At 38.5% G+C, this 55448-nt stretch overlaps 3 protein-coding genes across 3 annotated transcripts; all 3 read left to right on the top strand.

Annotated features, from left to right (window-relative positions):
• Positions 1-19376: 19376 nt before the first annotated feature.
• znf770 (zinc finger protein 770) lies at positions 19377-22713 on the top strand (the record flags this gene model as incomplete). The annotated part of the gene is given in 12 exon segments (XM_081378972.1): positions 19377-19774; positions 19776-19873; positions 19876-20003; positions 20007-20321; positions 20353-20543; positions 21067-21158; positions 21161-21214; positions 21217-21256; positions 21435-21519; positions 21932-22026; positions 22028-22391; positions 22394-22713. Coding segments are annotated over 12 exon segments (2061 nt in total). The 3' UTR covers positions 22595-22713.
• A 13193-nt stretch (positions 22714-35906) lies between these two features.
• Positions 35907-39258, top strand: actc2 (actin, alpha, cardiac muscle 2). The gene is made up of 8 exons (XM_081377917.1): positions 35907-35991; positions 36602-36746; positions 36867-37106; positions 37237-37321; positions 37410-37571; positions 37846-38037; positions 38618-38799; positions 38886-39258. Exons 2-8 carry the CDS (start codon positions 36618-36620, stop codon positions 39027-39029), a joined length of 1134 nt encoding a protein of 377 aa, XP_081234043.1. The 5' UTR covers positions 35907-35991; positions 36602-36617; the 3' UTR covers positions 39030-39258.
• Positions 39259-41887: 2629 nt separating this feature from the next.
• Positions 41888-43751, top strand: gjd2b (gap junction protein delta 2b; the record flags this gene model as incomplete). Its single annotated transcript, XM_081377902.1, has 2 exons — positions 41888-41958; positions 42908-43751. The coding sequence occupies 2 exons, from the start codon at positions 41888-41890 to the stop codon at positions 43749-43751; spliced, it is 915 nt and encodes a 304-aa protein (XP_081234028.1).
• Between the last annotated feature and the right edge of the window lie 11697 nt (positions 43752-55448).

The raw sequence follows: 55448 nt of genomic DNA, 5'->3' as shown, positions 1-55448 counted from the left end.
AGGTCAGGGGTCAAAGTTGAGAACGGGGCCAGCGGGAGAGCTATCTTGCTTCTAACACTGATTGTTCCACATGCCTGGAGTTCTGTGCATTCTCTCTCTTTCAAGTCCTGGGAAGCTGATCGACGTTGAACCGCTCCCTATATGATGAGCAAAACCAGGTCTTCTTACGTTCAAGAAGAAAAACAGACTAAGCTTTTTGCGGACTGAAGGATGTGAGCTGGCGACAAATGGCTAAATAACACCATAGCGTCATTAAAATTATGTCATTTATGATGTGTGCTGATCAGAAACCCCATTAAATTCATTGCACCAGGGCGAACAAGCCATAAAGTGAAGTGTCCCCCAGAAAAAAAAAAAAAAAAAAAAAAAAAGTCAGATTGTGGATCGTACGCTACAGAGGGTCCCCAGCTGTGGAGAGCTGAAGGATTTTCACTTTTATTAAGATCAGAAGGAACTCAATTTGGACAGTCATGCTGGACAGTGGACCTCAACCATCGGCCAGATGCGGGGGAATTAAAGTGACACATGTCGGTCCAGGTTTTTTTCACCTGACAACTTTATCTCCACTTTTCCTTCTTGGATCTGACAGCCTCGCACACTGCAGCTAATGTCTGTTGTGATTTTATTTCAGCCATTTTGATGTTTATTTTGAACTTTATTTTGTTGTAGTGTAGATGATTTCGTTCAAAAACACACTATTCAGAAATGTGGGGCCAGTTATGTACAGTATTTATATATTGATGTGACAGTAAAGACATAGATCATTTTGCAAAACATTTCTATTTCAAATAAATGTTGTTTTATTCATCAAATAATCCTGAAAAACACAGATATATTAAGCAACACAACATCATCATTTTAGAATGATTTCTGAAGGATCGTGTGACACTGAAGACTGGAGTCATAATGCTGAAAATTCAGCTTTGATCACAGGAATAACATTTTAAAATATTTTAAATTGTAAGTATCTTTCACAATATCACTTTTTTTCTGTATTTGTTTTTAGAAATCTTTCACACAAAAAAAAAAAAAAAAAAAAACATTTATATGTAGTGAAGAAAAATCACACATAAAACAAAGAGGTTATCCTTGTTCATAAAACATTCACTACTCGTCTTAAGAGATTTAACCAGTTTAGATGGAAAGGATCTCAAGCTGACTAGCTGAAGACGTTACTGTAGCTTTACCCATTAATAGACACAAACCTTTTCAACACAGCGCTACAACAACCATAATGAAATGACCCTTCACAATAGATAATACTTTACAATGAACTCTGTTAGAGAGCTATATGGCAGTTTATCTGTTCAATAAAATACCTTACTCATCTGTTGAGTAGCTTAATAAAAACGCAATATCTCTGTTGCTTTTACAACATTTCAAATCCCTCAGTTCTCTCTATCTCCGAAAGCCAAGCCAATGTTGATTCTTGTTTTATTACGAGCTCTGTCGCGTTCTGGTTTGCCAGCACACTCTCTTCTGTTCGTGTTTTTTTTAAACGGGTGATTCCCCAGAGTTTGGAGATTTAGAGGCTCCATATCAACCTTTCTCACACCAATGCCACTCTCGCACCATACACACGTCAAAGTATCCGGAGCAACTTTTCTCTATTTACGGATTTTCCCACAAAAACCATCCGGTCATGTCTAAAACATAAACACTTATAATAGGCTGCTTACCATAGTGAATCAAGATAAAACAAAAACCTTTGGAAGAAGGATTGATGATGTTTTGATTCATTATTAAAATTTTGAAAAAAAAAAAAAAAAGTTGCATACTGCATATTTAAATTGTTTCTACTAGATAACAATGAGATTAAACTGAGATCAAATTGAGACTTTAGTTTTAAGTCTCCTGCTTGTCTAGTTTTTCTTCCCAATCTTACATGTATCCTCTATAATTTATTTTTCAAATCTTAACAATGTGCTCAACTGTGCAGATGCCTGCAGTCAAAAGCTTCACTTTCAATGAGAACTCAAAAATTTTCCACGAGAAAACAAATTTATCTGAGCTATGCTAAATATTTACAGCTCTATAATTCTTACTGTACTGCATGTCTTTTTTTATTTCTCCTAAGGTTGATAGTAAAGTTGATAGACACATAAAACACAATGAACTCCATTAAGTCTCCTGAGCAATGCAATCTTTTTCATGACAAACACTTGTGGATGCTATCATTGATAAGAGACAAAATATTTCTACATATGGTTTAAACAGACATCCATTGACTGCGACTCCTTATTCAGCCTGAAAAAGTTTCTAAAACTCTTTTTTTTTTTTTTTGTGACACGGTGTATCATTTGTGAGAGGAATTGTCACCCCTCTGAACCTATACAGTAAACACCACAATGGTCTACAGACTTCAATTTGGCAACACATTTCAGAAACTCCAAACAATGTTTAATCGATGGAGGTGACAGTAAAGGCCACTGCTCATCTGATTGATACGTTAGTTCATTGAGTCATGTTTGCCATGGTTTGGCCTTACATTTCGAGTGTCATCTATCAGAAGGTGTTTGTGTTAGCAAATGTTCTATAGCCTAATTGCTCGCACATGTGTGGGGCTGCTTAGATTGGGCATGTGTTGATAAATTAGATATCGTATATCGGTCGGGAATGAGATGATGAATTGTGGGTGAAAGGGTGAACCGAGATGCATGACTCAAATGTGACTTTGATTATAAAACCAATACGGCTACAGCTCACCCAAACACAATGCAGTCAAAACATGCACTATGATCAACAAAATGAATATTAGATATGTTCACGTTGTGATTAGGAATGTAGTGCCTTGTTGAAACTAAATGGAATGAGAACTAAACAAAAATCGAAACTTTTTTTGTGTGTGTGGCTGTACTGTGAAGTTCTTCTTGTACAGGATCAAACATACAACAAAATACACAATCAGTGCCGAAGCAATAAACACAACCTTCAAAAGTAATCTACACTCACTTAGAGGCCAGGCTAAAGTTTGACCTCCCCCCCCCTCCCCTCCACTCCACTCCACACACACACACACACACACACACACACACACACACACACACACGCACACACCTTTCAGGTTAAGATGTCAGTGGGAAGAGAATGTTTCAGGACTCAGCCAGCACATCTGGTTCTGCATTCGGGCCTCAGTGGAGCGGGTTTAGCTGACGGACAGAGGGGCAGGCAGAGGTAAAGTGGGCCCTGGGTGGGGGCTGGGGAGGGGACGACTACGGTTTGGCCAGGGGACATGACTCCAGTTGACACCTGAGTCAGATTTCTTAGTGAGAAGGACCTGTCCTCCAGGAATTGTCTTCCCGCCGGAAAACTCTGCTGTTCCCACCCTTTACACTAACCCCAGAAATCCCAGTGGAAAACATGGAGTAGAAACAGTAGCAATGGATGACATTTTAAGATTACATATTTAATTGCTGTGAAGGGGTATTTGACAAATTAAATATGTAAATTATGTCTCCTAACCCCCACCCACCCACCCCACCATTAAGGGTTTAGTTAAAAATGTACATTATATGAAAGTGTAAATTTTAAGTACTGTAACTGGTAAGTATTATTTATATTATTTTATTGTTTTATTATTTTATTTTATTTTATCTTTCTTTTTAGCATATTTCATTTTACTTTTTATTTTATTTTCATCTGTAAATCCTTTAACATGTCACTAATTATTGTTTGTTTGTTTGTTTGTTTTTTCTACTTTCTTGTTCACTTAAACAGCCCAGCATTGTGACAAATGCATTTTATTTGATTTTATTTTAAGTACTGTAACTGGTCACCATTTGATTACATTTTATTCTATTTTAATTTTATTTTCATCTTTTCTTGCAGTTTATTCATACAGCCCAGCGCTGCGACAAATACATTTTTTAAAAGTCCAAATATTCAAAGTATCCTCAAAAATGAGGTCATAATAATAATTACACTATCAGAAATTATAAATAAATTAGATATTGTATCGGTCGGAATGAGATGAATTGTGGGTGAAAGGGTGAACCGAGATGCATGACACAAATGTGACTTTGATTATAAAACCAATACGGCTACAGCTCACCCAAACACAATCCTCAAAAAAATAGGGCATTATAATAAATCCACATCAGAAAATGATGTTTAAAAACTCTTTAGATGAACTATAGTCTGTCACATTACGTTGCATAGAATTTTATGTCAACTAAGACAACCCTCTTACTTATACTAATTAAAAACATCCAAATCATTTTTGTCCCATGGTTCATGGCAAATAATGTTTTTACATCAGCCAACATACAAATGGTATGCCCATGCATCCATATTATGTTAAAGCAGATGAAAGCCTGTGGTGAGAATCTCACACGGATGACAAATGTTTTTGCCCTCTGTCTGCAACCAGATCTGACAAGGCCAGAGAAGGGAGGAAGTGCACACAGACCAGTCTCATCACATAAATCTCACGTGCTGACCCCTACAAAACCAAGAAAAAGAGAGATCTTTTATAGAACCTGCCATGACAAAACAGGCATTTTTTCAGACGGCATGGATCCTCTTCTGACTATTCTGCATGAATTTATCATTGCTCTTTTCATCTTTGGTTTTGGTCAAACGAGAGGCTGCTGATTTACATCTCGAGAGTTTCCCCAGAAAACTTGCAAAGACATTTTTTTAGAGAAATGAAAGCTGAAAATGTTACATTGTGAGAAGAAAAAATGTGACAGTGTCATCAAATGAAGTTTAAAACCAGCCAGTGGCTATGTGAAGTTATTTTAAACAAAACACTTCTGACTGTTTACATAGTAGGTCAAGACAGATATATGAGATACACTTTAAATGTATTAATGATGTAAACAAGATCTTCTGAAAGTGAGCCATAAGAAGAGTGAACTCTTCAGTAGATTTGTTTTTACAGTGATGTGTGGTTTTAAAATAACATTACAGATCCAAAGCACTCTGAGATGAATATTTTATTGCTTAGATTTTGCTTAATGCTTATTGCTTTAATTAATTTAAAGTTAATAAATTAACTTTGTCTCAGATGCTACTCTTGAAATGTATTGAATATATACATGTATTAAATAAATGAAAAAGAAACAAATTACACAAATATTGACATACATAAAATGTTATAACATTAATTTAGTTGATAGACAGACAGAGATAGATAGATGACAGATAGATAGACAGACAGACAGACAGACAGACAGACAGACAGACAGAAAATAGGTAGATGTGCTTTAGAATGTTTATTAAAGACAATCAAAATAAGTGTAGGCCTACTTAATTAAAGAAAAACAAAATATTAGTTAAACAATGATTTAAAATGTACTTCAGTAAAACTTAAATGGGTAGTTTACCAAAAATGTAAAATGTGTCATTCATTATCATGTGGTTCCAAACCTATAAGTCTTTCATTCGTCTTTGTTACACAAATGAAGATGTTTTTTGATGAAATCTGAGAGTCCATTGACAGCCCAAAAAAGTAGTAAAGACATCATTAAAGTAATTCATGTGACTCCAGTGGTTCCAGTGATGCGTTAGAGATTGGAGATTAATATTTGGTAAATTATGTTTGTTTGTTTTTTAAACCACTGGAGTCACATGGATAACTTTAATGATGTCTTTACCAGACATGGGCAGTATTTCAATTAAATGTATTTTAAATATGTATTTAATTACTTTAGTGTATTTTGTAATTTGTATTTTGCAGGGGTGGAAAAAATAAAATGTAGTTTGTAACAAAATATTATGAGGGAGTGTATTTAGAGTATTTCAAATACTTAAATACTTAAGAAAAATCACCATATGCTTATCACCATAGTAAATGATTTTGCCATATTTTCGGTCTGATGTTGCCAAAGGCAATGTCCAGGTTAGATGCACGAAAATCACGTGACACCCTGTAGACCAGGCTCCCTCCAAGAAGTGAATGAGTTTTGAACACAGTAGAAGAAGTGGTGCTGCTCCTCTTAAAGGGATACTCCACTTTTTTTGGAAATAGGCTCATTTTACAACTCCCCCAGAGTTAAAGGGATAGTTCACTTTGAAATTAAATTTTGGTATGTTTTAGCTGTTTTAGATATATACACTAGATGTCGCCTTGTCTACGGCAGTTCATTGGAACAAATGCCTTTAAGGCGACATCTAGTGTATATATCTATGCACCAGTCTGCGCACACGTCACACACAAGGATGCGTGCGCGCCCTCAGATCACTTTGACGTGGCTGTGTATAAGAGGTAAAAACGATATAAATACTGTTTGTTTTCTTACACAAACCGCTCGTTTCGTGTCTTAGGCCATCAATGTGTGCTTACGATGGGGAATTGTTTAATTTGGACTCTGTGCATGCTCTTTGAGACAGTGACCACAGACCTGCATTATATGACTGACAGACAAGAACGGTTTGACCTAAAAATATCAAAATTGAAACTACTGCGGAAAAAAAGACACCTACATCTAGGGTGACCACCCGTCCCGCGTAGCGCGTGCGCGCACAGCGTTTGAAGCCCAATTCACGCATCACGCAAATTGAGACCGTGTCACGCATAATCTATGCTTGCTCAAAAAAAAGTTGGTCGCTCTATATACTCGAGCCCCAAGCAGACAAACGAACATTACTTGACATTTCAGCACGCTATTGTTGCCACACAAACCCCTCAGTTGAACTGCTGACTAGGTTGTTGTCAACTTTTTCGTTGTTGTCATGACAGCGCACGCACGCGCATACCAGACACACTTGGAAGGAAGGAACCTTTAGATGCGCACTTTCCAATTCGAAAAATTCGAGAAAGAGACTGTCTGAGAGGCAACGCCATCATCAATTAAAAAGAGAAGGTGTGAGTACAAGAAACAAGAATGGGGAAATTAATATTTGTGGCTGAAAGGTGTTGAGGGGGATACCGAGAGGGCTTTTTGTGACCTTTGCAAAAACGTCCTTCTCAATCGGACATGGAGGGAGGGGAATACGAGGTCAATCGTATTTTTTTTAAATACTTTTTTTTTAACTGTTCCTGTGGTGTTGAGCAACTACAATTCCTGTTAATCCTATAAATTTATATTATAATTTATTAATTTATTTAAAGTAAATAAATTGTAATGAAAAATAAATTAAATTAAATAGTAAATCTTAAGTGGAAGTACATCTGTCAATTCATTGAATGTTCAAAATATTATGAGTCTTTATTTAGAAAAAAAATACACATTGGTTGGCCTATTCATGAGCATAGCCTACATCAAAAATTACACGTTTAGGAGAATAGGGCATTATTAATACTATGCAAGGTGGTATGTGCTAGAAATGGGTAAACCACTATCAGTGAGTCTGCCAGTGGGGCACCGCCGCGCCAGACAGTGTCCCACATTGTCCCTCAGAAACATACCCCTTGTCCCCCCTTGGGCTTATTAGCAGGTGGTCACCCTACCTACATCTTGGATGCCCTTGAGGTAAGCTAAAACATACCAAAATTTTATTTCAAAGTGAACTATCCCTTTAATGGCTCTCATTCCTGCATAATAATCAAGAAACTTTGCTGCCGTACCATGAGTCCAGCAGGCGTAATGATATGACACAGCTCCTGAAAATAGGTCTAATACGTTAGACAAACTTAGTCCCGGTCACGTTGGCAGTTACCGAGCTGTGGACTATTATCAGGCGCTGTGTCATATCATTACGCCTGCTGGACTCATGGTACGGCAGCAAAGTTTCTTGATTATTACGCAGGAATGAGAGTCCTATATCAGCCTAGAAAAATCGCAACTTTACATTTTCCGTCGGTCTTAGTACACGATGTAACTACAGAAGAGTCAAGTTTTAAATAGGAAAAATATCGAAACTCTTTGGTCATTTTTTTGAGAGAGATGCTAATGGTCCTGTCCGATTCAATCATCTATGCTAAGCTATGCTAAAAGTGGGACCGCCAGACCCGGAGATCGGCTGAATAGATTCGAAAACGGTAAAACTCAACTGTTTAACTCTGGGTGAGTTGTAAAATGAGCCTATTTAAAAAAAAAGTGGAGTATCCCTTTAAGGCACGAGTAGAGTAACGGTGATAATATGGCTACGTAGCCTACATCAAACACATTTTGCTATTAAGGGCAGCCTACCACACCACTGATGTGAACTTAGCTAAACATGCCATTTACGTCAGAGGGAGCTATTTCAGGCCATGTAGAGATTTAGTGAAATGCCCATGCCTTTTTATTTTGCTACTTCGCCATTTTGAATTTACACATTTCTCATAGTTGTGTTATTGCTACTATTTGTGTTATTGACCTTTCAGTAATAAAAAAGAAGACTTAAGATTATTGTGGGAGTATTTTTGTATTTTCAAAATACTAATTACTTGTATTTTATTTAAATACATTTTTCACATCAGTATTTTGTATTTTATTTTGTTACATTTCATGAGCCAGTATTTGTAGTTTGTAACAAAATAGTTTTTGATGTATTTGTGCCCACCTCTGGTCTTTACTACCTTCTGGGTCTTGAAAGTGGTAGTAGCATAGGTTGTCAATGGAGGGACAGAAAAAACTCAGATTTCAGTAAAAAAGATCTTCATTTGTGTTCCGAAGATAAAATAAAGTTGTACGGGTATGTTACGACATAAGGGTGAGTAATTAATCACATAGTTTTCATTTTTTGGGTGAATAAACCCTTTAATTTGACATTATTGCAATATGCAATAAAAGTTGCATGTGTTAAGATGAAATTTGACTCTATTTAAAGGTGCTCTAAGCGATGTCACGCGTTTTTTAGGCCAAAATATTTTTTGGCACATCCAGCAAATATCTCCTCACTATCCGCTATAGCTGCCTGTCCCCTGAAGACACTGTAAAAAAACACGGTCTCTGTAGACAGCCCAGACTACACTAACAGCAAAAAAAAAAAACTGGTCCAGCCTGGACCACAAAACATAACAAACAGTGTTCCAGCCAATAACCGACAAGAATGATTTGGGGGTGGGGGTTGGGGGGTTAGTGTGCGTGCACATGAAGGGGGTTGTGGGGAGTGGAGGAGAGAGAAGCATGAAGAGCGAAGTTAGCTAGAGGAGAGATGTCCTAACAGCGACTAACGTAAAATTGTATATTCTTAAGAATTTTGATATGGCTGACACACGACCAAAGAGACGACGTTCCGATTAGCAAATAACAAAGAATAGGGAAAAGGAGAAGGAACGCAAAGTCCCGAATTTACATCGGAAAAGCGTTCAAAGGGTGGCAAGAACTCCACCGGCAGAAGAGCTTCCAATCAGACATTCAGGTGGCTCTGTTTTTGCTGGACAGGTGGGTAAATCCAGTTTGTTTTTTCTAAATGGTTCATGACTGTTTCAGGAAGCACGGAAGGGAGGGGGAGGGGACAGGATGAGGAGGAGGGAGGGTCGAGCTAGCCTCCGTTTTGTTTGACAATACTTCGAAAGTCAACAAGAAGTGACGTCACCCAACATCGCTTAGAGCACCTTTAATTAATATTATATTATCTGTAAGTACAGTTAAAAAAATATATAAGGATAGGTACGATATGAAGTACACTACATCTGCATATTTAATACAATCAAGAACACAACACAAGGTAGATAGATAATTTGGTCTAGGAATAGTCTGACTAGAAATATTCATCATACACTCATGACAACTCATAATAATAACTCAATAAAGTAAAATTGTAAGATTTGGCTCATACAAAAAGGATTTCTTTTTTTTTTCATATTAAAATTCATGGTTATGTTTAGATGATGGTTGTATATTTTTGTACCACTCAACTAACACAATTCCTTCAGATTTTAGCCCAGTGTGAGATATTAAGATCTCTACTACAACTCAAGACGAATGGGATCTTTATCTCAGGGGGAAAATCTAATAAGCAAGAGACCTACGCAAAAAGTTTAATTTGTTCTCTATTTAATCTCATTACAGTCTGTGAAAAAAAGAGTAATCATTTTCCTTTCCCATGGGTATCTCTGTAAAACCGTGGTTTTGAGGCCAGCTTCGGCGATGATTTCATTGGACCTCACATCTCGAAACTGTCGGCGGCCATGTTAGCATTAGCAACAACAAATACGGTCCTCTCAGCAAATCTCTTTTTCAGGCCGGAGCGTGTGCGAAGACCCTCCGCAGTCGCTGAGTGAGGTAAGAAAACAAACCATTGGGAGTTAATGGGCGAGAGCCACAGTCCCCATGACTGTGTATTTACTTATGTCAACTTCAGACACTGGACACTGATTACATCTATCACAAAGATCTGTCGCAATTACTCCGCCGAATAAACACGGTCACGGGTTCACGACTTGCGTCGACCAATCAGAATCGTCAGCCGAAATTGTGAATTTGTTAATGGTGAAAAATCAGCTGACCGATCCCACACGCTGCTTTTCCAGTCTTGCCTGAGCAAAGCATTTCTTAATGAAAAAGTAATCTTGAAAAAATCACACTGCCTAATTTTTTCAGTGCCACACAAACAAGTCAGAGGGGGGTGATGAACGAGCGCGCTCTGCGCAGGGTCATCCATCACCTTCGCTGTCCGTTTGCCAGCAGGAACGTGACAGGAACGGTCAAATAACGTTTAGCACACGGGACCCGGTGTTGGGGGGGAGATTACTACTGTCAGGGCCATAATGGATTAGCCTAGGCCAGCCAAGCAGCAGCCAATCAGAAGCCAGTGCCTGCATTAGCATAGCTATCAGAGGGCCAGCCAGTCGGCAACGGGGCAAACTTTGATTGACAGATGGAGGTGGCCGCCCGGCAGACACGGCAAGCCAGACTGAGGCCAAACAGAGAGAAGCCAATTATGGAAGGATGCAAGGACATTCATCATTCAGTTAGACACCTGTCCGGCCCTCACAAAGGAGAGAACCTCCATCCCTGCGCACAGAAGATGCTCATTAGATTGGACTGGAGGAAATAAAGGAAACCGGTGGTTCATTGTCAGAGCACAGTGCAGTAAGACAAATGGAGGGCTGGTCTGAACACTGACGGCTGGCGATCCACAGATGTGAGGATGTATAAATGTAAGACCCTCCCGTTTCACATTTACTCTTCTCACTTTCATTCATCTGCATCCCCTTTCTCTCTCTCTCTCTCTCTCTCTCTCTCAACAAAAGAGTTCTGTTTTTATCAGGGGAGATATTTTGAGGGTGCTCCATGTAGGTCGAACCATCAGCAAGTTGTTTGTGGAACGCTGTGAGTTCACACCTAACGTCAAATGCCTCGACACAGGGTGATCATACAATTTAAGCTGAGGTGAGTTTGAATGACGGATGGAGGTTGCAAAAAAACTTTATGTAATTCAACATCCCCACAAATGTGTAGCTCCCTTAGTTTGAGCCTCCAAAAAATCCAATAAGCCAGATTAATACAGCTACTCTTCTGTTAGTTTGTGATGAACAATGAAAAGTGATGTTTTTCTTTTTTTTTTTTTTTTTTTTGGATCTAAAATCATATATGCAATTATTTAATCTGATAAAAATTTGTTTACTTTATTAATTTATATTAAAGGTAAGGTAGGCAATTTCGGAGAGGCTAGCAATAGCGAGCTAGCTTTGAAAGCATAAGATCCCACCCTCCCTTCAGAGTGTCTCCAAAGCCACGCCTCCTTCAAAACACATGAACACACACAGTTAACTCATGTCCCAAAGCACATAACATTACAATAATAATGAACATAATCAACTTAAAGAGCTCTACTTGTACCACCTGACTGACTGAGCTCTACTTGTACCAATGTGTCTCAAGTAGCATGGGTATATTTGTGGCAATAGCCAAAAATAAATTTTATGGGTCAAAATTATCGATTTTTCTTTATGCCAACATTAGGATATTAAGTAAAGATCATGTTCCATGAAGATATTTTGTAAATTTCCTACCGTAAATATATAAAACATTTATCTTTGTGAGTGAATGCAGCACAATTGCAAACATAAATTGACAACTTTAAAGGTGATTTTCTCAATGTTTCGATTTATTTGTACCCTCAGATTCCAGATTTCCAATAGTTGTATCTCGGCCAAATATTGTCCTATCCTAACAAACCATACATCAATGGAAATCTTATTTATTCAGCTTTCATGTGATGTATTAATCTCAATTTCCAAAAATTGACCCATGTGACTGGTTTTGTGGTCCAGGGTCACATATGTATGTATGTTTTAATATTTACACTACTTTTATTATTGATTGCTATCCGGATGTGAAGAGAGTTTCAACCAGTATAACAAAAAGTGTTGCCTACCCTACCTTTAATTGTAATATGTATAGCATAAAGTCAAAAATGGTGAAAAAAAACAAGAGGGTGAAAAAGTTGTTTGCCATGATCTTTTCATTATTGTTATTATTATTATTGTTAGCCTATTTCTTAGAGAGAAAAAAATAACAGTGAATCAGTTTTGTTTAAAATAGTATTATTATTTGAAAAAAAAAAAAATCTTCATAAATTTTCGCCACATGGTGCAACCAACAATGTCTCGTGGTGCAACTAAACCTGATAACTACAAATACATGCAGAAAATTATTTCATGATAAAAATTTATTTAATTTGGTCTTTGGTTATAATGAAGAAACTAGACTCATTAAAGAATGACATTCTTCAAGGGAAACTATTGGCAAAATCTTTTATCATTATTTATAAAAAAAAAAAAAAATAACTCTCTAAAAAAAAAATATTCATATTTGAAAAAAAAATGTCTGGCAAAACACTGTCATGTACATGTAGAAGTATGCAAAAATAAGTCAATAAATCTAAAATATATATTTTTTTAGATAATTCAACCTTTTAATAATAGGGCAATGTTAGTTCAGGCTGTAACACTTAAAGATATTTATGAATTAATAATTCATGATATTTGTGTATAAAACTTGAAAATATATTTAAAACCTTTTTTTAAATAATGCTCAATATGTGTACACTCACAGTATATAAAGGTGTAAAGAAAATAGGTTTTTACTTTCTACTTGATTGTTACACCACATTACATTTTTAGAGTCGTCATATTTAAACTTATATTTAAACAAGTTACCATATAAAACCAAGAATACAAAAAGTACATAAGATTCTATAAGAATCTATATAAGTGATATATAATAACTTCCACTTCTCTTTATCTCCCATTTATCCTTTTCTGGAGAATAGCAGTAGTTTGTTTAATTTATTATGTATGGACAGCTCATAAGTATTACTCTGCAATTTGGATGAATGTATCTACCAACAACTACTACAAAGAAACACTTACCGCCCGCTGCACATGCGTATACGCCGACAAGAAACATTGTTCTTTCCTCAAAATTGATTCTAGAAGATTGATCTTGTCTAGCTGGCCAATCGGTTTCTCATTGGGGTCATGCCTCATTGGTGTGGGTTCCACCCCCTCCACTGATAAGTCCTCCGCTGCAGAGAAATTAACAAACGTTTGACATTTGTTCCACGTCCCATTGCTCAATAGCCAAGGCTGAGCACATGTTTAATCAACATTCATGTCCCCCAGGGAGCTCTGAGCTGCTTGCATCATCACCCTCTGCCACATTACCAGCCTGTTCCCGGTGCACCCTGGGATTCCGGGGCAGACAGTTGGCACACACGAACCGGCCGAGGGTGAATCCACATGGGATTTCCGTGTGGGGGTAAATATTGTCTTTTCACTCCATACTGTATTGAAGAACAAACTACACCCAGGACCCATGTGGTTTGATTGAAACTCCAATGCTCTGCTGGAGCAAAATGTCACTCACGCATGAGCGCCTTGGTCGGAGCCCCTGCTGAGAACGAGCTAGCATCAGGAGGATGATGGGATATGGTGTCCGGGGCAGTGATGTTCGGAATTGCGAGAGGTGCATAAGCAAACAGGGAAGGGGGTTAGAGAGCTGTTGTCCCTCGATACAGAAAGACGTGGGCAGGTCGATCCCCAACATTTGGGCGATGCGAGCTTCTGTCATTTCAGAACAGCTCTGAGGATTGAATGACAATGCTAGTTCATAGATGACAGGAGACCAGGCTCAAAGCTGTTCAAATTTAAATAAGCACCAAGGGATGTGCTCATTAAGAACTTAGGGCCCTATCATTCACCCGCCGCAATGCGGCGCGATGCAAGTGTTTTTTGCTAGTTTCAGCCTGACGCAGTTCTCATTTTCACGTCCTGCGCCATGTGTTTAAATAGCAAATGCATTTACACTTCCAAGGGTGTGCTGGTCTGAAAACGAGGTGTGTTCAGGCGCATTGTTGGCGCGTTGCTATTTTGAGGCAACTGAAATAGACTGCGCCAACTGAAACCTGGTCTAAAGTCAACGGTGCAGTATATATATATTTTTTGTTATTTAAAGGGTGCCTATAGGCGGGTGGCCTATACACTCTGCTTATTACACAAACAGGGATGCAGCAGCACTCAAACTAGCCAAATATTAAAAATGAAATATTACAATGTAAAAGATTAATATTGTGAACATAAAGATATGGTGGAATCCGGCTTGTCCCGTAGATGGTCTTGCTTGTGTGCTTTAACCTCGCACATGACAAGATCCGTTTGCTCTCTGGAGAAGCGTTCCGTTTTTCCGCTTGCATATTCCGCCATGTAAATAGCAATCCGCCATGGCGCGAGCGCAACTGGCTTTTAAAGGGAATGGGAGATAAGACTCTGGTTTATTGCACATTATGCCCAAAACACACACATCACTCGTTAAGAGAATAGGGACAACCCCTTAAGACCATGCGCCAGGCGTGCCAACCATTTTTCCCGTCATTAAACTAGCAAAAGTGGATTCTAAGTGCACTTGCGCCGTGTGCTTTAGACCATGCGCTTAGATCGTTAAAATAGGGCCCTTAGAGTTTCCGGTGGTTGCCTATATACACAAAAATAAAATCATGGCCATTGAATCAATTTACACCACTTGATACACATGGAACAACCTGATCTCGTGAAAAAAAAAAAAAAAAAAAAAAAAAAACTTTTTCATATAACTAACAAATGTATGCTCTAAAAATCATGTGGGAACTGGGATTTGCAGTTTCTAAAACATTGAAATGTCCAGTTTTCTTGTTGTGATTAGAACGTTATTTTAATCATGTTATTACAACATTCTCATTTTACTCCCAATATAACATTCTTTGAACGTTTATGTAATATTCCAAAGACTAACATTAACATTCATCAATTACAAATAGCATCATATTTGTTCCAAAAATGTGATTCTCTCAAGTAAAAACAACATCATAAAGACCAAGAACGAATCTGCCAACATCAAATCGAATTTTAATAATGTTTCAAGTATGTTCTATTAATGTTATCTAATTAACCTTTTATCTTAACCTTTACAAAACATTAGTGAAAGTAGTGGGAACGTTTCATTAGCTGGGCTTATGAGGTGGCGATTGTTTGTTTGTTGTGATTTGTATGGAACCGTACAATTATTCCAAAAAAGTAAGCATGAAGCTCCACTCATAAACCTAAACATCAGTTGATCGTAAGCAAATCAAACAAAAACGTATGAACGAGATTAGGGATGCATATATGTTCATTTTTAAAGTTATTGTTATCGGCCTAATAAAAAAAAATTGGCAGATATATTAAAGCCGATAAATAATGGATTATTTCCTTCTGCTGAGACACTTCAGATATGCACCGTTCGCCATAATGGTTTTGAATTGCTTGAAGTATGATTGGAATCACTTCAAAAAAGGAAAATAAAAGTGCAACGTGCAGAGCAAGTCTGTCATATAGGCTACATAAAATTATAATGATTCCATTTTAATGGTAAGACTTTGTTTTTGTAATCAGGCTCTAAAACCTTATATAAAACTTGGATTTAGATTTATCGGGCAATATATCGGTTATCGGCTTACAAATATAAAGAATTATCGGTTTTCGTTATCGGCCATATCAGTGCATCTCTAAACGAGATCATACGAATTCACCCAAATTACCCCCCATTTTACCAAAACGTTAAATAATTGCCATTAGAGAGTGTGTTGCTACCGTTTGATGTTCACAGATACATAAAAGCGCACAAGCGCACATCCAGAAAATTGTTCCATGGCACGCTTCACAATAACACATCCTTACACACACATACTGAGGACAGGCTATGGTAATTCAGCTCTCCATGTGGAGAATTACATCAGTATGGGTGTGCGGTGCAGATCCTGTATAAGTGGATGTGCCAGAGGATGATGAATGACTGAGTAAATACCCAGCATCCCAAGAGCCCTGATACAACCAGCCCAAACCCCCATCCATCTGAGCCTGGTCCGCATCACCTCATTTGTCAAGGAAAACCATTTTCTGTGCAGCCGAGCAGCCAGTTTGGGGTTACCGCTCTCTCCCTTATTACAACCGAGGGGATACGTGGAGGTCTCGTACACTTCTTAGGAATTCCTTTCATGATTCGACGCAGCGTTTTTGTAAGAGATTCCAAGAATTGCATTTTTGTTTAATCGGTAGACATCCCTCGGTCCCTATTTATCAGTTTGCTTTTGCCACTTCGAAAATGATATAGGTCTGCAGGTGCTATTATGCTCCTAGTGTATGTGTGTTCAGGTTAGAGAAAAAAAAAACTATGTGGAAAAGCTATGCAAATTAATAATAATGATACTATTTTTTGAAGTAAATCTGCAGAACTCACCACCACAATGTTGTGGTGCTTGGAATGGCTGTCAGTATGTTGCTTTGTGGTTAAGGGTGTTCTTGGTGGTTTCTAGTTTGGTTACTGACCCTTCTCAAAGTTTCTATGATATTCAGGTCCTTATCTAAAACCCTGTGGATTATTTTACTCATTTTACTATGGACCATTTCCACATTTTGGTTTGGAACACAGAAGTGATGAGTACACTGTAAACAATTATTTTCATGATTTGTTATCACAACTTTTTAGCTTTAGTCAAATCAACTTATATAATTAATGTGGTTCACATAACACAATATTTTGAGTTTATATTTCCATTAAATCTCCTTTGATGTATTAACTAAAAATGAAGGCAACAAGGTAGCCTAACTTACTTTTTTTAAGTGAAACCAGTTTTACAGTGTAGATTTCTAGGTACATGGCAAAAATATATTTTTTTTATATATTCCCATTTGCTCCAACAACGGAAAAAAAATAATACCCTATTACGAAAATTAACCATGGTTTTACTACAAATTGAAAAAAAAAAGCATGGTTATTGTAGCTAAACCATGGGAAACACAAATTAACCATGTTTTGCTTTACACTATTGTTTAACCATTGGTATTTGTATTAAAACTGTGGTTATGCAAATGGTAATCAATCCGACAAAAAAAAAAAAAAAAAAAACATGGTTAGCCTACTACACTTCTACTAAAATAAAAACCATGGTTAATTTCCGTGCTTTTTTACCTCTTTCCAAAAGAGGAAATGACACAATTGACAAGTCACAGAAGCTGCAGTACAATTGCAGCAGTGTTGACTAGTTTTCTGTAATATAATGGCAGAATGATAACACAAAAATAGTTGTATAAATGTGCATTCAATTAAAAAAAGAAAAAAATCACGATAGGCCTATACATGTTTGCAGAAATGCGTCATCGCTGCCTGTGAATAGGGTCCATCTTATAAAAGTAGGCTAGCACGCATTTTGAAAAAATCCTCAAATGTAAATATGGTGTTCCTTAGAGAGCACCACTAATGGCATGGCTGGAATTTGCATCAATAAATGAAATAGGCCTACACTGTATTTTAGTGTAATTACCTGGAGATAGGCCTAATGACGCAGGGTTTCAATGGTTCTTGTACAGTCTGTCTGTTTGTATAAGGTCTTCTCATGAAGTCCGGGTTTGTTTGAATGGTATTTAGGCTCGAGCTCGACACAAGCACAGAGAGAAACAAAGACTGAGAGCCGTCGTCATTAATCTTAGTCAGTGGCCGGTGCTGGCGCAATCTGCATGACCGGGGCAGTGACAAATGCCACTATGTGACTGCAGCGTCCAATCTCCCCAGCTTCATCTCCCGTTAATGTCACATCCATCAGGCCCGAGCCGCTCGCGCCATGTCGCAGAAAATTAAACTGCTTACAGATAAGGGCTAATTGCATGGACAAGCGCGCGGTGATGGGGTGGTTGCACAAACTGTGCTCCTCTTGCGCGTGACTTCTTTGAAATATGTACTCCCTGTTATTTTGGGGGTGGTTTAAAATATATATATATATATATATATATATATATATATATATATATATATATATATATATATATATATATATACACACACACACACACACACACACACGCACGCACGCACACACATATATTAGGCAATATTTCTTTATAAGATTCTGAGCTTTAAAAAAAAAATACATGCCTTTAGAATTAAGGATTTACATTTAGGGCAAACCACAGAAATTACACAATGCATTGTTGTGCCCACAAATAATCATTTTTACTTTAAATAATAATAATGCTTTAAATTGTATTCCGTTTGAGATGGATATACAACTGTATTTATTTAACCAGCTGAACTGAACACATGCTTTCACGTTTGCGCCTTCACCCTGCCATGCAGCTTAACACTGCCATCTAGTGCTGAAGCTCTGTTTGTACGAATTAGTTGTCTATAATGTTAAGGTTGTAAAATGAAATAGGCCTAAACTCACATTTGAGAGCAGTGATGGAAAACACTAACTTAAGACAAAGCCTTCTCGAGCAAAGTGTGGTGTAAAACTGCAAATGTAAAAGTTTATTAATATGATATGGGATACAATAGTGAATCTGATTTTCATATTTAGTTATTAATGTATGCATGTTTTTACATTGATAAAAGAGCCGATAGGAACAAGCGCGAGGACGGAACCATTGCAAATTGATTGTTTCCTGACGTCTGTATTTATGGAACGGAAAGAAGCTTGTTGTGATTTCGAACAGAAACGTGACAGGTGTCAAGCGGTTTTCTCTCGTTTTAACATCACGAAACCCTTGCAGGTAGGCTACGGTGAAGTTGTTGTTAATTGTTGCTTAGCCTAATTCATAATTCAGTTTTCACCCGTTTCCACTTGTGTGTGTGTGAGAGAGAGAAAGAGTGAGTGAGTGTGAGAGAGCACATACATTTATACATATTGTTTAAGAAATTTATGTTTACAGTATTGCCGACTAATTTATAGCTTTTGATCTCATAATTACTGAAGAATAAGACAGTTTCTGACCAATACACTCATTAGTTTCCATGATGTAATGGCTATATAAAGATGTTTATAAATTATTTGAGTGCACTCACAGAATTATTTTCTGAGGCAACCTTGAAAAAAATGCACACCATGTTTCTTGTCACTAATCGAGAAAAACAAAACTTACATGTGATGCAAAGGCTTTTCTTGTGAACAAGATGTCCCCGCACCTGGACATCAAAATCGATAAATACAAGGCTGACAAAAAAAATACAAATGGCTTTGTACCTTGAATAATTATATGTTCTTAAGAAATGGTGCATAACATTGATCTGTCTTTGCAGTGCGTGAAGGGAATGCCTAACTTTCCAAGCCAGATGCCAACTCCAATGCAAGCTTCCCTTCTAAATGAGGGAGGAATGGATCTTCACACTGCAATGAGTTTTGCGTATTCTTCAGAGGGTCAATGGATGGAGGAAAACCAAGAATTTGAGGAGAAACAAGAACCCAGTGTCATAACACAAAGTGAGGACAAGGATATAAGTGCGAAGAAAAGAGTTTTCCCCGTGTGTCATAAACGATTTGGTGCTCCATCCAAACTAAAAAGGCATTGCCTTATTCACACAGATCAGAGGCCTTTTCAATGCTCCATATGCTGCCATGCCTTCAGGGATCTCTCTCATGTCAAAGCACACATCAGAACTCACACTAACTCACACTGTGAAGCGGACGTTAAAACACTCAGTGTGTAATGGCCTTGGTGAAATAGTTAGATCTTACTCTCCAAAACATCTATCTGCCCAAAGCAATACCATTCAACAGAGAAACAAAAGTCAGCCACAGTAGACTTAATCGAAACAAATTCAGGTACCACAGGTGTTGAGATTCGCAAAAATGTTTCTGACAGTAGAAAAGGACATTGGTGCCCTGCATATTTAAAATAATTTAAAGCCCCATCAAAGCTCAGGCGTCAAATTCTGATTCATACAAAGCAAAAGCCTTTCAAATGTTATGTGTGCTTTAAAGATTTCCAACAAAGACACCACTTGAAAGGTCACAAGTGTATGGAAGAATTTAGACTGGAAAGCAACTCTGTTTTGAGTGATATGCAGGTAAGAAAGAAAACAGTCCAGCAGAATGCTGAGGGGGGTGTCGTAACTACCAGGGTTGATGCCTTGAGTGATATTCAAGGTAGGTGTTTTAAACCACGGTTGAGATCTTCATCACCAGATGTAGTCACAGTATCCAGTATCGACGTCTTCTTATCCCATGTCTCCAATTCCACTCAAAAAGGGAAGTGGATGTCAGTGTAAAATATGCTTGAAGATATTCAGTTTCCCCTCTAAACTAACTCGACATCTGTCCGTTCATTTGGACGTCAAGCCTTATACTTGCACGATCTGCAGAAAGTCATTCAAGCAGGCCTGTGATCTCAATAAACACCTCAAGATATATGCAGAAAAAAGAAACAACCCTTTTAGGTTGCATGGAGTCCTGCAGAAGCACAGGACCAAATCTTCAACACATGGAGCTTCAACACCAGATGGTGGTAATGTGTCTTTACCTCTACCTATTAGAATCTGTGGACACCAAAAAGAATGAAATGCTTGAATGTAAAAGTAAGCTTAACCAAAACGTCCCCTTGACAGAGTCAAAGTCAAGTACTGTAGAGATTGAGAGCTCTGACACATTGATAAATAATTATAATAATAATTTGTTATATTTATATAGCGCTTTTCTAGGTACTCAAAGCGCTTTACATGGAAGGGGGGAATCTCCTCAACCACCCACCTATGTACAGCATCCACCTGGATGATGCGACGGCAGCCATATTGCGCCAGAACGCCCACCACACACCAGCTTACTGGTGGAGAGGAGACAGCGACAAAGCCAATCAGTATATGGGGATGATTAGGAGGCCATGATGGACAGAGGCCAAGGGGCATCCTGGGATTTTTAATGACCACAGAGAGTCAGGACCTCGGTTTAACGTCTCATCCGAAGGACGGATGGCGCTGAGGCGCAGACCACATCCTCCAGCCCAGCGTACCTTAAGCGCCAACATAAAGATGTGCATCAGTGCTGCATCTGTCAGAAAACTTTCCGTATCCTTCTAAGCTCTCCAGACATATGTTGAGCCACACAGATTTCAGATGTTTAATTGCCAAGTGTGCTCAAAATCATTTAGAGAGCTGTCTTATTTGGATCCAAAAAAAAAAAGGGAAGGGCAAAATTGCTGGTCATTTGGAACAAGAACATATGCTTTCTTTTGGTAATACTCCAATATTTAAAGCTCAAGATGTGCAAAATCTCCTCACAAGTTGGAGCTGAAGACTTTTCTCCAGTACACAAACATCAAAATATGGTCACAGAAAATATGCCATCTCAAACAATGAATGGACTGACTGTAGGGATCCAGGTGTGTTTTTCTCAAACGGTACTAGTCTTCTAGAGGATGTTCAGATTAAAGGAGAACTCCGGTCAATTGATAAACCTATGCGCGTGAACTCGGCAATCGACTACTTTGGACTTCAACCGAAAAACAGGATGTAAACAGGTATTTGCGCTGGCTTAAATAACATTGTTTTTATACATATCTTTTACATCTACTGCAGTCAGATCCACTCGTGTTCACTCAGAAGGAATCACTCACATTTTCTGTGCACTTGTAATGACACATCAAGGATGTTAAGAGCCTAAAAGCAGGTTTAGTACTTGCCCCATTGAAGTCAACAGGGTGCAAATTTTAAAAATAGAATAACTCGGTGTAGGCTACACCGATTTTTGTCGTTGTTCTCTGTATTGACAGCACTCCAAATGTACAATAAAATGAGCTCAATGTTAAAATTGACCGGAGTTCTCCTTTAAGTCTGAGGTTGCTTTCCAGTGCAACAACAAATCCGTTTGGGATCTGACGCATAAAACGGACATCTCAGTGCTTGTTGAGAAAAAAGCATCTGACATTGCCTTTCGGCAGGGTGAGTGACTGTCCACCCAAAACTGACTCATCTTTCTGTCATTATGCTACCGAATCAAGAACTGAGGAAACTGAGGATGATTTTGAAGATTGTGCCTTTGTGGACTTGGACGCTGTTAAAGAAGTCCCTGATTCTTACGTTCTCCGTTCCCATGAGTATCGACAGAGAGCCGATGTTCCCAGACTGAAAGAAGAAGTTGTTGTGGGGCATTTGGACTTTCAGGATCCAGGTAAACGCATTACCAAACGCTGTAGTCAGTGTTTCTCCACGTTAACCAAATTAAATGAGCATAAATGTGCAAACAGATGCCCTGAAGAGAAAATAAAGAAATCCCACCAGTGTGACATACTGTATGCTTCAAAGTCTTTAATGCGCCATCCAAACTGAAGAGACACAGTGTTACACACACCGGCCAGAGGCTGTTCCAGTGCACACAGTGTCAGAAGACCTTCACGCTGCCCCATCATCTGAAAACACATGCTGTCCCACAGGTAGAAGGGTTACCTCAAGGTATTCCCCAAGATATGACCCAACCTATAGGGAATTCACTGTGAATCAGTTGTGTTCTGCGTAGTTTCTTGCAGTACCGTTGTCTTGATGTGTCTTTACAGAGACCAAGAATTATTGTTAACAATGTTCAATGACATGTTATGTTCTTTATTTTATTTCATTGCTAAATTCATTTTACAGTGTGTCATGAAACCATATAATTTATATAATGTTAATGTGTTAAGTTTAAATAAGGAAGAAATTAAAATAAAACATTGAAATTGAGATGATTTTGTGCCAACTCATAGTATGGCTGTTCCACTTGCCTTTTTTAATTTAACAATAAATAGAGTGAATGCCATTTGCAAACATCAACACAACACCTCCAAAGCATTATGACATTTATTTTTATTCAGTAATTGCAGAATGGTGATCATAGTGTGAGGTTATTTCAGTAGTTCCATCTTTATCCACTAGATGGTGTAGTGTGCTTTCTCACTCTTAACAATTTATAAAAACTAATTGGCATGTATGGTGGCCCGCAAATGCCTATAGCAGGGAAATGATACCGTACGTCCTTGTGGCTTTTTCTTAGCACAGAATGGCTAAAATGAATGTATATCCTATATAATAGCCATAGGCCTATAATCACATTTTATACATGACTTATAATGAATAACTTATTTGTTTGTAAACTTTTCTTGAGTCCATAGTTTCCTTCAGTAGCCTACAGGTCATATGAGTTTAGAGTTCCAAGTAGGAAACTGGGTGGAAAAAAAAATATCCTATGATTCATTTAATTTTCACAATCTAACCAAATATTTCCTGGAATGAGGGATGTTTATTTATTTATTTGACCTCCGTAACCCAAAGTCCAATCAAAAAAATAATGTCTGGTTGGTAACAGGAAATCACTCCGTGTACCGGTTGGCTTTATTCAAGTGTAATACGTGTCTGCTCTACCTGGGAACAATTTCCCCTTACTGGACACACTGACCTCTCTGTAATGCCACGTTTTAATAGTAGGCCTATACAAATCTCTGATTGGTTTTACCATGCTTTTTTTAATAATATTAAATAATTGTATTTCAGTAAGGGTTGAGATGAGGGTCTGAGATGAGTTTTTGCATAGCCAGAAGTTTTTTTGTTGTTCTTTGTTTGTCTGTTTTCCCCGCTCACTCATGATGAGACATTAGTTTCTTCATTCAACAATCACCCAACCTAATCCTTCTCAAGATACTTTCTATATAACATGACATGTTATAAATCTGTTGTGGGCTAGTTCACACTTATCAGTATTCAAGTTACATTCTAGGTCACCCTCAGATTAAGCTTTGTTCTCATCATTTACATTTCTCTTTAACACAAAGTCTAATCCAATGAAAAGTCATATCTGCCGTGACTACTCTGATAGGATCATCGAGTCATTTAGGTCAAATACATTGTTAAATGTCGGCTAATGATGTTTTGTGGCGAGACAAAGGGATTTTGTTTATACAGTAAAATATATCCACAAATGCTAGTCAAGCGACATCATTTCAGTTATATTGCTTTTCTGCTCTTTAATGCGTGACCCAGGCCAACGAGTGGATATTGTCCTGCCAAGCAGATGAACATTTAACATGCAACTCCCAACTGGCAGGTCATTAGTACAACAACAAATGGCTTCACTAATACCCACTATGCTGATTCAGAATTTGGTATTTCCAATGTGTTTTTGTTTTTAAACCTAAAGGTCATTCTTGTAACAATTTTCGTTTTCAACTCCACTGTAAAAAGTGAAAAGTTGACTTAACTTAAAAAAGTGAGGAAACCCGTAAAAGGTTTATGAAGTAAAAAAAAAACAACTTGCATAACTTAATTTTTTCAATTATGCATGAAGTTTATTACTTAATCATTTTAAGGCAATGGGTTTCCTCACTTTTTTTAAGTTACAATAAGTCTAAAATGTGTAAACTAAAATATCTTCTTGTATCCCACTTGAATAGGTGAAGGCAACCAAAAGTAAACCATTTCTCCGTTTGATTGTAGCAATGTCCAATTCGTGAATTAATCTTTTACTCAAAACCGTTCTGGAATCAGCCTGAATCCAAGCAGTTCTGGAATTAACAACTATCATTTTAATGTAAATAGTGAGCTACAACAAACTGAACTAGGACTCCTTTATTAACACCTTTATTATTAATAATAAACAAAACAGAATCCCAGCCAGGGACAACATGATGACGAAAGAATCATTGAATCGATTTCTGAAACTTTTCTTTAAGTAAGAAATTAACAGTTTGAAAGAACCGATTCACAGAAATTAGTCACTTTAGTTGATTCTGCCAACAGAGCAACAATATAGCTTAACCAATTGTGAGAGTTTGGGGTGTGGTATCTGTTTATCTGACCAATGGCAGATGAAGAGAGAGCTTAAGAAACCTGTTAGAAACAGTCTGGTAGGTGTGTTCATCTTCATGCTCCACTGCACAGAGTGATAGGTGTATGACTTGAAGCAGTGTAAAAAATGTTGTCTGACTTGAGACACCGTCAACAACGTGACACTGTAACATATGCTATAAAAATAGTTCTGTGTATTACAGGGTATAACCTATCCAGTGAAAACTGGTTCTTATTGCTATACATCTAAAATTCAAACATCTGTTTATCTGACAAATATTACATCTTTACTCTTCATCTAAAGAAATCAAACACAATGGGAAGCAGAAAGTGTCCCATTTGACAGCTCCGTTTTTTTAGCTTGTCCCCCGACTGCAAGAGGCAAATCCCAGTAAAACAAAAAACTATTCCAAGGCCATTTTGCTAACGTTCAAATTAAGTTATGAAAACGTTATTTCTAAATGTTCCCTGAACGTTCAACACGTCCAGTTTTTAAAAGCGTTTTTTCTTGGTTACACAAACAGTAAGGGGACATTCCATTTCATTATTTTTTTTATTTTTATTTTTTCATATACATAATGGGAATGTAACTTTTGAATGTTCTCTGAACATTCTAATACAATTTGTAACCTTTAAAAAAGGGCAGACAAACATCCAAATAAAATGTTTAAGATAAAAATGTTTCTTGATTGATGTATAAATTATGTTTTTTGTGCTTATGTTTTTGAGAACATTATTATATACCAGATAACTGAATAAACATACTACTAATGTTACTGGAAGAACGTTTGTTCATAATTTTGAGAGAACCTTGCCAGAACGTTCCTTGTTAGCTGAGATCTTGTCGATTAGTAACGTGAGGCACAGTCGAAGTCAAAAGTGTGTTATTTTTGCAATTCACGTTGACACCTATTGGGTGTCTTGTCTCAAATGACCATTTGTGCATGAGTTAAAGGTTAGGATCCATTTAAGATGAAACAACAAGTGATAGCCAACTGGGGTCTTTTGTGCTCTTCTGTGATTGAAGTCAGCAGCTGAATATGGTGATCCTCTTGTGTTGAGAGCAGTTGGTACCCTGCTAACTTGACCAAGCACTGCCTGTGGTATGGACTAAAAAAAGCATTAAATTCAGAGTTAATGTCTTCAGCAGTATCACGTCAAATCATGAGGACTGAGACTCTATTAAGTGGTTTGAACTAATGTCTGTCACATAGTACTATATCTGAGCACTGTGGAAGGGCTGTCCAAAACCTTAAAAATGTGACCTTATCAGGCAGTGTCTGGAGGTATGATGCTTTGATGCAGATCCCTATGTCTGCAGTGAAAGATGAACAAGCTGTACATTTTGAACCTTTTCAAGTAAACTTTTTAGACAAGGTTCAATGCTGATAACTTCAGAGCTTCTTAAATCAAGGAAAAAAGAGAAAAAATCCCTTGCGTTAAATCTGAGTTTTGTTAAATTCTCTATTCAGCTAAAATCCCTTGAGCTCAGACGTTCTCGTTTTCCTGTAGTGTTTGCCCATTTGTGCTTGCAAGTTCAACCGCTCTCTCCGTGATATGAGGATCTCCTTTCAAATCCCTCTATCCCTTTTTTCATTCCAACAATGGCAGCTCAGTGTCAATAGACTGTTCCAAAATAACCTCAGACGGTGAGGCAGAGTGCTGTGTGTTTTTATTATGAGCCTGTAAAAGATGTCAGCCGAGCACACCTCTCAGCAGGGCTCTGCCACACTCGGTTTAAGAAGCAGTGACGATGTCAAACTCCCTGCAGGCGACAGGATTCCAGCGGTTTAATTTTCTTTAAGTAGGCCCAGTCATGCAAGGACGCTCACAGATCAGAGGCCCTTCTTTGATATAAAAAAAAAAAAAAAATGTCTGTAAAATGTGCTACCACAATGCTAAGATATTGTGGGTAGTTTTCATGTTTTGAGTTGCTGTTTTTTTTAGAATGTTACTAGCATGTTCAGTGTGATTGCTATAGGGTGTTGCTATAGACCCTTTTACAGTTGGTAAACATGGTGACATTTGTTTTTTTGTGGGCGGAGCTTAGGTGGAGGCAGAACGATCCCTCCGGCCGCTTCACTAACGTTAGTTTGCAAGTTTTGTTAGCTTGTTTTTTAACAGTGACTGGAGAAAATCCGATTTTGTCTTAATGCGCAAGGTCACTCACTGTCCAGGACCGCGATTGTTATTTGCAAAAGTTAATTTTAACGGACGGAACCAGATTGGCTGACCCGTACACGCTGAGTCAATGGATGGATGATCTGACAGGATTAACGTTAACGCTACCTCGGTTGAGTGGCCTGACTTCTACACCTACCCGATAGAGAAACCGAGGGTAAAGAGAAACTGAGGGCATATAAATCTTTAGATACCTATAACTATGTGCTGAATGGTCATGTAAAGACTTGTGTGGTACGATCCGCAGTTCTGCCTAGCCAGCGCCAAGAAGACGACAATGTAAAGAGTGACATTACGGTGCAATTTTAATGATATGAATATTTTCTAGAAATAAAAATTCCAGATACAGCATACTCATTTGTCATCGATTCTTGCACCCAACAACACAACAAGATGACATTTAATAATAAAAATAATAATTTAAGCTCCTTATTATGTAGCCGAATCTGTGCTGGTTTGTATTGGCCGCCTCCAGTTTTCCCTTTGTTTTGCCTCCAGCTAGCGCCGTGACATAACTGTGACGTCGGCGCAAAAGGGGTCTATACCCTATGGATTTGCTAATGTGTTCTAAATGTATTTAAAATGTGTGTTTAGAATGTAGTAAGCAACTGGGCCAAGTCAAAAAATCCAACCCGATCTCACGGCAATTCGTACGAATTTTACAAGGTGGCTAATTCGTACAAATTTATACGACCTCACTCGTTGAATTGAATTTGTACGAATGACCTACCCCTGAACCCACCCCTAAACCTACCCATCACATGGGGTTTAGAGAAATCGTACAAATTCGTACGAGTGAGGTTGTACGAATTAGCCACCTTTTACTCACTCTTACGAATTTGTACGAATTGGTTGTGAGATTAGGTTAGAAAAAACCCACCCCTTATTTATGATTCTATGACCCCTAGAATGGCTCAGATCTTCTATTATCTGCCATTTGAAAACCATTAGAGAAGATGTAATAAACTACTCCTCAACAAACCAGGCAATTTGAGGCATCAATCATGTCCATGGCGCTATTGGTGCAAATCTTTATTTGTCAATTCCTGATCCAGTTATTACGAAGCCAGTAAGAAATGAGTGACAAGCATCCCATTAGTCATGTTTTAATACCTTCATTGTGCTGCCAGCCAAAGAGACTTATCTCTGCTCTAGATTGGCACCATATAAAGGTGTTATTCCCATAACCCCACTCCACATCCTGTGACCTTGTCCCTATCCTGAAGATTCCCCCATCAGCCAAGCCTGGGATGAAGTTACACTCATAGGCATTCCAGTGGTCTGAAGCCACAAGGGTCTCTCTCAGCTGTAGCCCCCCCTCCAGGGTCTGTCTGCTGGCACTCAGCTGTGTGTTTGTGTTAGTGGTAATAATAGAAGGTTGAGTGTGTGATGATGCGGGATCCCATCTTTGGAGCTGAGGTGAGAATGAGAGGCATCTCTGAGGGTAGGAAGCCAAGATATTTTGGACAGACCGGGCCACGGTCTTTCACTTCAGAAGCAGAGGTTCTGGTTTCAAGGCCGTCCCCTCCTCATACACAGAAACCTTACACCACAAGAATTGGCTTAATGTGACTCAGCTCCTCAACTTCACGGACGACCATAGTGGGTCAGGTATTCAAGACTGGGAGGTCATTCTGTTGTTTGGATCTATGAGCGTTGTTGTTAGGTTGGTTGTTTTATTATTGGATCTCATATAGTACTTGAGGCATTTGATATAAACTGCTGCTTGTTAAAGGAAGCACTATTACTATTGTTTATATGGAATAAATAATGAATACACATTGCTAAATAAATAACTATTTGGCAAATTGTTGGCCCAAGCTGTTGGTGATATGGACATGAATAAGCCATATTTCAAATAATAGGCTTGATGAGAGGTATGCTATTATTATTTTTTCTGAATGACCATATTTTTGCCATATGAATGATAAAATGAGTAACAAATGTCCATTGACTTACTTAGAAGCTATAAAGACTAATGTCATAGAGACATTGTGGTGGCTTTGTACTTTAAATACAGATATAACAACCACACAGAATGCCCTGACGTCACTAAGCAATGCCATAGCAACTACCCAGAACATTCTAAGGACCACAGACCAATGTACTTACTGTCCAACCACTCAGAACATGACAGAAAAGTCATTGAAACCAACAATCATTCAGAATATGTTAGGTGGAGATAGTTATGTCTATAGACCTTATCCGCCAGAGAATCTTTAGAATTTTGTCTTTGAACATCTGTGTTTGCGGTAGCTCTGTATATTTCTACAGTATGACATCAATGTTAAAGAGTAATTAGCTGCTAGCTGTTGTAGAGTTAACGAAAGTTATAATGGCCATTGTAATGTTTAATGCGAATGTCAAAACAAATGTCAGTAGACCGGGAAGATTTTAAAACGAGCGGATCATTCATAAATCTGTAAGATCTTACCTTCATGCTGTGGAAAAACAAACCAGAAGACAGAACACATATGAATATATTTTAGCAAAATGGTTATACCCTTATGAAAAGGAAATATATTTCCCATGTATTAATGGTCAATATATTAAATGGTTTAACAGTATATTTAAAAACATACAGAATAAAATATTGTGTTAAAGAGGCTATATGCAACTTTTTCCCCAAAAAAAACATCACAAAAGCCTTTTTATTTGACCATTTATGACTCAAACATCTCCTGATGAGCATACTGACACCTTGTCAGCTCACAGTGGGTGCACCTATAAGCCTGTATCTGCCTGTATCCTATTTTTCCTATTTTCTGTCGGGTCGGATTTTTCGCGCGCTGTCTGCGGATGTGACGTCAAGCGTGTTCATGTTAAACGTTTCAGATCACGCTGCCACCACCGCTAGTCAGCAAATAAACTTAGTTTCTCAAACAATATATGTATTTGACTGTTCTTACCTCTGTAAACATAATGTTGACTTCTTTGCAGCGGATGACTTGTGAAGTGTGCACGTAAGAGAGCGAGCAGAAAGGAAGAGCAGTTCCGTTTTTTGGCCACAGGTGTCAGTCGCGAGTTTAAATTTCAGAAAATCGCATATAGCCTCTTTAATACATTACAAGATATTGAATAATACATAAGGTATTGCCGCTTTTCATATATTGAAACATATGTGACAATATATTTACTAATATATCATAATGTATGTAATTTTATATTCAGTAATACACTTCACAATAATGTATATGTGATCAGATATTGTTAGCCTCATAGCATAATTGCCTAAGAAATAATTAATTAAAAAATGACTTAGGCAATTATGCTATGAGGCTAACGATATGGTACTGCATGTGTATAAAATATTGCAGATATATTTACTCCTGCAACATTAACACACATAATATAGTAAAATATATAAGGTTGTATTCTTATATTTTTTAATTATTTACTTATAAATGTTTCATATTTTCAAGCTAGTTAACAAAAGCACAAACATACATGCATTAAAGTATTTAGCCAAGAGACTCACTGTGCTGAAGAAGGAACAGCCATTACTTTTAAAAAATAGTAATTATAGTATTGATGATATTCGGCCAATCGTCAACTGAACCACAGGCTTTACTCTTCAGCACAATGGTGACCCCAAAAAACTCACATACCAGAAAACCTTTTACATTCCAAAATAATAGAACATTTTAACAGTTTCCCATATATGGAAATGTATTATGTTATATATTGCATTATATTTTGCAGTATATTCCCATATATTTTTGTTCCATAAGGGTAACCATCAAGAACACCCTAAGAAGTGCATTGAAATCACTCAGAACATGTTAGCTAATGTGTCACAACCCCTTGCAACTTCATTGAAACATGCAAATAAGCACCCAATGTTTGCAAACCACATGCTTAGGACTAAAGGTCATTTATTAACATTGATGGTTCTTCACACTAACAACAACAACAAAAAAATGGTTATTTTAAAACAAAAATTGTTCTTCTATGGCATCACTGCAAAAAAACCTTTTGAAACCTTTATTTTTAGGAACAACTAACAACCACTCAAAATGATAGCAAGTTACTACAACCAGAACACCCTATAACTGCAGAGCAACGTGCTAACAAAGTAGCAAAGTCGTTGCAACAACCTAATGTGTCAGCGATCATTTTAGATGAATCAAACACTGTTCACATGCAAAGGTTGGCATGATTGTGAATTAACTGCCTTTCAAGGGGGCACAACACAACCATTGTCTGTGTGGTCTAAACACTTCCTATAGGGAAAATGTGTCACCATTTTGCTGACCTGTAAACAAACAGTAATCTTGGGACCTCTTAAGTCTTAGGTTGTACAGTGCATGGTACTCTATGCTCTGAGCAGACAGGTGTGTGTGTGTGTGTGTGTGTGTGTGTGTGTGTGTGTGTGTGTGTGTGTGTGTGTGTGTGTGTGTGTGTGTGTGTGTGTGTGTGTGTGTGTGTGTGTGTGTGTGTGTGTGTGTGTGTGTGTGTGTGTGTGTGTGTGTGTTAAGGAGGGGAGTGTGAGCTGTCAAACACCCCAGCAGCTGTTCCACAAGCGACTTCCCCCCCTAAACACACACATACAAACCTTCTCAAACTGAAAGCAACAGGAAGCACTAGGGAGCCAATGTCTACAAAACAGTTGTTCCATCCTTTTTTTAAGTCCTTCACAAATGACAGCAGATGAATCAACACTAGAAAAAAAATATTCACAAGGGTTTTTTTCAAAACAATCCACTGGACCACACACAAAAGAAAACTGGAGATTCCAAACCTATACAAGGACAAGCATATAGTGTAGATCTTCCATGCATTGATATGTTTATTCTTACAAGGTGCGTTCATATTAGTGACATTTTGGCAAAATGTCATGGGCATAAAGGCCCACAGCTCACACAGAAGTCACTTTCAAATCAAGAAGATGTAGCACTTTATTTTACAGTCCTGTTCCCCATGTACATACTGTTTACTTATTATAGCATTTACAATAACTGGGTGATAAGGTACCCTGTACTTATACCTAAAGCTAACCTTAAGCCATGTAGTTATCTTACATTTACCCAGTGCTTTCTTGTGTAAGTACACTGTAAGTACACATACTGTAAAATAAAGTGTTACCCAAGCAGCTTTCTGATGGTGAACACAGCGAATGTTCATGATCAACTTGATCCTGTTTTCTTTTTTTCTTTTTTTTCTTCTTTTTTTTTGATTGTCGGATTTTCTTGAAAATCTGTGTGATGAAATCTTTCACTATCAAGGAACGGTCACACTAAACTTTGAACACGCAAAATTTCTTTGGACATTGCAATAGTTGTGATACGATTTCATGCTCTGTAGCATCTTTTAAATTCAACCTTTAACAATTAATAACAAATCCCAAATGTAAAAATATACAATCCGCTCCACTTTCCTGCAAGTCTGCAAAAGTTTGTGTTCTTTTTATTTGGCTAAGAGGTTGCATATCGATTTTCTATTGATCACAAGTCTTCACGTGATGAGAAATCGAATCGATAAAGTCAGAGTTTACTAAATTTGAACTTTGAAAGGATTTACGGAAAATTCCTGATCACGTGGAATCCTATTGAAATGACTGCATTTCACCTCCAAAAAACAACAGTAAATGTGACCGCACCTTTGAGGCCCTGATATACTTCAAGTGAAATCGAAGCATGAACTGTTTGAGGTCATTTCGAACAAAATCAGTCCAAAACAAAGTTTGTTTGGAATTTGTTCCTGGAGTTTGACTGGTTCGCTCTGACTTCGATACCTTCAAACTACCAGTGGTCCGTGGCGATTACGTAACTTTACGATTACGATTTACATATTCATCAGCAGTGTTGAGAGCGCATCATACCGCTGCTCTGGTAACTTATTTTGAATGAAAAACAATTTTGCCGTGAGTATGTTGATGCCTTTATTGTTCGAGGTTCTGAAGAATTCGTAAATGTCATGTTCTGTCAACTGAAAAGACACATTCAGAGTGAATGTTTACATGAGGAAAACACAGTAAGTGTATCTATGCCAAAGAAGAAGAGAGAGAGAGAGGGTGGTGACAGGTTATTCCTGTGAAGCTGGCATGAGTTCAGCTCTGCGCACATAGAACGAGATCACTGAGAAGGCGTGGATTCAGCATTCCAGACTCCACTATGAAATGTCTGGCTCTCACTCAGATTTTATTCGTGATTGCGTTTGACACAGACCGCTCAATCACCCATCCATCAAATTACACTTATGGCCTTTATGTATTGTCACTGGTTATCGATTGCTGATTGAACCAATACTATTCGAAGGTCTTATTTTGAGTACTATAACTGGCAACAAATGTATTTTATTTAGTTGGGGTTGTTCCTTTGAATGTCTAACACATAGAAATACATATTACTGAATGTGATGAATGCATTTAACAAATCAGAGAAATGCATTGAGTTTCAGAGGGCCACAGAAAGATCTAGCTGGCAACAAGCAACAGATATCCTGTGACAGGACCAGACGGCATTACCATCCAGAGAATGTGACCCTAGAATAATAATGTTTCTCCGCTCAACGGAAACCTCGGCTCATCTGAAGACTTATGACCTTCAGCTTTCCTTTTTAAGTATCTAATAAGCACAAGAGGTCCTTAAAGGGCAAATGAGACGCATCTACATTTCAAAAGAAAGATGTCATGGAAACCATTTGCATAAGATTAGCAAAGGAACATTGTGAACAAAAGATTACTGTAATTTTGGAACATTTTGGAGATGCCCTCAACGGGAAGGTTAAACACACTTTTTGAAGTGTGAGTGGATTATTGGAAGGAAGAGCTGCGAGAGAAACAGCAAGTAGATTAAGCACAACTGCTCGCCCCTTACAGGCTGTTTTGCTTCTAAAAGGGATTAAAGTTTACTGTAAGTTCAAAGCGAGTGTATTGCAGAGGAAAGCGAGCTGTGAAGACTGAATTTTTGCAATTCACTTACATTGCAACAAAAATGTGAAGAATATTCTTGATGATTATGAACCTATTCGGAAGCTTGACCAGTATTTGCAGACGTGCGGTTCAAGCAAATATCAAGGTTATTTTGGTAGCAGCCAAATCACCTTAAACACAACCACGAGTTCAAATAGAGGAAACATTAAGCCCCTGCCGGCTGACAGATGCTCAGACAGAGAATGTTGGGGATTATGCAAAAAACAGCACGTTACATCACTCAGTAGTCACATGAATTTAACATTATGAGAGGGAACATCCATTACTGATTTGGACACTGTAGCGCAAACGAACATTGAACAATGGAGATCCAGACACAGCATCATACTTTCTTTTGACCCCTATAAATCCAGAAATGGGATAAAATGCTGATACAGGAGAGAGGAGATGAACTCAGATAATGCCGCAACTTTTGGTTAAACACTTTAATACGGTGAACACCAGCATTGATCGTTGACGTGAGTTCCACAATCCCCATTTTAAAATCCTCTATTCATCAGTTTACCTAAGGGTGTGGGTCTTTAACAAAGATTTTCAAAGTTACTGATGTGGTACCACAGGTTTGTAAAATGTTATTTGAATCTCTTCTATGAAACCGGCCTATCAGAAACAGAGCAGTTCCCTATAATAAAATTAATCTTAATCATTGCCTCTAAAAGGGTGATGACTCTCAAGCCAAATAAAGTCTCATTAAGTGTCTTTGATATACAGTGCCAGTTCTATTCACGTAATAAAGCAGACAGATAACCCTACATGAGTTTTGCATTCTCCCCTTTTATCTTGCTAAAGCTCAAACACTTCAGCTATGATATAAATGGAGACAAATGGCAGGGACACGTCAGATGAAAGGGTTGGCCTGAATGGGGGATGGATGACAAAACAGCACAATTGCATTTTGGGCATCCTGTCTTGTCTATTGTGATTTCAGGATTTCACTCAAATTGAATTTGCTCAAATGATCATTCTCCCTAATATATTTCTATTGTCAGTCCCCTTGATATAGATATACTGTTATTCTTCAAATTCCATTCAAAGACTAACAAATGATTTAATTTCAAAGTCAAGTCATTCAAGTTACTTATCCTAATGCAGTGATATTAAACTGTATTATATAAAGATTATGACAGACGGACGGACGGACGGACGGACGGACGGACGGACGGACAGACAGACAGACAGACAGACAGACAGACAGACAGATACATACATACATACATAGATAGATAGATAGATAGATAGATAGATAGATAGATAGATAGATAGATAGATAGATAGATAGATAGATAGATAGATAGATAGATATTTTAATCTGATATGTATTGAGAATTATACAATTCAAATACATTATAAAAGTATTTACACACACACAAAAAAAATGTCTATAGGCACAGACAGAAACGTTACAGCAGATACAACATAGTTTTTTTTTTTTTCAATCAAATGTGTTCTTTTTCTCCCTGTTTATTCCCTGTTTCAAAACTCTCGTTTTTCTCAGAAACTCCGACACATTCGTATTTCGTTTCTTAAATTAAAATCCTCAATCATCATTAGGTGCAAACGGTTGATTATCTGTCCTTAAAATAAAAAATAAAATAAAAATAAAAATCTCTTATTGCCATATCAGTTTTATTTAGCGCGTAACATGCAGATTTAAGGGATGACATCTTAACAAATGTGATTAATAATGACATGCTGAAAATCGTGGAATACCATCACTCGCCCCCCCTCCCGCGACGCCTCCCCGCGTCTCTTCCCATACATGGGCTTGGGACCGAATGCCTCACGGGGGTCTCTCCTCTCCGCGCCCTTCCATTCATGGCCACTCCACCCTCAATGGCGCTCGGGATACCAAATAAGGAGAGGGAAGTCCAGCGGGCGCCGGGCCATTCGTGGAGTATAAATTGGCTGCTTCTCAAGGCGGTGTCTATTCACTCTCCAAGGGAACCAGCTCCTGGTGCTGATCTGGTAAGTACAGCTAAAGCTTTCAAAAATGCCAGACTTCATTTAATGGGATGATCTTCTGAACGTCAGGATTTAAACGAGGCCAGTTCTGCTGGAATTATAATGAAAATAATTGACTCTTGAGCTAAACAAACATTTCCGAGGCTTAAGAGTTGCCAGTTAAGAATACTTTGCTGACTTTGAGTTTCAGAAATGTTATTAGGCCTAATGTTCTTATTTTTGAAACTTTGTCATGAGGATAAGTCAATCAAAGATGAACATGTCTGCATCTCATGAGGTACTGAACTACACTCTTTAAAAAAAAATAAAAAAAAGTTGCAAAGTAGGGTTTTCACAGTGATGCCATAGAAGAACAATTTGGGGTTCAAAGTGAATAAATAACCTTTTTCTACTATAAAGAACATTTTGTGCAATGGAAATATTCAATGGATGTAAACGGTTCTTCATGGAACCATATGCTAACAAAGAATGTTTATTTATAAGAGTGTATTAGAAGAATTTTAGGTGGGATGGTGGTCTATTTGTCTATTCAAGAGAACGCTTGAGCCTGGCAGGAATGCAAATGACTTCGATGTTCGCAGCATGTTCAGATATGTTTCTGATCCTCATATAGAATCCCAGCTGACACCATGTGTGACGACGATGAGACTACCGCTCTTGTGTGTGATAATGGCTCCGGCCTGGTGAAGGCTGGCTTTGCCGGAGATGATGCGCCTCGCGCTGTTTTCCCCTCCATTGTTGGTCGTCCTCGCCACCAGGTACAATCACGATATTTAGCATACTATGGCATACTGTAAGTTAAATGTTGGATAAAAGCATCTGCATAAATGTAAATATAATACAGTACTGAACTATTGCTATCTTCTCTTCCCTAACAGGGTGTCATGGTAGGTATGGGACAGAAAGATTCCTACGTGGGTGATGAGGCCCAGAGCAAGAGAGGTATCCTGACCTTGAAGTACCCAATCGAGCACGGTATTATCACCAACTGGGATGATATGGAGAAGATCTGGCACCACACCTTTTACAATGAGCTGCGTGTGGCCCCTGAGGAACATCCCACCCTTCTCACTGAGGCTCCTCTTAACCCCAAGGCCAACAGAGAGAAGATGACACAGGTAAACTTGCTTGAACATTCCCAAACATGTGCACATTCAATGACTCCAGACAGTTCACCCTAAATATGAACTCATTTACTCACCCTGTTGTCACACATATTATAAATGTCTGGCTACCATTCGTTTGCAGATCATGTTTGAGACCTTCAACGTTCCTGCCATGTATGTGGCCATCCAGGCTGTGCTGTCACTGTACGCCTCTGGCCGTACCACTGGTGAGTGTTGTTTGCAAATGCATGCATTGAAATACTTAACTCCTTTTAGGTTTGTCTAGAACTGTAAAACAAAATGTGTCGTTTGTAGGTATTGTGCTGGACTCTGGAGATGGCGTGACCCACAATGTCCCTATCTACGAGGGTTACGCTCTTCCCCATGCCATTATGCGTCTGGATCTGGCCGGTCGCGACCTGACCGACTACCTGATGAAGATCCTGACTGAGCGTGGCTACTCTTTTGTGACCACTGGTATGAATAAACTATGCCGTCTCATTAAGTTGCTGCCTTAAATTTTTAAATACAATCAACTTGGATGTTTAAATCATTTCAACTTAAATTACATTAAAACTGACTTTTAGTTGAATCTTGAATGAAAAAGTTGAAAATTGCTTAACTTATTTTTTATGAGTTAAAGCAATGTAAAAACATGTTGTTACAACTTATTGATCATATACTTTTTTATAATGTGAGTGATCAAACCATATATTAATATACTGTTAAAACTGGAATTTCATTATCACAGCTGAGCGTGAGATTGTGCGAGACATCAAGGAGAAGCTGTGCTACGTCGCTCTGGACTTTGAGAATGAAATGGCCACTGCTGCTTCCTCCTCTTCTCTGGAGAAATCCTACGAGTTGCCTGATGGCCAGGTCATCACTATTGGAAATGAACGTTTCCGTTGTCCTGAGACCCTCTTCCAGCCTTCTTTCATTGGTGGGTGATATAATATTAATTTTACCAGTGTCTAAGGGGCCGTTTACACGACATTGTTTTCAGCTAAAAACACATACTTTTTATGCGTTTTGGCCGTTCATTTACACGACAACAGCGTTTTGGGGGCCTGAACATGCAAACTTTTGAAAACTCGTTTCAAAGTGCACGTGTTCAGTCTGTTGGCACGTAGTATTTCTTTACAAAGTGACATCGCCAACTACTGGCCTGGGATGATAATACAGCGTTTTTAGTCATTTTCAGGGATCTGTGTGAACGGGGATCAATGTTATCATCGGTACGCGAAAAACGCGAAGGAAAAACTTTTCCATTTATAATTGTCCTACATAGTTGCCCAGACAGCAACATAGTGTCGGCCCAGATCCGGGCCACATCTGGTACATGTTGATTCGACGCGTACCAGATGTGGACTGGATCTGGCCCGACACTTTGTTGCTGTCTGGGTATCATAGTCACATCCAAAGATTTGCATGCTGCTAGCAAAAAGTAAGCTACAAACATATTTTCTTTTATTTTTAGCTTGATTTTTCATAGTTTTCACTGCTTCTTTTGCTTACCAAAGGTATGGAGTCTGCTGGTATCCATGAGACCACATACAACAGCATCATGAAGTGCGACATCGACATCCGTAAGGACTTGTACGCCAACAATGTCCTGTCTGGTGGCACTACCATGTACCCAGGTATTGCTGATCGTATGCAGAAGGAGATCACAGCTCTGGCCCCCAGCACCATGAAGATCAAGGTTGAATATTTATTCAGTCATTAAGCTTTCGAGTCTTATTTTATTGTTGTTGGATTTGTAATAATCACGTGTCTTCTTTCTCATAGATCATCGCTCCCCCTGAGCGCAAGTACTCCGTCTGGATCGGTGGCTCCATTCTGGCTTCCCTGTCCACCTTTCAGCAAATGTGGATCAGCAAGCAGGAATATGATGAGGCTGGCCCATCCATCGTCCACAGGAAGTGCTTCTAAGTGCCAGGAGACCCGTATTACACTGATTATGGATGCCAAAAACTGAACTCCTCAACATTACCTCCACCTCTTATGCATGCAGGCAGATATTGCCTGTATTTTTCCTTGTACAGTATGTTTACACAAAAGTGCAATTTGTTTGTAGTTATTTACTGGTTCAGAACAAAATTTGTATGTGAATATTTATTGGTTTTTAAATAAACAAGACCGGGGAATTTGTGAAGAAATCATCTTTTTCCTCCAGAAGCATTTTGAATTTAGTACAAGACATGCATTGTTCGTTAAAACAGCACAGGTCTGCATAAAAGCTAGCTGTGATGGATTCATATTTGCGACTTCAATTAGCACCCAGTTTAAAATAGCTGCCGCTCTCTAGGAGGCGAAGTGAGATCAGAGGAGAACGCAGCTCATTGTCAAGATGCCCTCTTCAGGCTTATGAGAATATTTATTTTTATCTTACCTGCACTATAAATATATGCAAACATTGCTTGCCCATCAGTTTTACAGTCTCAACTCCTAGTTGAGGGATACCCCATGCTTGTCATGCATTGTTTTTATCTCTCCATTATCCTAGTGGGTTGTCCTAAAGCGATTACTCACCACTGTAAGTTCACCAACAGGCCTTTACCACAAATAGATGTTTGAATACCTTTCATCACATGCAGGAGGGTGCAAGTGAGGGTTATGGAACTGTGCTTGATGTGAAGAGTTCAGATTAACCAACTCGATCAGCTGTTGTAAAATATGCGCTTGTAATCTCATGCGTTTTGCAGAACAGAAAACCTATGGCATTGTAATTGTAAACAGTGTGCGCGAAAAAACAATGAATTTAAGGGCGGTCTACAATATTAAATTGAAATATTTGCTAAAATAAGTATAAAGATACCTTTCGGGGTGCAATCGGTCTCGCGCAACAACCGTTGCAATATGACGCCTCTGGCTAAATGTCGTCAAAACACATTTTAAAGTTCTTATTTTGTGATATCGTCACCTAAAAATAATTGACCTATAGTCATTTTTGTCAGGTTTTTCAGAAAACACAAAAAACTGAACCTAACTTCAGAGGTTAAGTAGATTTTCGTTCTTCATGATGCAGCTGTCATCTTGAAAAGCTTGTAAAATTGCCATTGTCTTTTGACAAAATAAAACAAGTCACACTCTTGACATAGGCCATTATACTACAGGGGTAGAATTGCATGATCTGTTCAACTGAGGATGTGGGCGATTTTACCAGAGGTGGCCAGCATCATGAGGAGATGACTTATGCAAAAAAAAAAAAAAAAAAAAAAAAAAATTACTTAAAGGGTTAGTTCACCCAAAAATGAAAATTCTGTCAGTAATTACTCACCTTCATGTTGTTCCAACCCCGTAAGACTTTCGTTCATCTTCGGAACACAATTTAAGATATTTTTGATGAAATCTGAGAGCTGGATCACTCCTCCACAGGCTTATGGACACGTTAACTTGCTGGTCCAGAAAATGTATTAAAGACATTGTTAATATAGTCTAAGTGACTCCAGTGGCTCAATCTTAAGTTTATAAAGTGATGAGAATACTTTTTGTGCGCAAAAACAAACAAAAATAACGACTTTATTCCACTTTTCATTTCCTTCTCTCTGGACCTCGAGTTTTTTTTTTTACGTAGTGTAATAGCGTAGCGCGTCTGTGTTTCACGTCACCACATATCACACATGACCAGAGTCGCCCAATAGTGAGCCTACGTGGTGACGTGCAATACAGACGCGCTACGCTTAAACACTACGTAAAAAGACTCGAGGTCCAGAGAGAAGGAAATGAAAAGTGGAATAAAGTCGTTATTTTTGTTTGTTTTTGCGCACAAAAAGTATTCTCGTCGCTTTATAAACTTAAGATTTGAGCCACTGGAGTCACTTGGACTATATTAACAATGTCTTTAATACATTTTCTGGGCCAGCAAGTTATAGTGTTCATAAGTCTGTGGACGAGTGATCCAGCACTCAGATTTCATCAAAAATATCTTAAATTGTGTTCCGAAGATGAACGAAAGTCTTACGGGGTTGGAACAACATGAGGGTGAGTAATTACTGACAGAATTTTCATTTTTGGGTGAACTAACTCTTTAAGCAATTATTTTAGGAAGGTGGCGATATGTAAATCTATTATAAATATATAATTAGTGTAATTATATGAATTATAAAATAAATATAATTGCAGTGCTTGTCGTGCTTTATAAATCGCTATGTGAAGCGCGCGTGCGGAAATCTCTACTTACATTTAGACTTTCTTTCTTTGCGGGGTTTCAAGCCTTATAATTACCCCCCACGATTTGCGCCCTGTTTATTATCGAGCGCGCGCGCACACTAAACTCTAATCTGCTTCGGACTCCCATCCTGTCACGCTGGTGGGTGTGTGTGAGCCGGAGACAGACATCCCCAGTGATTTGAGTTTATCACCAATGATTTTATTACGGATTAATCAGTGCATCTCTGGCATATTCGGAGAATAATGAAACGGATAAATCCTGCTGTTCTGATTTCTCTCCGACAACCTGTCTGCGCGTGACGCAGGGGGGAGGAGGAGTGGGAAGTCTACTTAAAGCGGGATTAGCACGAGCCAAACATTATACTCCCCTCCGTTTAGGCTCAGAGCGACCTATCGTCCTGCTCGCGAGACAGAAAATAGGAAGGCTTTAGACTAATCAGGACCTCAGACGAGGGCGCGCGCTCCGGAGCGAGGCGTGGACGACAAGGTGGACAGCAGAGACTAATCAATGCATTCACCCGATACTACACTCGCCTTTAGAGCGATAGACGCGGAACACTAGCTCGCATTTGATTTCACACGGTCCACTGTGTTATAGCGTCTCCGAATGAACAGCCATGGGGGAATGGACAATTCTCGAGCGTCTCCTGGAGGCGGCTGTCCAACAGCACTCTACTATGATCGGGAGGTGAGGGAAAAAAGTGGAAAAATGTTTATTGATTGCTTAGTACATTAAAAATAAAAACATTGAGGTCATTACGCAGTGACCCTTCTGAATAAGGGCGATTGGCCACTGGAACTTAATGATCTCTGCACTGCCAAGGACAGAAAAGCGCTCGAATAATTGAGATAATGCTTTTTGTTGCTGTTGATACTGCACATTTTGATAAACAAAGCTTTTGTGCCATCGGTAAGATTACTGTTACATGTCAGATCGTATATGCTTTCAAAGAAATGTTGTGCGCGCCCTGACTGGATGCGCGCGTTTGCCTGTGGAGAGAGTTTCAGCACTGGACAGCTCCCCGCGTCAATCTGCACAGCCAATGAATGTACAATGATACAGTAACAAAAAACCTGTTAACTGGTTAGCTGTAAGTTACCATATTATATACAATAAAAAATTAACAGACATTACATGGTAATTTTACTGTGAAATACTAAGTGACGGTTTTAACGGTGACAATCTGTGTTATATTCGACTCGATAATAAATGTGTCGAAATCAGTAAAAAGGTGGTTGCCAGATGTCAATTTTGAGTGTTTTATGTTACATTTGATGCTAATTGGTTATTGTACATAGCCTATTTCAGTACCTTGATTATGTTTTGTGTAGGTAAATGTACACTATATGCTGAACGCTGTTTGTGTCCGTTTAATGAAATGTAATTCATTATGTGCTCATCTGTTTAACAATTTCAGTATAGGCAAAGAACAAAGCATTGTACAAATTTAATTTAGTTACTGAAATATTTTATCATTATCAGATAACAAGCAAATCAGTAGCATTCATGAAATATGGTTAGGACTGCCAGTTTTTAATAGTACATTTAACAGGATGTTTTTCTCATTTTTTTTTTTACTTGACTACTGGAGCAGATACACTATGAACTTAAAATATATCTTTCTTTGTCTCTTAAGGATCCTACTGACAGTGGTGGTGATCTTCCGGATTCTAATCGTGGCAATAGTCGGAGAGACCGTGTACGACGACGAGCAGTCCATGTTCGTGTGTAACACTTTACAGCCAGGCTGTAACCAAGCTTGCTATGACAAAGCGTTCCCTATATCTCACATCAGATACTGGGTGTTCCAGATCATCATGGTATGCACTCCCAGTCTGTGCTTCATCACATACTCGGTGCATCAGTCGGCCAAACAGAAGGAGCGCAGATACTCCATGGTCTACCTGTCCCTCGACAAAGATCCCGATTCAATGAGACGAGACGACAGCAAAAAGATCAAAAACACCATCGTGAACGGAGTACTCCAGAACACCGAAAACTCCACCAAAGAATCCGAGCCCGACTGTATGGAAGTGAAAGAGATCCCTCATTCGGCCATGAGAACTACGAAATCTAAAATGAGACGACAGGAGGGCATCTCGAGGTTTTACATCATTCAGGTGGTTTTCAGGAACGCGCTGGAGATCGGCTTCTTGGTGGGGCAATACTTCTTGTACGGATTCAACGTGCCCGCCGTGTACGAGTGCGACCGGTACCCTTGCATCAAAGATGTCGAGTGCTACGTCTCGAGACCCACGGAGAAAACCGTGTTCCTCGTCTTCATGTTCGCGGTCAGCGGGATTTGCGTGGTGCTCAACCTGGCGGAACTCAATCACCTGGGCTGGAGGAAAATTAAAGCGGCGGTGAGGGGGGTGCAGGCCAGGAGGAAGTCCATATATGAGATCAGAAACAAGGACTTGCCCCGGATGAGCATGCCTAATTTCGGCCGCACCCAGTCGAGTGACTCTGCCTACGTCTGATGCTTTCTTCATGTGGTGCTCAATCCAGGTCCAGAAAGACCCCAGGTTGCACGTTTTGGATGTTTCCCTAATCCGAAACACCCATCTCAATTCTCGGAGCCTGATCGTTTACTGACCCTCATGTTGTTCCAAACCAGTATGACTTTCTTTTTTTTTCTGTGGAACACAAAAGAAGATGTTTGCTTTGTCCATGCAATGAAAGTCGACAACACTGGACCCCATTAAAGCCACTGAGATTTTTTTTTTTTCTTTTTTTTCATAATATCTTCTTTTGTGTTCCACAGAGCGACATCAGGGTGAGTTAAATGATGACCCAATTTTCACTTTTGGCTCCATTTGGCATCTAAAATGTGCAAAAAACTGAAGAACCACGGCGTTAGATTATATACAAGAGAAGTTATTGTGAACTGTTCATCTCGCCTATTTCATGGTGGGGTTGATGGATATTATTTGTCTGTTATGGACAACCAGAACAAATGGACCAATCTGTTCCTTATCCGTTACTCAAGGGCACTGATGCAACTTTTTTATCGGTCAGAATGGAACGCTTATGACAATGTTTATTTATTTCTTCATTCACATGATCAGTTGAACCCTAAATATGTTTTGCACTAAATATGGATTTTAAAGAAGCCAAAACGAACCCGAATCGTGCTGTGAAGGTCTTTTTTGTTTTATTATATTGTATTCTCATTCTGGTTTTAGATTGCACATATGATAGTTTCAGTTTACTCACCGCAACTAGGTAGACCACAGTTCATATATGTTTATCCATACTATATAAATCATATCACTCTTAGATAGACTGGCATCTTAAATGATTTGGTTGCCTGTGCTTGCACCACTGACCTTAACATAAGTTATTGTTCCGTTATATTTAAGCTGACTTGCAGATCGGTAGCCGGTGAACTGGCCAATGCTGCAGAACGCTTAACTGTCTATCTTTTTTTGTATGTATTTATTTATTTATTTATTTACTGACACCAAAGCGCCCGTTGCTTTCATTTGTGTGAAACTTGCTTTTATGTATTCAAGTGCCATATATGTACATAGATATATACATATTATAGTATATTGTAATCCTTATCGTGAGATATGAATTCCACAAATTCTTTGTGTGGACTGCTTTCAAAAGGACGTCCTATCCCTTTAATGTGAGATGTTGGGGAATGGAAAAAAGAAACCATCCATACATATTTTGCATTCCTGAAAAGTAAATTACATTTGAAGTACATAGAAAACACAGTTGATCGGAAATCAGTGAATACGGGGTTGAGATTCATTTCCCCTGGTGCTCTATTTCTCAAAAAAAAAAAATCAAATAATAATAATAATAATAATGATGTTAGCAAAAATGTGAGATTAAAAAAAAATATATAATAATAAATGATGGAATCCATCACTAAAAAGGCTGTGTGTTTTGCATTGTTTTATCATTTTGGGGGGATTTTTATTCTAAAGCATCAGCAAAAAGTGCCATTTTCCTAAGGGATTGACATCCCAGTCGTCTTCCCCATGAATCAACTTCCTGTCAGTTGAAATGCTTGCATGTATTATTATCTTTTTTTTTTTTTGACTGGTTCAGCAACACAGTGCTTAAATTTGATCCGGGCGCCATGATTCTACCTGTCCAGCTTCAGTCATGCTGACACATTGACAGAGGCTTCCTCTCAGTCCGGTGCCCTGAACACAACATCACTGTACAGCAGAGGTCTGGTCCCTGCAGATGTCACGGTTACCCCTGTGCCAAGGTCACAGAGAAACTGCTGAACACTGCAGCCGGTGGCCTCAAACCGGGATTTCTCTCCGCTGACAGACTGGGAGAGGCCTGAGACTCACAAAAGTGCCAACTCTCCAGCAGAGGGGGGATCTTGGCCCGAACATCCTGACAGATCAATTTGGAATTCAGCAGGGACCTGAGATTCCTCTTTGACACAACACAAACCGCAAAGGTCCAACCTGACGGGACATCAGTGGAGGCTGTTGCTGTGTGTGTGTGTGTGTGTCTTGTACAGTTTCACTTTGTCCCCTCCTACCCTGCTTCTCTCAGTTCCTTCCCCACTCTGAAAAAGTCCGAAAAAGTCCTACAAATCTTCTTCTTTGATGAATCAATCATGCTGTATTGCAGAAATAAAAATATGATAAAATAACTCAATTTGCATTGTTTTTAAAACTTTGCTCAGTCAAATAATAATATATTTTTATAAAGGCAATTTCAAAAAGTATATTAACACTAGTGCATCGGATAAAATATCAAACCAAGTGGAATTCATTTTATAAGAACAATAGCACAAACACATTTTAAGCAAAAACATTTGCAAAAAAAAGTTTGTCAGGGTCAAAAATATAAAAAAATATGTTATTATAATATTTAAATCTTTAGAATATAAATTAAAAGAATAAAATAAAATAAAGTCCTGTATTGGGTTGCAGGTAATTATAATATATGAATTATAATATAATGTACATTATATCAACTACAATAATATAATATAATATAATATAATATAATATAATATAATATAATATAATATAATATAATATAATATAATATAATATAACATGTGGGTATGTTGATAGTTAATGTAAAGATCCACTAAACTTACCAAGAAAACAGTTGGAAACGACTGCAAAATTGTCCTTTCAAAATGGCTAATAATAAAAACGTTTGTAGAAAAGCTCTATCATGTTTTGTTTGACGCCATTTGGTTTGATCATTTGAATCTAACACACACACAAAAATAAAAAAATAAAAAATAATTAAGAGTGCCTTAATACAATTCATAAATTCTATAAATATTTGATGTATTGCTCTGTTAGACTATATATACATCATGTCCCAAAACAAATAAATTAGCTACATATTACCATTTCAAATGTGGAACCTTTAAGCAATTCAAAGGATTGTGTGTTGGTTTATTTTTAGCTCTCAGTCAGACTCAGTACTGTGAGATGCTTAGAAAGCATTTCGAATAATTCAAGCTCAATATACTGGCACAAGCTATAATTCTCTAAAGCAGGTTAGGGAATGCTGATGCTTAGAACCCCCGAACACCCCTCCACCCCTCATCTATAAAGCTTAATAAAAGATTAAGGCAAAAGTGCGCCAATGCAAACCTGGATGGAAGCGTCTTTGAGCTTCAGTATTATGGAGAAATACATGATTACTGTATATCAGTTTATATACTGCTAGACTCTCGCAAAAAGAAACTCTACTAACTCATGCAAAGTGCTGTGTAATTGTTACAACCCACAGTCATATGTCCATAAGGTTCTGTGTATAAGGTGATTTAGGCAACAAACCAATCGGAAGTCCACTTAAGATCCAGGCGCCGTGATTGGCCATCAGGGTCTCATTAGACTGGGAGACATGAGCCCATGCAAGTATTATATTATAACCAAAACACTTCACGGTATCTGCAATAGAGTTCAAACGTGTCAATGTGCCCAAACCATCGACTGAGGCATCCGAAAAGCCTGTCTGGTCTGAGATCCTGTCATCAGCCGTCAGTCACAGGGATTTCCGGCAAAGTCATCGGAATCACAAAGTCACAGTCAGCAAGAACAGCTGACGAAACACAACAGCGAGAACAACACAGAAATTTTTGTCCATGTATGAAGTCCCCACAAGAAACAATGTGCTCAAAATAATACACTGCAACACACTTGCAGACACAGAGAAAAAGAAAGGCATTTTCTTTCAATTTTCTTTCCTATGTGGTAAAAATAGCTCCGAAGTGGCTTAGTGGTTAAAGAGCTGGACTAAAAACCCAAAGGTTGTGGATTCTAAGGCTAGACGGGGCAAATCATAAGCTCCCCATTGTGTCCTTGAACAGGACACTTAATCCCAGGTTGCCCCAGGTGAAGCCTTCTAAGATAGACTGCTCTGTTGTTTCTTTCTGCTCTGAAGAAAGAGTGCCATATGATGTTGTTAAGATTGGGTGTCCAGTCCAGCTCCTGGAGGACCACTGTCCTGCAGAGTTCATCTCCAACCACAATTCAACTAATCAAGTCACCTTTGTTTATACAGCACAGTTTCAAAGCAGCTTTACAGGGATAAACAGGAAAATAATGAGTCAGTGATGCAAACAGAATTTAATTTTGCTCTAAAGCAGCTCTAAAAAGACAATAATAAACAGTCATTATTTCGGTTCACTATGTAAAGTACATCAATTATGAAATGAGTTAATTTCATCTATAAAGCAGTTCTGCAGAAAACTGTGATGTCATCGTCCAGCTCAGTTCAGTTCTCATCCAATGGTGTAAATGTTAAATCAGCCATTGTTGAATATTAAGTATCCACAACTAAGCAGGCCAAAGGCAACAGTTGTGAGGAACCCAAACTCCATCATGTGACAACAAAACCTTGGGAGAAACAATCAGGGGACCAGTTCTCCTCTGGCCAACGAACGAAGACGGTGTGAATCAGATTCAGGCTGCATCACAAGTCAGAATTCAGATCAGGATCGGTAGCATTCAAACATTCATCCAGAATTCAGTCAGAATTCTATGGAAGCTTGTTTCCACCACAGAATAGAACATTCAAACAGATAATTGCGACTTTTCTCTCAGAAAAGATACAAAAGTCATAATTCCGCGGTATAAAGTCGCAATTGCGTGTTATAAAGTCGGAATTGAACTTTAATAATTAAAATAAAATAAACTTTTTTGCAATTGCAACTTTATATCACACAATTCTGACTTTATAACACGCAGTTAAGAGTTTATATCTAGCAATTCTGACATCTTTTCTCAGAATTGTGAGATATTAAAAAAAAAAACTTTTTTTCTCAGAAATTTGACTTTATAACACGCAATTGCGACTTTATATCATGCAATTCTGACCTTATATCTCCCAATTGCATGTTATAAAGTCAGAATTGCGAGATATGAACATGCAATTCTGAGAAAAAAAGTCAGAATTGTGAGATAAAAAGTCACAATTACCTTTTTTATTTTTCATTCTGTGACAGAAACAAGCTTCCATATAATTCAGATCGGGACTGGTAGCATTCAAAATATTTCATCCAGTTCCTTCTGCTTGAAGATCGATTGATCATGCTGGTATGGTCTTGTGGTCTCTGCTGAGGATCTGTGTTGTGGTCGTGTCTTGGTGCAGGTCCACCATCAGATCTGGATAGGGACCAGATCCGGACGACTACGGTAACCTCGGGATAAGGATGAGTCAGACAAACTAATATTAGCGTAGATGCCATTCTTCTAACGATGTAACAAGTACATCTGGTGTGTCGCTGTCCAGAGAACGACAGGACAGAGATCTGTTTGGGTTCACACCATCCTCCAACGCAGACATAAATAGAAGAAATACCATTGGCTTGTTCTCGAGCTAAAGCTAGTTGCCATCAAATAAAACAGTTGCTGTGCCAATTTACTTACAATGCTACAATGCTTTGCTTACAATGCTTGTCCCGCCTCCTGGTCTTCTGATTGGTCCACTGTTTTGGAATTGACGTTGATGAGTGGCGCTGCATGTAAAAGTTCAAGTTCTTTTAAATTGACACGGTGTGGTGAAGTATCCGGTCACTCTATAGTGATGGGTCCGGGCTGAGGACCCAAGCAATCCGATTGGTTCAAAGCTCGTTTTATGGGTAATCGCTTTAGTGCCTGGTCACAAATCATACAAAATCACTTTATTACAGAAGACGTTTGTACTACGTTATAACGAGTCATTAATGTATTTAATGTATTTTAAATTATACGTTTTATATACTAGTATTTAACCGAAGCTATAGATTGTGAAATTAAACATTTCTCGTTGGTAGTGTTTTTTAGTTAACTTAGATAGTAGCATAGCATACAGCTAACGTTATCCGATGATCGTGCTATGAGCTTATACTGCACTGATACTGCCTTACCATATTCACAGCAATTCGTAATAAATATTAGCTATAGAATATACACAATTTACATATACAATATACAATTTAATTTAATCTTACCTTGCATATAGCAGCGGGATTTAGCATTCTACATAAAGCTACCACATAATAACACTAAAACAGCTCACGTTAGCTACAAGTTATAGCGAGAACAGATTTAGATCAGGCATACTACTGGCATACTAATTGGCATACTAAATCAGCCCGGACCCATCACTATAGAGTGACCGGATACTTCACCACAACGGCATCTTAAAAACATAGCGCTCATGTGAGACGCTGCAAAAGACGCGAGACGTGAATGCAAAAGTCATAAACATTCGTCTAGAGCGTTTACATAGAAAAACAATGCACAAGCGGAGCATTGGAATGGAAAAACGTGTTCTGTGTGAACAGCCTCTAACAGTAGTTGCTAAGGTGTTCTGAGTGGTTTGTAGAGTGTTGTTAGGGTGTTTTTGGACATCGTTTTATAGTGTTGCCAGGTGGTTGCTAAGGTGTTCTGAGTGGTTCGTAGAGTTTTTTAGGGTGTTTTTGGACATTGCTATAGTGTTGCTAGATTGTTCCTCAGGTGTTCTGAGTGGTTTTAGGGGACTGTTATGGTGTTTTGTTACACTAGGTGGTTGCTCAGGCGTTCTGAGTGGTTTCTTGGGTGTTGCTAGGCTGTTCTGGTTGCTAGGTGATTACCAAGGTCTTCTGAAAGGTTGTTTTGGTATTGCCAGTTGGTTGCTAGGGTGTTCTGCTGGGTGTTACTTGGTGGTTGCAACAGTGTTTTAGAGAGGTTGCTATGATGTTGCTAGGGTACTCTGGAGGTGGCTGTAGTGTTGCTAGGTGGTTGCGAGTGGTTCGTAAAGTGTTGTCAGGGTGTTTTGGACATTGCTATTATAGTGTTGCTAGATGGTTGCTCAGTTGCTCTGAGTGGTTTACAGTGTGTCCTTTGGTGTGTCTATAAGGTCTTTCTTGGATGTTGCTAGACTGTTCTGGTCGGTGCTATAGTGTTGCTTGGTGATTACCAAGATCTTCTGAAATATTGTTTTTGTATTGCTAGTTGGTTGCTAGGGTGTTATATTGCTTGAGTGTTTTGGTCATTGTTATAGTGTTACCAGGTGTTCTGTAATATTGTTATGATATTGCTAGGGTAGCATGGTTGTAGCTGTAGGGTTGCTAGGTAGTTGCTAAAGTCTTATGGCTGCTTAGCCATTGCTTATTGACCTGAGTTAAAAAAAAATTCTAAACTTAAATGTTGGGATGTGAAGTTCTGATCCCTTGATATGTGTGTGGTCATTTAAGTGTGGTCAAACTCAGCAGAAGAAAGAGGACAAATGCTAAAGAAGGTGAGGTGTCAGTTAAGTGAATCAGACAGCACCATTTGCCACTTATTAAAAATTGTTTAAAGACTCACTTCATCTGTTTTAGATAATTTCCTTTGACAACTGGCTTTTGTTCCAACAGATAGTTGCCAACTCTTCCTAGTGAAATCTCATTAGAATCGCACAAATCTCGTTGGAGCACAATGCTCCTTAAGTCACCTGCCAAAACACTGGTACAAGCCCAAGGGGATTAGAATGTCTTGGAGAAGCTTAAGCCTGTGGGACTTTTCCAGCCCACACCATCCTCCAACACCAGGGCCTTCATTCAAAGTACATCCTTTATAGACTCCATCTTTTCACAGTAGGGTAACATAATCTTCTGTGTAAGATGTAGGGATCAAAGGAATTAGCTCTTTTAGAAGACTTTGAGATGACATTCAAGCCTCAGTAGTGTAAGACGCGATTGGTTGGCGGTTGTTGTTTTGCCAAACCAATCAAAAAGGAAATCCTACATATTGTTCAGGATTGTGCTCATTAGACAACATGCACCTGAGCCTCTTACGAGTGCTGAAGATCTCTAGCAAATCTGGATTTACTGCACAACTGTAAAGCAGTTAAAGACACCTACTATGTCTCAAAATTGCATAATGTCAGCTTTCCGCTGGAAGGTAAGGATAATCCAGCAGGGACATTTAATATTTAACAGAAACCAAGAGAGTAAGATATGCAATTTTTAAAAGTATAGGAATGATTATGACTACAATGTTAAAAAATAATAATAATAATAAAATTAATAATAATTAAAAAAAACATTAATTCATTCATTCAGTAACATGTCCAGTTTACTGCCATACTATGTGTGAAAACAAAAACAAAACAAAAAAACAGTTTGGATTTTTTACTGTTTGGACTTTATCTCAAACAGTCACTTTGGTTGCTAACCAGTGAGCTACTTATGTAATTATCTGTTATCAAGTTTAGATAAACCTAAGGCTGCTCTGAGTAAAGGATGATTTGTAGGCTGATTCATTAATATTAATACGGTATATCATTTATCCCAGATATATCTTTCTGAGAATGGATCAGAGTCTGGATCAGAATGTGACTAACTTAGTTATATATCACTTCCCATATTATTGTTCCATTGAACTATCCATGCTTCTTTGGACAAATTTGAATGCCTAAAGATGTTTCGGTCACACTTTAGTTTGGGGGACACATATTCACTATTAACTAAGAGTTTTCTCCCAATAAATTCATAATTACTGGTTATTGATAGTAAGGTAGTTGTTGTAGTGGTTAAGTTTAGGTATGGGATAGGATTAAGGGATGTAGAATATGGTCATGCAGAAGTTCCCTGTTTTCTGGGAGGGTGTTCTGTATGACAGGATGGATAACAGGAGGAGATAGTTGTAGTGGTTTCTTCAGCATTACTAGGGTGTTGGTGTTTGCTAGGTGGTTTCTAGGAAGTTCAGAGAGGTGTTGGGGTTGTTGTGAGGTGGTAGCTAAGATGATATGAGTGTTTTCTGGGATGTTGCTAGGGTGTTCAGCTTGTTGCTAGGAAATTCAGAGGTTCTGTTTTTTGCTATATAGACAAGTTTCCCGGGCACTTCCGGTTTACTTCCTGTTTCTGCCAAGAACTTCCGGCGCAGGCTGAGTAGTGGTGTAAAAATGGCTTTGGAATGGCAACATTCGACCGAAAATCTCATTAAAAATGGTGTTTTGACCGTTCCGCATCCAAGTAAGGTAACATCATGGGCGGACAACATGTCGATATGGCCCAGCATCACAACATCCAAGATCTTTTCTTATTTTATTGATTCCATGGCGGTGGATGGGAACGCAATTAATAACCTGAAAAGCTCTGAGGCGTTTCAGTACCTCCATTCCGACAAAGTGGGCTGTGTACTTTTACACGATATGGGTAGTTTAATTTACCTAAAGGCCGATGTTCAACCAAGCCAGTCCGTTAATAATTCAGCGCATAACGCCTGGGTTTTGGTTACCAAGACGGGAGATGTGGAGACTGCAGGCTGTACCTGTATCGCCGGACCCGGACGTTCCTGTAGCCATGCAGCCGCCGTGCTTTGGAAGGTACGTTAGCCCATCTTATGCTTGTATTAAGATGTTTGTATGTATCTGTGTGTTAATCTATAAGAGAACACGAAGAGTAATACAAATAAAAAGTAATCCCCTCTAGCCTGCCTGCCTAGCATTTTAAATGCTCGTTGATCGGCGCTGATAGGAAGAGAGACACTTTGCATACATTGCGAGTTACTTTTACTTTTAGAGTTACTTTTAAGACAACAGCAAGGTGTTTACAGTGAGCGCAGAATGCGGGGGTGTTTGACAGTGCTTTAACCCCTGTGTGTGTGTGTGTGTCTGTGTGTGGTTTATGAGGACACAACTGTGTATAATGACATGGGTATTACAACGTATACATGGTTTATGAGGACATCTGTGTTCTCATAAACCAAACGGCTAAAAAAACATACTAAATGGTGTTTTTTGAAATTCAAAAAAGCCCAAAAGTTTGGCAGGGTTAGTTTAGGGGGATAGATTATACAGTTTGTACAATAGAAAAACCATTACGCCTATGGAGAGTCCCCGCAAACCACATATCCAAGTGTGTGTGTGTGTGTGTGTGTGTGTGTGTGTGTGTGTGTGTGTGTATATGTGTGTGTGTGTGTGTGTGTGTGTGTGCGTATGCATGTGAGAGAGAGATTGTGTCTAAGTTTATTGTGCAAACGTGTAACCATATCGTATCATTTATCACTTTATTAAATGTTATTTATTTAATATTGAATTATATTTTATTTTATTCTTTTATTATTCTTTTCATATTTTTCCAGATTTGTTTTATATAAGTCTAAATAAATTCAGGCATTAAGGGGTTAAACAATGATGTTGATGGCTGCAGGCCCAGCTCATTAATTGTTTTGAAAAGTAACAAAAACTCTCTACCTTCATCATACCCTTTTTAGTTTGATTTACAAAATGTTTTCTCTAAAAGAAGTCAATTGTGCTGTGATGCTCAAACCATTATTTAAAAAGTGTGTGATTTTGTTTCTATCTGTCTGCAGGTAGAAAATGCTGTGAGGCAAGGGAAGACAGGGCTTGCCTGCACTGATGTGCAGAATTGCTGGAATGCCGGGACAAAAAGCAATACTGGGCAGCAAAAAATCAGAGATGTGTCTTTCCGAAGACACAGCAGAAGTAATCTATACCAACCAGCATCACAGGCATCCTCCTCCAGCATAGTCTCTACACCTAGTCGCAAGGTAAAAGTCCATGAGACACTGGAAGAATGGCAAAATTACTGTCTCTCCACACCAATAGCGGCACTTTTTACTGCACCTGGCAGTGGACTAATGCAGCTCACTTTTAACACCAGCCTCCCTGCTCAGTCTGCCGAGACGTCAAAAGCTCCACTGTCCCTACATCATGGTGATCACAACACACTACTTGAATGTGAGAAATGTAGGGCATTCTACACCACATACATTGACATGACCACAACCCAATTTATGTACATTGAGCAGCACACAAAAGAACAGAGCAGGGAACAACTGTGGCATGACATGCGACGGGTACGGATAACAGCAAGCACAGCCAAGAACGTGCCAGTTCGGGCTACCACAGCACCAGACAAATTCTTGTCTGAACACCTCCATCCTACCTTTCACGGTAACGCGGCAACCCGGCAAGGAGCAGAGGGTGAAGAGCACGCCAGGCAATACCTGCAAGACCAAGGTCATGACATTGATGTGAAAGGTTTGGTGGTTTGCCCGAGTGAGCCATGGCTTGCTGCGAGTCCGGATGGTGTCATGAACGGAGACACACTACTGGAGATCAAGTGCCCTGTCTTAGTCAAAAACCAGTCCCTTACTGAAGCACTTGCTGCTAAAAGCAGTGAGATCAAACGCATGCCCACAGGGGACTTCCATCTGTCCTTCAATGGGCCAAAGGGATATTACATGCAGGTGCAACTGGGCATGCACTGCACAGGGCTACGGCAAGCCTTGTTGGTGATTTGGAGTAACACTGAATGTCTGCAGCTCAGCGTGCTCTACGACCAAACCTTTGTTGAGGGACATATCTCAAGGCTACACTCCTTCTATTTCACCCACATGTTGCCAAAAGTTGTCGATGACTTCGATGATGGAAGGCTGGAGTTGTGCTCCAGATACATGGATGTTGTCAAATCAGCATGACCTGCTTATGTGTACTGGGGTTATTAGTCATTCCTTTTTTAACCCCTTGTCCCCTGTTGTCACAAATTTGTGTCAAATCCTTTCTAGCTTTTATTTATTTTTATCAAACTGATTTATTTTATTTATTTTCTTTTACTTTTATTTTTAATATCAGTCACTTATTTCTTTATTTATTAATTTTATTTATTTAATATTTTATTTTATTCCAGTCTTTTTCTTTTTGTAATATTTTGAGATTTTTTCCTGTATTTACTTTGTTTTTATTTAATTATAAAA

The sequence above is a fragment of the Scardinius erythrophthalmus genome (assembly GCF_964197995.2).
Source record: "Scardinius erythrophthalmus genome assembly, chromosome: 11".
NCBI lineage: Eukaryota > Metazoa > Chordata > Actinopteri > Cypriniformes > Leuciscidae > Scardinius > Scardinius erythrophthalmus.
The sequence above is the reverse complement of the archived record's forward strand: the minus strand, read 5'-3'. Positions and strand labels throughout refer to the sequence as shown.

Coding starts and splice junctions, on each gene's coding strand:
- actc2 (XM_081377917.1), top strand. CDS start 36,618: ATGTGTGACGACGATGAGACTACCGCTCTTGTGTGTGATAATGGCTCC. Junction 37,107..37,236: donor ACAGAGAGAAGATGACACAG/GTAAACTTGCTT, acceptor ATTCGTTTGCAG/ATCATGTTTGAGACCTTCAA. Junction 37,572..37,845: donor CTACTCTTTTGTGACCACTG/GTATGAATAAAC, acceptor TCATTATCACAG/CTGAGCGTGAGATTGTGCGA.